Below are 72,089 nucleotides of genomic sequence, written 5' to 3' on the forward strand. Positions count from 1 at the left end.
ATCCAACTTAACTTCTATATGGGCTTGAGGGCAATAAAGCCCAAAAACCTTTTTTCCTTCCAAATTCTCGGCCCAAGGCCCAAATCCAAGAAGAAAAGGGGGGGGGGGGGGTTGACTTCTTCATGCCACCTCACTTTTGTATGGGGGATATCCAAGCCTTTACACCCCAAACATCCATGCAAGTCTCATTTCTCCATGCAAACCACCCCCTTCTTCTCTCCCTCTCTCACTCTCGGTCGATTACACACACACACACAATCCTCTCACAACTTTCTCTCAAGAAAACTCCCTCCATTCTTCATCAAGATCTCGAAAATTAGAAGGTTTTCAAGGGGATATTTCCACAAACTCTTCATCTAAGGTAAGGTTATGCTGGGATCTATGATCTAGATTCTTTTTTTTTTATCAAAAATCTCTTCCTAATCCATGCAAAAATCATGATCTTGCATCCTAGAATCACCTCAAGGCCGAGATCTTCATCATAGTGTGCTAGAGCCGAAAAATCACCTCAAACTTCTTCTAATCCTCTCCAAAACCGAAACCACACCCAAGGTGAGATTCATACTCCCTATTTTTCTGTTTTATAAGTTTTGTGTGTGTGGGGGGGGGGGGGGGAATACAAGTGAATGTGTAGATCTATGTGTATTTGTATGCCTTGTATGATTTCTATGCTTATAGTTGTGTTTTTATGTGATTATGATGTTGGATCTAGTCAAAAACCCTTAAAACTCGAGATATACTTTATGTTAAATGATACTAGCATAAATTATATTACTACATACAAATTATTACAATAAAAACAATCAAGTTGCTTAGTAACATCTTCCTTGGGCTAAAAACTCATTTTTTGGACTCAAAATGTTAAAAATATAAAGTTAAAGAGCCCAAAATGACAAAACACGAATTCTGATGGGTGTAATGATTCAAAATAGATTTGATAATGTATTTTCCATAAACATACCAATTTGGGGGATTAAAAACCAAAATTTGAAGCATAATGGGCCAAAAATGACATTTTCGGCCCAATAGGGCCCAATATGCGAGATTTTCAAAATTGAGGGGCTGAAACTGTGCTTTTCTGTAAAACAGGGAACTATTAGTGTTCCAAGTCCATTTCAAGGGTTAAAAATGCTTTTCATAATTAAAAAGGACCAAAGATGCAACAAAAATTCTAATTTGGGCCAAAAGTGTAAAAGTTGCGGAAAAATGAGGTTACATCCGTGAACATTATATTTTTAGGGACTAAAACTGTTTTCAAATGAAAATGTGATGAAAAATATCATTTCCAACAAGTTTTGATATTAAAATGCCAAGAAAAATGGTTTAAGGACTAAATCGGAAATTATTTTATTCAAATGGTTAAAAATGTAAATTTACAAAAAGAAAAGGGGCTGTAAACAGAAAAACTTCAATGTTTTAAATCAATAAATCCGATTGCACTAAAACACTGACACCGCGACTACCGGCGAATCACAATACACATTCAACACCAAAAATCGTTATCAAACGAATTGATTCGGTCTCGAATCACTAACGAACCTGAAACTACTAACACGACGACAACTCGATACATACACGGAAAATTCGGGAATTCAATACACACGTGGGAATGCACAGACGTCGATACACCATCTTTGGGCCCAAAAGTGTCAAATCTTGCTTATTGGGCCTAGTTAGCCCAATGACCTGATCTTTAGGCCCGAAGACAACATCCTTACGAGTTGTTGGGGGTCTTACATGACCCCAACACAGCGTAAAAGGACTTTCAATGGCTTTTATACTATTGGGCCCCAAGGGTCCTTTGGTACTGCTAGTAAAGTCGAGAATTCACCAAATGCGAGTCGGGCCAAGGGCTCTTCGCACTCACTATATCCCCGACCGACTAATGGGATTATTGAGGTCTTCGTGCCCTCTTTTCTCCTCGGATGTGGGACTACAAGAAGTCAGGGTTGTTGGATTACGTGAATAGTACGGGCGACGCCTAAGGGATCGTTAGTATAGTTGTAAACTGGTCGTTTATGTAACGCGTGTTTATAACAATCCACCATGCGCAATAATCCAATGTCGCCTGGAATCAATGACTTCACATACTGCGATGGTACAACAACTATACGGGATTCAAAGTGTTAGGAAAACATCGGGTTTTTCCTAGGATTATTCAATACATACAGTTACGAGATGTACACCAAGTTTAATAAACTCTTTTTACAATTATAGAAACAAACAAGCATACTTATGGATCTTCACAAACTTTTTCATAAACTCTTTTCAGAAAATATCGGATTTTCTGGTAGTTTTCAAAACAATACAAAACATTGCTTTTCAAACACCGCTTATGAACTCACCAGCATTTCATATGTTGACGTTTTTCAAAATATGTGTATTCTTAGGTAACAGGTAAACCAAGGGGAAAAATGTACTCAGTGATGGCTTGCAGTTTGTTTATCTATTATCGAACAATTTATTTTTTTGGGAATGTAATGTTAAAACAATGTACTAAGTGTAAACTCGACCAGTTGTACTATCTCAATGCATGGTGATGTATGATGTTATGTTTCATATATATTCAATGTTGTGGTATTCAATTGAGTCACGATAGCCCTCGGACGTTTCCGTCGTCTGGTTCGGGGGTGTTACAGGTTGGTATCAGAGCTTTGTTTATAGTGAACTAGCATATCTAGCCACACATTGATATGCAACTATAAACCAAAAAAAGGGACTAACATAACTCTGAACAAAACAAGTAAATAAAACACCCTTGCTTGCATTAGGAATAAGAACGTAACGCCGAACCAAACATGATAATGCTAGTATCTCGGTTAATTCAAGGACTGTTCTTAGTAGTATCAAGGGGTGGATGTAGCCTAATCAACTACATTCCCTCAAAGGTATAACTAATGCATGTCCCGATGAAATCGTGATATCTAGGGAACCAAAAACTATACCCTTATATCACCAAAAAGAGAACGCCTGCTTGGTCTATGTAATAGTTGTAGCATCCTAGGAATAACGTTAGCGTAATTACACACTCTCGCAGACAGCATGGCTGGTTTTCATCACCCCGGAGATCCTGACTTCCCTAACCAGGGAAACAACGGATGGCTAGAGGAGGAGCCCGAGGAAGAACCTGAGGAAGAGCCTGAGGAAGACCCCAAAGAGGAATCTGACGGGGAACCGGAGGCAGGAGTCGAGGGCGAGCCTGCCGAATTAGAGGAAGATGAAGGAAGCTTCAAGGAGGAACCTGATGACAGTGAAGGGGGTGATTCGGACGCGGAGTCCGAAGTCATCAACCCCCCTTACCCGATCAGGGTGCCTGCTTACCGGGTGGGCCCCACTGGCCCTACACCTCCCTGGGGTATTGATATTTGGAGATGGAGCAGACAGCAGGGACAGCGACCCCCGTAAGGCATGTCACGCGAGTTCTTTGACCTGAGGGACGGAGGACCGTCTGATCGAGCCCTTCCAGTCATGGTGAAACGGTTACGGAACACGGGCGACCTTGCCCAGGACACTGCTGATCAGGTACGCCAGTTGTGGACTAGGGTCGAGCGTGCGGAACAGGAGACACATGACGTCCTTCGGGAGTTTCACATGAGGCAGGTAAGGTGGGAGTCTCGACTTCAGGACGCAGAACGATTGGTGGCTCGTCTTCAGGGAGCATCCACATCCTCGGCACCACCTCCGGACGCAGATCGTCGCAGTTAGGGATGAACTTATCCTAGTAGGTCGTTAGGAACTATGCTATGTACCCCGACTCTATGTTTAAGTGACTACACTACTCATAGAGCTGTTATGCTGTCGAACTGGTGTCACTCATGTATGCTCTTACGAGAAAAATTTTCTTGTATCAAATGCGGATAATATTAGTAAACTCTTACATGCTTTGTTATGATATTACAAATTGCTATGTGTTGAGAATCTATGATTGTATGTTAAATGGTAGGAGTGCTTAAGTTCGTACCACGCACTTAGTCAGTAGGGTCACAACCTCACGGAAACCACGTACACTCAACATCTTTCCGTTTCATGACAGAAAGATGCCTCTCCGACCTACTCGCGGAAACCCAGGACCAACCCCACCCGAAGTTGACTCAGCCGCGTTCCAGGCAGCTGTATCTGCTGCGGTCACTGCGGCAATGGCGCAAATTCACCAAGGGAACAATGGAGGAGTCAATGGGCAAGGGGCCGGAAGTTCGAACAACGGAATGAATCAAGGACCCACCAAAACATGTACCTACAAGGACTTCACAAACGCCAAACCACGAACTTTTAACGACACTGGAGGAGTGATCACTCTGAAGCGATGGATCGAGAAGGTGGAATCGGTATTCGAGATATGCGATTGTCCTGAGGAGATGAAAGTGAAGTTCGCAACTTGCACTCTGGTCGACCAAGCGCTCACTTGGTGGAACGGACACGTGGAAGCCATGACACTCCCTGTAGCCAATTCCATGCCGTGGTCGGAAATGAAGGAAATGTTGATGGCTGAATACTGTCCACGCGGTGAGATTCAGAAAATGGAGCAGGAGATGTGGAACCTCACTGTGCAGAATGCGAATATCGATGCCTACATATCGAGATTTAGTGAACTATCTCTGTTGTGCCCGGGTATGATCACCTCGGAAGGAAAGAAGATTGAGCGATTCATTTGGGGACTAACATCACCAATCCAGGGAAACGTGATAGCTACAAATCCTGAAACATTTGATAGTGCAAAAAGATTGGCGAAGAAGTTGTATGACCATAACAACAAAAAGGGTTAGAAGTCAGTGGAGATTGAGGGCAAGAAGGAAGGTGATGGAAAGAAAGGGAAGAACAACAAGAGGAAGGGGCGTCAGGGCCCCGAGACCTCTAAGAAGCAGCAGACAGTGGCAGTTAATGCTGCCACCGCACCAGTCCCAGCCACACCACATGCTCCAGCCTCAGCTGCATCAAATGCTCCTAGACCTTATTCCGGTAATCTTCCCAAGTGCAATAAGTGCGGTTTCCATCACAATGGAGAATACAAGGAGTTTCAGTGCACCAGTTGCAATCGAAGGGGACACCCTGCAAGGTACTGCATGACTTACCCTCCCCAAAACCAACAACAGGGAAACAACAACAACAACATCATCACCGGCGGCAGCAATGCAGGACCTAGCCACACCTGCTATGGGTGTGGAAGGACTGGGCATTTCCGCCGAGACTACCCTAACAACAACAATTCAGGAAACGGAAGAACAGGAAGGATGCTGACCATGGGTCAGGGAGAGGCGATTCAGGACCCCGCTGTTGTTACTGGTACGTTTCCCCTAAACCACACTTATGCATGCATCTTATTTGACACCGGAGCGGAGCGAAGTTTCGTAAGCAATAAGTTTAAACATTTATTAAAACAACAGCCCCAGAAGCTAAATGAAACCTTTACGGTGGAAATGGCCAATGGGAAAACCGAATCCACCGGGGAAATCTACATCGGATGTACCCTAACTCTTAATCAACACGTCTTTCGAATAGACCTAATGTCGGTATCAATTAGGATTTTCGATGTGATCATCGGCATGGACTGGTTAAGCCCCCACCATGCTGAAATTATGTGTCACGAGAAGGCCGTTCGCCTTCGCCTCCCAAATCACGAAACCCTAGTAATTTACGGAGACAAACCTAGCATGAACCTTCGCCTCATCTCGTGCATCAAGGCACAAAAGCACCTACGAAAGAAGGATCTGGCATTTCTGGCTCACATAGTGGATAAAACCAAGGAAGAGACTAACATTCAATATATTCCGGTAGCGTGTGAATTTCCAGACGTATTTCCTGAAGATCTTCCGGGAGTACCCCCAGAGAAACAAGTTGAGTTTCGAATCGACCTCGTTCCAGGAGCAACTCCTATCGCTAAATCACCCTATCGGCTGGCTCCTGCTGAAATGTAGGAATTGTTCGGCCAACTCAGTGAACTCTTGGACAAGGGATTCATCCTCCCTAGTTACTCGCCATGGGGAGCTCCAGTTCTCTTTGTCAAGAAGAAGGACAGATCCTTTAGAATGTGCATCGATTACAGAGAGTTAAATAAACTCACTGTTAAAAATCGCTACCCACTCCCACGAATCGATGATCTATTTGACCAGCTCCAAGGAGCTAGTTATTTTTCTAAAATAGATCTACGGTCCGGATATCACCAACTCAAAGTCCGGGAAGAGGATATTCCAAAAACCGCTTTCCGAACCCGCTACGGACATTATGAATTTGTCGTAATTCCCTTCGGTCTGACAAATGCCCCTGTTGCATTTATGGATCTGATGAACCGAGTCTGTCGACCATTCCTAGACAACTTTGTCATTGTCTTCATTGATGAAATTCTCGTTTATTCTCGAAGTGAAGAAGAGCATGGCCAACATCTCCGACAAATCCTAGAAACTCTGCGATCGGAGAAGCTATACACAAAACTCTCCAAGTGTGAGTTCTGGCTCCGGAGTGTGAACTTTCTAGGTTACGTAGTTAGCCAAGATGGAATTCATGTGGATCCCTCTAAGGTCAAAGTTGTGGAAGGATGGGCAATCCCGACAACGCCCACAGAAATTCATCAATTCTTGGGTCTAGCAGGCTACTATAGGAAATTCATTCAAAACTTCTCTAAGATCGCCAAGCCACTTACCTTACACAAAAGGGCGTGCCATTTAGATGGATGGAAGAACAAGAGGTCGCATTCCGAACCCTGAAACAAGCTCTCTGTAGTGCCCCAGTACTATTGCTACCGAAGGGAATGGAAGATTTCGTGGTCTACTGTGACGCGTCAAATCAGGGCCTAGGTTGCATTCTCATGCAGCGTGGAAGGGTGATAGCTTACGCATCTCGCCAACTAAAGACGCACGAAGTAAATTATACGACTCATGACCTGGAATTGGGAGCCATGGTCTTCGCCCTAAAAATTTGGAGGCACTACCTGTATGGTACGAAGTGCACCATCTTCACGGACCACAAGAGTCTCCAACACATCTTGAACCATAAAGATTTGAACATGAGACAACGAAGATGGGTTGAATTGTTAAACGATTACGAGTGTGAAATCAAGTACCACCCGGGCAAGGCCAATGTGGTAGCTGACGCATTGAGCCGGAAGGAGTACTCTAATCGTCGTACAAAAAGTCTCTCAATAACCATTCAATCTCACCTAGCCACTCAAATTGCCGTAGTCCAGTCAGAGGCCATGAAGACGGAAAATAGAGCAAGCGAAGCATTGCGCGGAATGGAGAAGAACCTAGAGGCAAAGGAGAATGGAGTATACTATTTCATGAACCGTATTTGGGTCCCTAAATTCGGAGGATTTAGAGAGGTTGTTATGAAGGAAGCCCACAAGACACGATACTCCATTCATCCCGGTTCAGACAAGATGTATTTGGATATTAAACAACACTATTGGTGGCCTAATATGAAGGCGGAAATTGCGACCTATGTTAGTAAGTACCTTACGTGTGCCAAGGTAAAGGTGGAGTACCAGAAACCCTCAGGATTATTACAGCAACCGGTAATCCCTGGGTGGAAATAGGAGGGGATTTCTATGGATTTCGTAACCAAGCTACCCAAGACGTCGGATGGACTGGACACCATATGGGTAATAGTCGATCGACTGACGAAATCTGCCCATTTCCTGCCAATAAAAGAATCCTACAAGATGGAGAGATTGACACGTTTATACATTCGAGAAATCGTAAGACTCCACGGAGTACCAGCGTCAATTATCTCGGATAGGGACAGTAGATTCACTTCGCGTTTTTGGCAATCTCTTCAGAAGGCACTAGGAACTCATCTCGACATGAGCACCGCTTATCATCCACAAACGGACGGTCAAAGTGAACGAACCATTCAAACGCTTGAAGACATGCTTCGCGCATGTGTAATAGACTTCGGGAAGTCATGGGATACCCATTTACCTTTAGTCGAATTCTCGTATAACAACAGTTATCATTCAAACATCAAGGCCACTCCTTTTGAAGCATTGTACGGGTGTAAGTGTAGATCACCGTTATGTTGGGCTGAGGTGGGTGATACCCAACTAGCAAAAACACATACGTCAGACAAAGCACTAACGGGACCGGAGATCATTCGCGAAACCACGGAAAAGATCGTCCAAATCAGGGCCCGATTACAAGCATCGCGTGACCGATAAAAGAGCTACGCCGATAAACGGAGAAAGCCCTTAGAAATTCAAGTCGGAGATCGAGTACTGTTAAAAGTCTCGCCCTGTAAAGGAGTTATTCGTTTTGGGAAGCGGGGAAAACTGAACCCACGATACATTGGACCTTTCGAAATCGTCGCTCGAATAGGTTCGGTAGCATACAGACTGCAACTACCCGCAGAGCTAAACAGTGTACACCCCGTGTTCCATGTCTCTAACCTAAAGAAGTGCCTATCAGATGAAACACTCGTCATTCCCCTTGACGAGATCGAAATCAACGAGAATCTCCTGTTCGTTGAAGAACCGGTAGAAATCATGGACAGGGAGGTGAAGCGTACTAAGCAAAGTCGCATCCCGATCGTGAAAGTACGGTGGAACGCAAAGCGTGGACCAGAATTCACGTGGGAACGCAAAGACCAGATGAAGCAAAAGTACCCTCACCTATTCTAGTATTCTCAAGTCTAGCTTTCAAACAGAATTTCGGGACGAAATTCCCTCTAACGGGGGGATGATGTCACAACCAGGAATTTTGTGTCTTGTAATCATTACACTCAAGTAAAATGTTGAATCAAAACTTAAGAGCATGTATGATGCTTACTATATGACATCAAAATTTTCAATCAAATACACCATATAAGTAATTCAAATAGTCAACAAGCAATTGGAAACCCTAGAAGTTCTTGTTTGGGTCCATTTTGGGACTAGGACTTCCTTATTGGACTCATTGGGCCAATAAGCCTCCAATTTGGCTATCATGGGATTAGAACCTTCAAATGGGCTCTAATTGGACCCACATCCATTTATTTCAACATTTTGGGCCATATTGGGCCTAGAATGAAATAAAAAAAAATTGAACCATGATTAACCTAAATTAGCCCAACAAAGTGTAAAAATCATATTATATTTTTTTTGGGTAAAAAAAATCATCCAACATAACTTCTATATGGGCTTGAGGGCAATAAAGCCCAAAAACCTTTTTTCCTTCCAAATTCTCGGTCCAAGGCCCAAATCCAAGAAGAAAAGGGGGGGGGGGGTTGACTTCTTCATGCCACCTCACTTTTGTATGGGGGATATCCAAGCCTTTACACCCCAAACATCCATGCAAGTCTCATTTCTCCATGCAAACCACCCTCTTCTTCTCTCCCTCTCTCACTCTCGATCGATTACACACACACACACACAATCCTCTCACAACTCTCTCTCAAGAAAACTCCCTCCATTCTTCATCAAGATCTCGAAAATTAGGAGGTTTTCAAGGGGATATTTCCACAAACTCTTCATCTAAGGTAAGGTTATGCTTGGATCTATGATCTAGATGCTTTTTTTTTTATCAAAAATCTTTTCCTAATCCATGCAAAAATCATGATCTTGCATCCTAGAATCACCTCAAGGCCAAGATCTTCATCATAGTGTGCTAGAGCCGAAAAATCACCTCAAACTTCTTCTAATCCTCTCCAAAACCGAAACCACACCCAAGGTGAGATTTATACTCCCTATTTTTCTGTTTTATAAGTTTTGTGGGGGGGGGGGGGGGGGAATACAAGTGAATGTGTAGATCTATGTGTATTTGTATGCCTTGTATGATTTCTATGCTTATAGTTGTGTTTTTGTGTGATTATGATGTTAGATCTAGTCAAAAACCCTTAAAACTCGAGATATACTTTATGTTAAATGATACTACCATAAATTATATTACTACATACAAATTATTACAATAAAAACAATCAAGTTGCTTAGTAACATCTTCCTTGGGCTAAAAACTCATTTTTTGGACTCAAAATGTTAAAAATATAAAGTTAAAGGGCCCAAAATGACAAAACACGAATTCTGATGGGTGTAATGAGTCAAAACATATTTGATAATGTATTTGTGACATCCCCAAAATCACGGCCAGAAAAGACCGATTTTGTTTATGCTTTATAAAAATCAGAGTACTTCATTTTATAAAAAGGTTGCGGAATTTGTTCCCAGAAAAACATGGTAAATACGTTATTAAAACATTTTTGAAGAAACGTATTTATTTCATTTTAAAATGTTTGGGATGTCATCGTTAATACCGAAACATAAGCATAAACAGAACTTACAATGATTTACACTAGTGATCTACATCTCTTTTAAATCTCTTAGTGTAATGTCACTTCACTTCGTCACCTGTGATATACATAAACTGAGTGGGTCAGGTTGGGAAACCTGGTGAGTACATAGGGTTTTCAACCCACAATAATATAATTACTATGTTCAATCAAACAATCAACCCAATTACCCATCCCCATTATCTTCTTTACTCTTTAAGGATTTAACCTAAGAGTCATCTATCCTGCATTCGTTTATTCCGAAGTCCCTTACCTCCAGGGTTATAGGACTGACACTAAATCCATAGCTGCCAATGTTCGTTCATAAAGCACTAATTCCATAGCTGCTATGGTCTATTCATCAGGTACTAAATCCATAGCTACCAGTCTTTATCTAATAGGTACTAAGTCCATAGCTACCAATGTTCAACAGGTACTAAGTCCATAGCTACCAATTCCCAACAGGTACTAAATCCATAGCTACCAACGTTTAACAGGTACTAAGTCCATAGCTACCGGTGTTTGTCCCATAGACACTAAGTCTATAACTGCCAATGTATCATCTTCTATCTCTCATCATTCATCTACCCATCTCATACCCAACATATTCGTATGTATAAAATACGTATACAGCTTAAATTCTTTAAAACATGTATAAAACGTTCATCCAGCATAGACAACAAGTATTCAGATAATATGCACACATAGCACGTAGTTTATATAAAATACTTCATATCTATGTGTAAGATGAAAGGGACTATGCACTCACCTGAGAAGGTGGTGACTCGGTACTCGGACAGCGATTCGTTTACTTTAAAATAATTTCCTTTGACGAAACCTAATATTATCACCACTAGATTTTAGTCTAATATTACCGTCACTAATTATTAGTCTTATTATTATTATTATATAAGCGTTTAAACAATACTTTCCAACTACTATGTACAGACAGGGGCCAGACATAAAACACCGGAGGGCAGGACCATTTGGCGTATAGCACTTCTGAAATCCAACAACCCTATGCGGCCCTTTAAACCAGATTCCCCGTACCGCGAGTAGTTAAAAGATATTATAACGACACTTATATAAGTCATAATAATAGCTCAAATATTTATTATAAATTTATAATAACAATACTAATTTTAAATATAAACTATATTTAAAATAGGGTAAGCATAACTTACTTTCAAGGGGATTTTAGCTAGGAGTCGGGCTCTGCAGGGGCAGAACTTCGTCGCTGAATCTTTCTAAGAAAGATTCGTGCAGCGCTTCAGCGCTCACCTTACTATACTAAAACTACAGAAAGAGAAGTCGAATCACGAGGGACCGAGATGCTCGGGGGATAAGGAGAGAAAGACTCTTGAATCAAGAGAATGGTGCAAGAAATATGAGAGCCCAAGGCTCTTATTTATACTAATTGAATTTTCAAAAACTACCCTCCATAATTACTTAATGACCTTTTAGTTATATAAACAACTAAACACCCCTCTATAATACTATTTTAAATGGATTTAATGATATTTGTACTAAACTAATGTCGAAAGAACTCAACATTAGTCTTATAATGACCGCATCGTCGATACCTTTCTAATGATATATACATATGTATATATATGTGTACGTATACATGATTTATACTTTATTTTAATACGTAAATATGCTATTATAATTTGTAACTCGTTCATACGAACTCCGTTTTTGACGTTCTTTATATCCACGCGTAGGTGGAGACGTACTCTACAACTTTCGTTTAGACTCCGTCGGCTAATTTTGACTTTATTTTTAAAGTTATATTTTTAACAGGCCGGGACATGATTGGTCCGTTAAAATCTCATAACTTCTTTATCCGATGTCCATTTTCGTCTGTCTTTTTATCGTTACGCTACTAATAACGAGATATTCGATTCTTGTTTAGGTTGTTTCGGCTAAAAATCAATCGATCTAAAATTCGAATTTCGGGCTGTACACCGCTAATCCGAAACTTCGAAAAATCATAACTTCTGCATACGAAGTCAGATTTGGGCGTTCTTTTTATCGATGTTCTTAGTTTAACATATTCTACGACTTTTGTTTAGAGCGCTAAGGCTAAATCTCTCTCTATCATAAATTTACTATTTACGCTTCCCGACGCCGTGCTGGTTCCGACGCGAAACTTCGACGGGTCATAACTTCTTCGTTATAACTCGGATTTCGGCGTTCTTTATATGTACGGAAACCTTGTGACATATTTTACAACTTGGTTAAGATTATTTATTCTAAATAATCTTTTTGTCGAAAAGTCGTTTTTGACCCCTATTGCCTTTAAATTGACTAGCCCGGATCTGCGGGCGTTACAGTATTTTCCGGAAACATACCAATTTAGGGGATTAAAAAGCAAAATTTGAAGCATAATGGGCCAAAAATGACATTTTCGGCCCAATAGGGCCCAATATGCGAGATTTTCAAAATTGAGGGGCTGAAACTGTACTTTTCTATAAAACAGGGAACTATTAGTGTTCCAAGTCGATTTCAAGGGTTAAAAATGCTTTTCATAATTAAAAAGGACCAAAGATGCAAAAAAAATTCTAATTTGGGCCAAAAGTGTAAAAGTTGCGGAAAAATGAGGTTACATCCGTGAAAATTATATTTTTAGGGACTAAAACTGTTTTCCAATGAAAATGTGATGAAAAATATAATTTCCAACAAGTTTTGATATTAAAATGTCAAGAAAAATGGTTTAAGGACTAAATCGGAAATTATTTTATTCAAAGGGTTAAAAATGTAAATTTACAAAAAGAAAAGGGGCTGTAAACAGAAAAACTTCAATGTTTTAAATCAATAAACCCGATTGCGCTAAAACACTGACACCGCGACTACCGGCGAATCACAATACACATTCAACACCAAAAATCGTTATCAAACGAATTGATTCGGTCTCGAATCAATAACGAACCTGAAACTACTAACACGATGACAACTCGATACATACACGGAAAATTCGGGAATTCAATAAACACATGGGAATGCACAGACGTCGATACACCATCTTTGGGCCCAAAAGTGTCAAATCTTGCTTGTTGGGCCTAGCTAGCCCAATGACCTGATCTTTAGGCCCGAAGACAACATCCTTACGAGTTGTTGGGGGTCTTACATGACCCCAAAACAGTGTAAAAGGACTTTCAATGGCTTTTATACTACTGGGCCCCAAGGGTCCTTTGGTACTGCTAGTAAAGTCGAGAATTCACCAAATGCGAGTCGGGCCAAGTGCTCTTCGCACTCACTATATCCCCGACCGACTAATGGGATTATTGAGGTCTTTGCGCCCTCTTTTCTCCTCGGATGTGGGACTACAAGAAGTCAGGGCTGTTGGATTACGTGAATAGTACGGGCAACGCCTAAGGGATCGTTAGTATAGTTGTAAACTGGTCGTTTGTGTAACGCGTGTTTATAACAATCCACCATGCGCAATAATCCAATGTCGCCTGGAATCAATGACTTCACATACCGCGATGGTACAACAACTATACGGGATTCAAAGTGTTAGGAAACATCGGGTTTTTCCTAGGATTATTCAATACATACAGTTACGAGATGTACAACAAGTTTAATAAACTCTTTTTACAATTATAGAAACAAACAAGCATACTTATGGATCTTCACAAACTTTTTCATAAACTCTTTTCAGAAAATATCGGATTTTCTGGTAGTTTTCAAAACAATACAAAACATTGCTTTTCAAACACCGCTTATGAACTCACCAACATTTCATATGTTGACGTTTTTCAAAATACTTGTATTCTCAGGTAACAGGTAAACCAAGGGGGAAAATGTACTCAGTGATGGCTTGCAGTTTGTATATCTATTATCGAAAAATTTATTTTTTTGGGAATGTAATGTTAAAACAATGTACTAAGTGTAAACTCGACCAGTTGTACTATCTCAATGCATGGTGATGTATGATGTTATGTTTCATATATATTCAATGTTGTGGTATTCAATTGAGTCACGATAGCCCTCGGACGTTCCCGCCGTCTGGTTTGGGGGTGTGACAGAAAATTCTGGATCTAAAGACTTTCCACCGAGCTAGACACCTTCACATCAAGGCTCCTGTAAAAGAGTACCAAAAATCAACACTCAAATCTCTCCACAAGCTCACACACTCAACTATGGAAGATGATACTCGAAATTAGGGTTTCTAGAAATAAGAGGTTGGTAAGGAGGCCAGCCAAGGTACTTAAGGCCTTTAAATGTGGTACAACACCTTAAAAATTAGGGTTTCTTTCCCAGCTGTCAACTCGCCGAGTTGAGGCTCCCCAACTCGTTGAGTTACTTTATTAAATCTTGCGGCCAAAACATTCATCAACACCCTGAGTTGAGGCTACCTAACTCGCCAAGTTCGACCAGAAAAATCATACAAAAGATAACTCTTATACCTGGAAGTCAGGATATTACGTGTTGAATCAGAAAGAGAGAACAAAAGACACAAGATAGAGATAAAAATAGAAAGTAAGAGAGGTATGCATGTGTGTTCTTTGGTTTATCAGAGTGTGTGTGTAGTCAACAACGTGGTTAGAATTTGTTCAATTGATTACTAACCCCCCCCCCCCCCCCCTTTTATTGTGATCCTCATATTGAAGTAAAAAAGCTGAAGAATACCATTCAATTTCAAACCTAAACTCACTTATATGTATATATGTGTGTTTATCAAATTACATGCGAGTGATTGAAGAAGCAGATAGATTGCAAGCATGTTTACCTTAGTGGTGGACCTATTTCTTTTTTAAATAACTAAAACAATAACCGAAATTTTTTTTAAAAATTTAAGGGCAAAAAGGTAATTTCACATAGGTATAACTATAAAATTTTAATAGAGTTAATCAAAAAGACTGATGACACAAATTTAAAGCTAAAAAGACACTCGTATGCAAGGTTTACTTTAAAGAAACCACTCATTCTCGCAAAAAAATCATAAGGATTACTTTAGGAAAAAAAACATTTAGCCTATTTGTGAAATTTTGTTATTTTAAGATGGTAAATTACACGAATGGTCCCTATGGTTTTGGGTAGTCTGTTTAGCTGGTCCTATAAAATTTTTATACTAGATTATCCCTAATGTTTGTAGGGGTGTTCACGGTCTGATTTTTTCGGCTTTTTGGTCAAACCGAAGCCAAACCACTAGTTACGATTTTTGTCAAGCGAAAATCGAAACCGAACCATTCAAAAATTAAAATTGAACAAAACCAAACCGTTCCTAACGGTTTGGGTCTGATTTGTTTTCACAGTTTGGGCTTTTTAGGCCCATTTTAGTCGAGTCTATTAGATTGTTAAAAAAACTGCAATATTGTTAAAACAACAAAAATTCTGCTAAATATTGTTAAAAAAACTGCAATATTAAATATGTTAAAACAACCAAAAACTGCCAAAACAGTAAATAACAAGCAACAAGTATTGTTCCATTACATCAAACATTAGACTAACAAATACAAAACAATAAAACAAGTTAGTATTAATACTTCCAAAATATCATCCAATTCATAAGCCTTTGCTGTCCAAAAAGTTAATATTAATAAATCACACCAAAAATTAACTATAAAACCATAAGAAGAAAAGTACACTTCAATCGATATTGTTGGTGGAAGCGTGTCACACCCCAAAATCGGAACGACGGAAACGTTCAGGGGTGGAGGACGTCATGTTTAGTATCACGAGATATGTATATGGTAAGCAAGTAAAGAACAACCATTTCATTTAGAAAGAAAGTGTTTACAATGTGTGTGTTCACAAAACATAGAATTCATACACAAATAATAAAACAAGACTTGAAGCTATAATGCTCCATCTTCTGAATCCCCAGCACGAGCACATGTCTAATAGTCTCCTGAGAATACAAGTTATTTGAAAGAGTTGATCATCAATTAAGCTGGTGAGTTCATAAGATTTTAGGGATGTGATTAAGCTGTAAAGCGTTGTGGAAAATGTGTATGTAAAAGTGATGTAAGTTGTAAGTTATGTTTTGAAAGGTTCGCCTGTTCTTCTAGAAAATCATATATTTCCTACTTGAATGAAAGTTAAGTAAAATGACACTACAAGCCTTTCTATGGGTACTAAGTGGGTACAAGTTATATATACTCAGAGTAAACAAACAATCGATTGTGCGCATCTGCCCCAAGCTCACAACCCAACGGGGAACAAAAAGTAAGGCGGATAGCATACATTCCATTGGTTGTTAGATCGTTGTCATATATAACCCTTGTGTATTCACTTGTTACTCATGAAGTTATTTGTAATGGTTCCTTTATATCTAATGAAAAGTTCTTTAAGAAAACCTATATTTCTTATAGTAAAATAATAACTACGGTGACTACTTTTATAATAGCTTTGTTTATACTGCTATATATAATCTGATACCGGGTAGAAAGTTAATTGAGTGAATCTGCCCTACGCCCACAATCCAACGGGAACAGGAAGTAAGGCGGAAAACACACCTTTAACTATCTATTAGGTATTAGTTTTATATATAAACATGGTGTATAAACTAAGGTGTTATAGAGTTACTCACCTAAAGTCTCTAAAACTGTACTGACTTAATAAAATGGATTAGACCCTTATATGGGAAATCTCTAGTTTTGTATACCAAAAGTACTGACTTTGAAAAGTAAGTTTTGTACTAGAAAAGTTGTGTGTTGACTCTGTGTCCTATAACCTGATCCATACCTGGTACCCTTATGATGACTTAATGGGTACTAAGCATAAATATATATAGATTCGGGTAGATAATAGATTGAGTGACCTCATTCCAAGCCCATATCCAACGGGAACAGGAAATGAAGTGAAGAGCACACATCCTATTAGCTATCGGAATCTATTACTATATATGTATCCTATAGTGTATACATTAAGGAATCATAAAGCTAGCATTATGATCCTAACCTTTAATCGTAGCCTTCTACCAAGGCATCGTCTGATCTGTGTTAAACCCAAATGCTCCTTTGTCAAATGTAAAAGTATATTCTCCCTAGTTTATAACTATCTTGACTAGAAAATAGATCAACTTTCAAGTGGTACTGACACTTTATGAAAGTAATGGGAAAAGTAAGTACATAGATGTCGTTTATAATGACATGCGGATGTACTAATAACCTAAAAACATATTTGTTTTATTACGGTCATAATGTGAAAGCTAGAAACCCTACTAAACGCTCTCAATGTAAAGAGATTTAGGGAACCAAACGCAACCCCAACAATTTCTTGCAAGCCGTGTAATTCACATTTAAAGTTATATGATCATGTATACCCAATATAACTATCACTAATGCGTTAGTGATTCATTGATATAATTAGATCCTGTTTGTGTGTTCTCATGCTATAGCAACTTAACCTGTTTGTTATGTTCTTTTATGGTATTGTTTGATTCTCTTCACTGTTTGTTCTGTTATGGTATTGTTTGATTCTCTTCACTGTTTGTTCTGTTATGGTATTGATTCTTTGTGTGCTTCATTGTACTAGAAGTAATGAATAACATTCTCCTAAACTATACCTATAATAGTTTACTAATGTTCTACCTGGACTGTTACTGGAAAGACTCATTTATCTACTAAGTTATGCTTGTACTTTAAAAACAGAGGTTTGTATAACTATAAAGTAACATAACTTTTAAAAGAGTTTTGAAATGTTTTGACAACTTATAAATAACATAAGTAACATTTTGAAAGATGTTTAACAACAAACATTTACACAATTATCATTGTGTTCAACCTGTATTCCCCCCTTAAAACAGTTAAAATAGTTAAAAGATTCATTACGGGGTATGAACTCACCTGATGTGGGTGATTCAAACGGGTATGCGCGTATGGATGAGAATTTCCAAAAATGAAGTCCCGAGACACAATAAGTCCTAAATGATATATAAGGACACATATTGACATGAATATAGTGTTTATAAACAACTATATGAAAGGAAACAGCTTCTAGGACTAGGAAAGACCTTGACCAAGTGTTGGAATCACATGTGATTCAACAAAGGAAGGTAGAATGGCACTCACATGAGTTTACTACCATGGGTTTACGGCCCAAGGGAGTTTACGGCCGTAAACTCATGATTACTCATGTGTAAGTGCAAGTTTGAAGGCTATGGGATGATTTAGGGACCTTAGCTCTACCCTAAGATGAGGAAGACCACTTTCTTTGGAGTTTTTGAGGTGTTCACGGCCCTAATGAGTTTAAAACCGTAAACTCATGGCCATTTATGTTTATGAGGGTTGTTTAGGGTCCTAAAGGTCATAATGAAGCATCCTAAATTCAAGTCTAAGCCTTAGGAAGTGTTTGTGGCATCAAAACACCCCTAACTTTAGTTTTCGGCCCTTGGACCATTTTGGCATGTGTGTGCGGCCGTAATCACCTATGGGTGATGGTATTTTGATTGTTTTGGGTCCTAAACACATCAAGGTAAAGTGCTAGGCTAGTCTCTTGGCTCAGCGAAGGAACTTGGGGCATTTTGGCACCATAAAAGGGAGTTCATGGCCCAAGAACATCCTTGGCCGTGAACTCTCTTCTAACCCTTGTTTCTTAATGATTTTAAGGTTTATACATATCAAGGGTAGTTATATGTTTGGTTCCAAGGTCTATAGGGACATAGGGCACACTTTTGGCCTCAAATTTAGTGTTCACGGTCCAAGAGGATCTTGGGCCGTGAACACCTTTTCCTTGGGATTTATGGATGATTTCCATGTTTTCTAGTCATGTAGTACCCTTTAATACACTCTAGGGTTGAAGTACTTACAATTGGGGGTGAGCGGATGAAGATCCTTGGGAGAAAAATCAGGTTTTCTCTAGTTGGAAATGAAAGAAATGAACCAAAATGGCTAAGTCTTACTTATATATTCTTTAGGGTTTTCGGTCCTAATAACATTTTTGGACCGTAAATTCCAAACTCTTGAAGTTTTGGGCACTTATTGATACATAATAAACCCTAGGGTATCCTCTCTCTTGATATCTTCTGAAGCATTAACTTTAAAACACTCAAACTTATCCCCAAAGCTTGAAAGTTAGCAGAAATAGATTTGACTTCAATTGCTGTGGATGGTTTTACAGAATGGAAATTTTTGGGTTGTCACAAAGCGGACATGTAGTCCGAAGCTTAGAAGACATGGTACGAAGTATTAAAAAATTTTAAAATAAGCATCCTATATTTATATATAAATGACATACCATACAAAAAAATTTAGTTAAATGATGAACTGTACATATAACAAAATGAAAAGCCGGACTAATGTTAAATTCATGACATGAATTGTAAACATAAAAACTTTCATAATTAAAGATGAGTTTACAATGTAAATTTTCACTCCATTTCAATAAATATTAAATGGAATGAACATTCACTTGTTCAATTTCAAAACAATAACAATCCAAGTGTAAGAGCTTCAATCACTCCTACATTCCAACCCTTACACTTTTAGTATGCACAATTCATAAGCCAAACTCTACTTTAGTTACCATTTCATAAACCAACTTTACTTTAGTTACCATGACATTTTCTAATTCAAACACCAAATCCCACATATATCTTTGTTGTCATTTCATAAACCAAAACAACTTTCTTAAATCTAGAAATGAAAAGGGAATGGCAAAAGATATGAAATCATACCTTTTAAGCAATCTAACTTTGGCTATCGTTGGATGCTTGAAAGTGCATATTTGAAATTATCAAGTGTCATGAAACCAGATTTCGAATCCATCAAACTTACAACTGAAAACCTAAATTAAAAAAAAAAAAAAAAAAAACTAGAGAAACGGACTTGCAAGCGGATTTTACTCTTTTTTTGATCTTTGAGCAAGTTTCCTCTGCAGAAAATGCTCCTCATTAGCATGATTATCGAGTAAGTGTCTAAAATTAACAACAAAATTAATCCAAATTGTATAGCTAAAAGTACCTTGATCTTGAGCCTGAGAGGCTGCCCAAAGCGGAATACACATAAACAGATTGAAGTTTCGGTTAGTAAATCAGATCCGAGTATGTAATCAAATCTCATAAGTAAATCAAAACAATTACACCCCTAGATGTTTGTGTTTGTCGTGATTGCAATTCGTGACCAACATAAAAAGGCAAATATACCATTATGAAGAATTTATATTATTATTATTATTACACTCTCCCTACCCTCCAAGCCAATACATCTTTTCCAACTTACTTTCTTCTTCCGATCTTTCTCTTTTGGTGAAGCACCATCACCATTGGCTGATTTGAAGAAAAATTGGTACCACTAGGCAGTTTTCCAGTGGCTTCAGGACACCTTCCCGTATCCTTTGCTTAACCTTCGACTGGGTGTTTTTTTTCCTCGGATCGGAACACTAGAGAAAAAGCGGTAGGAAAAAGGAAAATAATTGAAATAAAGCATCGATTCTTTCTTCTGAGATCTCTTATAACCAAGTAATCTCCGATTTTGAATGAAACAGTCTTTAATCTAGTGAAGAATTTCAACTCCAGGCGACTGATGAGATGGTAACTAAAATGGGTTGTGATATTGATTTGAAGAAGATATCATATGATATGACAACTGAAGCAACACCGTCTCCTATTGAAGTTGAAGTTGTCGTCATGAAGATTTTTAGCAGATGAACTTGTTGATTTCAATAAAGTCTTATACGATGGTAGGTGGTTGTGTAGTCGTTGGCCTGAGTTTGGCTGGTGAGACCGATAGTGAGTTTCCAAAATGTTTTGTGTATAAGAATTAGATTTCCTTCACCTCATTTGGAACTGAAAATAGGAATGCATTGGGGCAATAGAGCCTAAAATTTAGTTTTATTTAAGAACCTTGTGTTGTGTATGTGATCATCAAAAACACAATAGGGCATAGATGTACAACATAATGGGAAGGGAGAGAAGTTGGCCGGAGAAAAAAGAGTGTTAATGATGGAGTTCCCGAAGACAATGAAGAAGGAAGAAAAAGAACGAGTGAGGCCTATACTCATAAAAAATCTTATAAAAATATATTGATCTTTTTATATTGGTTAGTAGGGGTGAGCATCGGAACAGGGTACCCGCTTTCGGAACCAAAACTGCCTTGGAATTGCTGGTTTCGGAATCGAAACCGCCTTAAGCGGTTCTGGTTTTGGATCCTAAATTCTTGGAACCGCTTAAGCGGTTCCAGTTCTCATTTTTTTGGAACCGCTACCCGCCGGGTACCCGTTTGAACCGATTTTTTTTGTACATATATATATATATATATATATATATATATATATATATATATATATATAATGTCGTGTCTTTGATTGTGTTAAAGAATGTTGTGAACTATATAAACTTTGTTCCTAATATAGCGTCATTTTTGTGACGTGTGACAATAACTTCAACAAAGAACAACTCATTTTATCAATGTTAAACACTCAAGCACTAACATATTTTGAAAACTTTAAACAACATGATATTAATATTGCCAAGTTATTTTATCAGCATAAACACAAAAAGGTTGAGGCTTTGCAACTTCGTTATTAAACAGTTAAAACTACCATGTATGAATATCATAAAACTTTTTGTGATTCAATAGATTTTAGCAAAATTATTAGCCTTATTTTTATGATAAAATTCATAAAACAAGACAATGTATCATCATGAGGAAGCGAATTATTAGACATGATAAAATTGTTTATATATTAACAATCATAGATCTTTTATTACTTAATTGTGACAATTATATGCAATTAAATTTTTCTAATTTTTTTTAAAGTGGTTACTCGGAACCAGAACTGGAACCACCAGTTTCAGTTCCGGTTCCAAAATATTAAGAACCGATATCATCGGTTCCGGTTTTGATTCCAACATCTTAGGAACCTCCGGTTTTGATTCCGGTTCCGATTCCAGTTTCGTCAAATTTAACCGGGTACCCACCTATACTCATCCTAATGGTTAGGGACCAAAATCATATATTTTAAGAAACCAACTTGCATTCCATCCAAAACCATAGTACCATGGTGTTAGTTGATCATTTTTTTTTAAATGAAGCCAATATTACAGCTCATCAGACTAGGCCCTAGCTCAGCCTGAAAACAGCAAACGACTGGAGAGTGACACTTGGCGATGACATTCTCTTTCTTATGAGTTTCGACTTACGATCGCTTCCATGTTCCGGAGGCTTCTTTACAATGGCACGATGAAATGCACCTCCTCCAAATAATTCTCACGAACCCTACCTCCCTGAAAATCCTCAAAACTCTTTCACTCTTCGATCAATCAAAATCGGCGTGTTCAAATTTATAGTTAGCGGCAAGAACGAAACAATCGATGTCTCACTTTGGCCGATCAGGACCGCCGGATATTTCCGACACCTACTCTCTCCTCATTCTTAACATTAGTTTCCGTAAGTCTTCTGATATTCATGCTACTTGTGCTATCATCGTCTTAAATTTCTTCGGTGTTCATTTGGTGATGTTATTGATTTATTTTTCAAGAGAAAAGAATCGTTCGTGTTTGGATTGATTGTATGCGTGTATATACAGGGACGACGGCTGACGATCTGTTCCCGCTTTTTGATAAGTACGGAAAGGTTGTTGATATTTTCATCCCCAAAGATCGAAGGTATGTTGTATAATGTATATCTCCGTCTTCTGTTTGTTATATCGTTTAAATCGTAAGGTCTCTTATTCATGGAAAAGTTGATGGAAGGATAAAACGAAGATTAAAATTATCATCTTCCCAATCCCAGCCCTAAAACTATAGCAACTATTTACTACTTACTATCATCTTTTTGGATTAGGACTGGTGATTCTCGTGGCTTTGCGTTCGTTCGTTACAAGTATGCAGATGAAGCAGAGAAGGCAGTAGATAGGCTGGACGGTAATTAATAATCATTTCCTCTATTTGGTCTTTAACATGCGTAGAAGGCAATGTTTTTATCATCAGGAGAAAATACATTCTGGAATCTCCTTGTAATCGGCTGTTTCTGTCTCCTTTTATGCTGTTATCAGGAAGAGAAGTTGATGGCCGAGAAATCACAGTTCAGTTTGCAAAATATGGACCCAATGCAGAAAGGATGTAAGTTTATAGGTCTCATATTATTCTGGTGTTATCTTATCGTGCTACACTATCAAAATGGCAAAACTTTGGCATGAAATTGATGAAGATCCTCACTTGTTTTTGTTGCCTAGTTTTTGCTATACCTCCAATTAAGTACACGTATTCTATAAAGTGGCAAAAAGGGGAATACTACAAAGTAGAAAGGAACCTTTGGTACAAGATAGTTCATTTTGATGTTATTTTTTTACAAGATAGTTCTGTTTGATTTGATTCTGAAAGTGAGTTTGTAGCATTTTATTTTCCTTGCAGTCTAGTCTAGAATCCTTTTACTTTATTTTGAGTTAGGAATGTTTGGTTGTTTGTGTTGATTATATTTGCAGTCATAGAGGAAGGGTGATTGATAAGTCTCCCAGGGCAAGAGGCAGGTCCAGAAGTCGTAGTCCTAGACAAAGGTTCTTTCTTTCTTTCTTTCATGATTCATCCATCTTTTATATTAAGATCACCATGTAAGATGTTGATGATGGAAGTTTGTTTTGTGATGCAGATACCATGATAATTATTATAGGGACAGGGACAGGGAATACAGGAGAAAAAGGCGCAGCAGGAGTTGGGATAGGTATGATGATATTGATGATAGTAGGGAAAGGGGTTACAGATATCAATATTGATTTTGTTTTATTGATCTACTGAGTCAGTAGTATTAAAAGAGCAAATTGAGTAGTGGTAGTGGTGTTTCGTTATTCTTATTTGATTTTATGCAGGAGTGAGTGACAGGTGATAAAAGGTGTCCTCTTTTGAAGGCATGCATGTTGGTAGGAAGGATGGGATCCCTCCATGATTATAGTGATTTGTAGGAGGAGGTATTTTCATCAGTATTATGATATAAGAATGATTTGTGTTTGTGGAGTGTAGTGTAGTGTTTGGTATTACTTATTGCTGAAACCAGTAGTACCTTATTACCATTACCTCTATGCCATGGTTGTTTAATATTTAGTTAGTTTTTGTCTGGATGTTGCGATTTGGTACTTACCTGACTTGACATGACACTGGATTTTTATAGTTATGATCGGGAAAAGAATAAAGAAAGATAGATTGGGGTTGATGGCTATGATGATGAAAAATGTTACCTGTTGTTCCTTCTGGGGTATAATCTCTAAATTGGTGGCTTTTATGAAGGTTTTTTTTTTTTTTTTTTTTTTTTTTTATGTTGAACATACTAGAAGTTATGGTAAGTTTCTCGTGGGCATACCATGCCTGCTCTTCTTTTTTGTTTTGGGGAAATACAGAAAAACATTTGTAATAATAATAATAATTTATAGTAGTGACTTTGTTTTTTTTCATGTTCATAGCAATACAACTTTGTTTTTACTTGCATAACATAAAACATAAGGATCTCACTATCAGTATAGTATCTTTGGAACAAACAAGTAATCAATACTTGAGCTACCTACGTACACACTTATGACTTAACAACACTCTACGTTTAATCAATAAAAGTAGGCGCGTGAAATCCAATGGTAACTTGGCGTCTCCCACCCTTATCTTTCAATCATTTTCAACCCAGCACTATTTTTTGTACCACTTTTAATTTTTGGTAGCATAGAATCAATTTGTTTTGTTATACTATTCACGATTTTGGTCTTTTAAATTGTAGTTTTGTGAGTTAATTTAATCTATTAGTAAATGTAAACTCTAATCTTTATGTTTCTGATAGGAAACTGAATCAGAGAAGATCCATTGGAAGCATATAGCCGAATACAATCAGTACAATTCCAAAAGATTACGCAAAGGACATGCACTTATGAAATATATAGAGAATCATTCCCTCTAACAGAAAATCATAGCTATTCCATTTGTCAATCTCCACGTGGTTTAGGCCTCCTCTTGTAAACTTTCAACTCACATGGTCCATTGGGCTGATCCAAATCATTGGGCTCAAAAGCACTTTCCTTATCCGTTTCAACTTTATTTAAATTTTTGAATACAGTAACATGCCAGAAATATATTTTTTTAGCGCAAAAAGTTAAAACAATGTTGCACACTCGAATATATCTGTTATGGGTTCAAGACAATCTAATAATATATCATGTCTTAGTAAAAATGATAATATACCATCTGAAATTGCTTAAATTGTATTTGTACCAATGGTTTGATCATCATTGTCTCTACCAATGGATGCTCAAAAATACAGACGCAAAAGAGAAACAAAGCACGGGCCTTTTAAGGTCGATGATAAATATGACAATATCTATCCATTCATGATTTTCATGCACATGTTAATGCATACTGGACGTATATTTTAGTAAATACATAACAATAACATAGATATCCCGTGGATTCTTCTGTCCAGGAAATTATATTACCACTGTCAAAAAAATAAATCTATTAATCAAAACTAATAAAAAAAAAGTTAAAACAATGTTTCAGGTTGACACATCAAAAACCATAACACATATAACTCAACTACCCTTTTTGTCACATCACATTTTTCTCTTCACATCCATAAATCATATAGTCATGAGTTAGATTGTGTCTAAAGATTTAAATTACCAAAACTAGAGACACTTCAAGTACAACAAAAGAAGCCTAGGAATGTGCGAATGTTACATATATAATATATATCCTCTTCACTTTGTACAAGAAAAGGAGAAATCAATAAAAAAAAAAAAAAACAGTGATTCCAATTCCATTCCACTATGTTGCAATTCCATTTCCATTGCCTTCCCCTGATGGCAACTCCTCATAGGCACCAGTTTCTTGGTTATACGAACACCTGGAAAATACAAAACACAAGCACATTACTTTATATATAACCACATTTTATCTCCAAATCAAATCAGTATAATTCAAATAATACTAAATCAGGTTGAAAATAGTGACCACATTATATAATATATTACCACTGTCCAGATGCTGCACTGCAATACAGTCCTGAAGATGGATCATAATAATATCCTAAACTGCTGCTGTAGTAGTAACTGCAAAAAAAAAAATTAAAAAATAAAAATACAGAAACAGTAAGATGCTGTTTCTTTTTGACTAAAATATAAATCTGAATGGAAAACAAAAAGAGATGCATACCCTGAAGACTCATCAAATACATAATCGTTTTCTGTAGATCCAATGCCTGCAAGTGAAAACAGAACTGAGGGGCAATAACGTAATAAACCATCCAAATGAAAAAACAAAAAAATTACATGTCTTCTTACCAGCAGATGGATCAACAGTAGATTTGTCATCATCTTCAGCAAACATGTCAAAAGAATCATCCTCATTGTTTGCAGTATTATCAGCAGAAGGTATTCCATTGAGACCGGAATCACTCATTCCAGAGGAATTAGGTTGCATGTTTCCTGAACTAGAAGAGGTGCCTTCCCCTCTAGCACGTGCTAGCTTCTCAAATCCCTCTGAAATTATAAAAAATGAAATCAGAGTTTCACTAATAACATTCCCAATAATTAAGAATACAAGAAATACTGTATTATTGATATTCAAATCATTATTAAACTTAATTACCTGCTTCCCTCTGAAAGACCTCCTGCTTTTCATCATACACATCTGGAGAAATATTTATGACATAAATCAGAATGTTGACAAATTTATAATAAGAACAAAGAAAAATGTTGAAAGAAGATTATCTTAACTGTAGTCACCATCCTCCATCAGTTTCATGGCATCTTCAGTTAGTTGATCAAACACAACTTTTGTTTCAGCTGACATCTTTTCCTTTCTATTGGAACTTCCTTTCAGCCTTCTTAAAGCTTGCAACACCTGAAAAGAATATTATACTTATTATTTTCATCAATCAGTTTGAAAAATAATAAAACAGAATTGAACAATTTGACATAACAAGAAACTTACTGTCTCCCCAGGTTGAAGCACATCAGCAATTCGTCTCTTGATATTTCCAATATCTTGACTTGACAGGTCAGCAGCTTCTACCACATCATCTGTATCCATAGAGTGTATTTTTGCAAGATTTGGTTCAGCATCAATGCTATCAAGCCAAGCATCCTACAAAGATACTTCAATTAAAATGAGGGTAATAAGGGAAATGTTGAAATTAAAAGCAACCAAGAATTCACATGTAATACTGTACCTTGATGTCATTAGTAACATACTCAACATAATTTCCTGTTTTATCGAAAAAGCCTTCTTTCCTTTCTTGTTCAAGATTGAAAGGTTCAAGCTGAACTCCATCATCTTCCAGTGTCTCGTTATCCTGCCAAACGAAATTAAAATTAAACATAAACATGAACATAATATAACAAGAATCAGCATACAGAAAAATGGAGATTAAAATACCTTATAATGCATTTCAGCCGCTGCTACAACATCAAGAAGATCTCCAGTTTCATCATTATTGAGTCCAATTTTATCCTGATTCCGTCTCTTGGATCTTGCTTTGGCAACTAGCTGGGTATCTTTCAGCTCAGTAGGTTCATCTTCAGCAACTTGAGGAACATGTACAGCTGCCACCACTTCATCTCCAGGCTTCACCTTCTTTCCCTTTGGAAATCTCACCTTCTTTTGCCTGCAAATACATAAAATAAATATAACCCCAACGAAAATAGATGCAAATTCTAAATAAAGTACCTAGTTAAATTACTCCTAGAAACAAGCATTTGAAGTCCCAAATTGTTAAGAATCTCCCTCTGCTATCACTAAGTTAGGGAGCAATAGGTCAATACAAGAACCAATCAATTTTCTAATAATCTCAAATCAAACATGCTTTTCCTTTGCAACTCACAGAGCAAGAGCTCAAGGGAATTTGCGCTGCAAAACTTACGAACATAATTTTATGTAAACAACTCAATGTAGCTAGGATTGCAGAGTTTTCCTTCAAAAAACGACGAAAACCACAACTTCATTCATTCTATCGATTTGTGAGCAAATAAATTGAAAAACTAAGGAAGCTTGAACAACTGGATTAACTCAAACCGAAGATCAAATTCAGTCGAACGCAAGCCCTAACAATAATAAATCTATATCTAAGAAGCAGATAAGAGAAAGGTGAAAGTGGCTTACGGAGGTTTTCGGTTGACTTCATCAGCATCTCCACCGTCGTCGTTGTCTGAGAGCGGTCGCTTACGAGAGGGTTGCGCCTCCATGTGCGTGGTGTGGGATCGTTGTTCAAAACACAGCACTCCTCGTTTCGTTATTTTTCATATCGCAAGGAAGGCGGTGTGGTAAATTACAGATTTGGTCCATGTGGTTATCACTTTTTCACAGTTTTAGCCCAAGTTTTGGAAATTTATAACAGTTTTGGTCCTTATAGTTGGCAGTCGGCACTCAGCAAATGAGCAAACACCGGGCAAGACCTCGGCTTCTGAGCTTAAACCTAAAATCGACATTTTCTTACAATGTTTTCTCTATTCTTTTCAAACTGTTTTTCTCTTTCTTATTTACCAATATTACCGTTTTTTTACATTCAATATTTAAAAATATACCAACATTTTCTCCATAATATATACCAACAACTTATACCAAATTTTATCATTCTTAAACTTCAAAATTATATTATTTCTTTCTACTCTATTGGGTACTTGAATATGTCTTCATGTACTCTCCAAAATAACAAAAAAAAAATCAATAAGAAAAACCCAATTCTTCATCTTTTTATTAACCTCAAAGAGATTGTCCAATCTATATCTCCACTTATGTTCCGTTATCCCAGTATGGGTGTGTACCATATTATGTATCCAAACCAATTCCATCTCCAATCTCAATTCCAATCCTAATCTCAACTAGAATTCGTCTATTTTGAAAATGTTCCTTAAACACAATTCTAACCGTTGCCTGATCCTAATGTTCAAGAATTTCAAGTGAAGCCTAAAAGAAAAGGGAACGTCCCAAATATAAATAGGACCCAGAGGAAGAGAGGGTGTTAGCGTATTGGAAGACCCGAAAGTAAGCAACGACAAAGACAATAAAACATTTAGAAAAAAATTAATAAATGTTTTCTTATTCGAAGACAGTACCAAACAAAGATTCAAATCTACAATAAATGAATACAGACAAATGGTTATAGAATTTAAAGGTTTCCTCAACATCCTGAAATGTAATGAAATAAATGGTGAGAAAATCGCAACTTTATAAAATTAGTCTTTTTTTAAATCCTCCTAAATTGCTTGTATTAAAGGGGTATTTTATCATGTTTAAAACCCCTTAAATTGCTTGTATTAAAGTGGTATTTTATAATGTTTAAGTCCCCTAATTGCTTGTATAAGAATTTAAAGGGGCATTTATCATGTTTAAATCCCCTAAATTGCTTGTATTAAATGGGTAAATCACAAAATTAAAAAAGAAAAGGGTGCGAGAAGAAATCGGCATATGTGTACAAAAAAGAGGAAGAGCGTCAAACAAACCGGAGGGACGTATTAATGGAGGAGAGAGGAAACGAGAGATGGAGCGCTGCGATCGCCAATCTATCCGAGATATCTAACAATCTTGATTCCCTCGAGAATTTACTCATCAAGAAAGCTGTCTACGTCGATGAAGATACTTTCAACAAAGCCTCCTTAACCTCCGATCAAGCCCGTACTATCAAGGTTTTTTTTTGTATTCTTGCATAATTCGTTGCCAAATCACAATAACTTCCTGAATAACTTGCTTGTCAAATTTGAATTAAACTGCATATATGGTCTGCCGATGCATCGAATCATCTGATTTTTATGCTTTTGATAAAATTCAGCCGAATTCCGTCGATTAAACCGCATATGTGATTGTCGTTGCGCTGTTTGAAGTTTGCTTTTGATGTGGTGATACGTTTCACTGAATTTAATTCGTTCAATCAATTTAAATCCCATGGTATGCTCTTGTATACAAGTCTAATTGACCTAATTTGGTGGGCAATGTATGATTGGCTTGAATTGGGGCTCTGCTACTGTAGTGACATCGTCTCTCTTTATTCTTTGCAATTGAATGATATCGTCTTCTAAAGTCGGATAATTAGAGTCCTTATCAGTTACTCCCGTTGTCCGATAATTAGAGTCCTTATCTGAGTATTATTGTGCAGGTTCTTGAACAAAGGGTAGAGACTTTAGAAAGAGAACTGGATGCTGCCATTTCAGCTGCAGCTCGTGCTCGTACAGAAAAACGACATGCTGAAGCAGGTCAAAAGGCTGCTGAGTTAAGAGCACAAGAAATCACCAAGGAGCTTGAGAATACCACAAGTAAATTATTTTAGATGATCCTAAATAAATATGATTAATTTCTTTGGGTTTTGATAGTTCTTTTCATTTTGCCATTCTTTAAATTCTGTGATTGACATTTCCATTATCTTTCTGGTAAGCAGAAGTGTTTGAATTGCACATGGAAGAGTTAAGAGCAAAACAAGATGAGATTTTGAAACGGGATAATGAGATTAAACTTCTAGAAGCTATAATTCAGACACTTGGAGGAAAAGACTCATCTTAACTCTCTAGCAGGTAAGAAATAATAATAATAATAATAATTTCTTTTTTCTGTTTGTAACACCAACACTCTGATCTTTGTTAAATTGACATCCCAGTATATATAAAGATAGTATTGTTATCTTAATAAAGAAAATCAAACAGGACTTAATAATTTCTTTTAAAACATAATGATTATACTGTTATAGAACTAGTAACATTTATCACCTTAGCAAAACTATGCTATAATCTGCAGATAGTAATGTGATGACAAGATTGCCCCTCATTACGTGGACATGTTTGGTTTGTAGAATGTTTCTTGAATGAATATTGAATAAAATATGTCCTTTAAACAACTCTCCACCCTCATTAGGAATTAGGAATTATGAAATCTATCGAACATGGAATTTAAAAGATTCCCACAGAATTGAATTCCAAATACCTCCTATCCTGGAATGGAATTTTGAATTCCGACTCCGTCCAAATCAGTAAAGTCAGTAATGCCTGATTACAACTTCACATTTGGTAAGTTGATATTTCAGGTTAGCTTTGAATTTGATTGATAATTGCATATATATATTTAAATTCCCCTTTTAGTAGTCTCTTAAAGTCGAAAGTCAATTATACATAAGAGGATGGAAATGCACTTTTCTTTAAATGATAATTTTAAAACTAATTTTTGGTAAAAAAAATTCAATTATATATATATTTGAAAAATAAAAAAGGTATTTTTGAGTATTGTATAACAAGAAGGAAATGTTTGTAATGGAAAACTAGAACTAAATCCCAATATTTGTTAAAAACATGTGAAATCCGGCAAACCAAATTCTTCCTAAATACGTATAAAATTAAAAGAAAAAAAATATAATGTTGAGATGCACAAAAGCTGTTCATTTTGATAAGATATGTAACCACATGTCGTATCCATTTTGCTATAGTTTTACCAAAACTTTTTACAATTTAAAAACTTTAGATAGCCTTTTATCAATTTTTTTTTATTTGTATTGTACAACTACAACCGCTACACTGAAACCTGAAATACTCACCGGTTTTGTTTCTTTTTAAATAAAACTTGATCGAAATCAAATCGTATAAAAAAAATGAAACCCAAATTAAGCCCTAACTTGAAACTTGAAACCTTCAATTAAGACCTTATTTGAACTGAATTAAAACATGAGGTGGTGGGTGGCAGCTATTAAACTTTTTGTATCTTTACATGTTATCCCAGGTTAAATAGGCATCTTTCTAATTTTACATTTTTGGCTAAAGTTTAAATTTTTTTTACGAATTTGGTTCGAACATTTTACGAATTCATCCTAAATTTACTCTAATTTACAAATTTATTTAAAAAAAAAATCAAAACTTTTTAATGATATTTTACAACCTTTTTTAATATTTTTTTTATAGTTTTTTTAAAACTCTTGTATAAAATGTTGTAAACTGTTTTTACAACTTTGAATTTTACTTTTACATATCATATAATTTTTTTTTATAACTTCCATACAATTATTTGTAAATGTTTTTTTATAATATTTTTAAAACGTTTCATAGATTTATTTAACTTTTGGAACTTTTTAATAACATTTAAAAATTACTTTCGTCAAAGATAAGTCGTATGAAAGTGTGAATAAGTTTAAAACGTTGTATTAAAACTTTTTTTACAACGTTTCATACGACTTATGTTCATACAACGATTCATAGCAAACAGTCAATACAACGTTTTAAACTTGCTTATATATTTTTCTTAAACTTTATTTACAACTTTTCTTTAACGAAATTATTTTTAAACGTTATAAAAAATCTATGAAACAATTTTAAAATATTATAAATTTTGTTTAAAAAGAGTTGTATGCAGATTATAATTTTTTTATATGAAAATGTGAAAAAAAATAGTAAAAACAGTTTAAAACATGTTGTAAAAGAATTTTAAAAAAAACTATAAAAAGTAAGAAAAAGAAATCTAAAAAAAGTTGTAAAAATTTATAAAAAAAAAGTCTTAAATTTTTTTTAAAGAAACATATTTGTATATTAAACTAAATTTGTGAAAATGTTTAGATAAAATCCATAAAAAAAATTAAAATTTGGGCCAAAATGTAAAGTTAGAAAGAATATGACCTACTCAACATGCGATAACAATAACAGGTAAAGATATAGAAAACATAAGTTAGTTACCATTTTAAAACATCAAATACGTTTGTTGCCAACTTAAAACACAATAGTTTCTTTCCAAATATACGATCTCAACTCTTTAATTAATTCACTCATTTTGTGAAATTTTGATGGAATTCGAATTTAAATATAATGAAAACCCATGTTTGGTCAGAAGAAAAGAAAGAACTAAATTCCCCTCTAAAATATCATGAAAAAAAAAGAATTATCTTTAGAATAAATTAAATCCCCTGAAAAATCATGAAAAATGTCATTCCGAGAAAAAATACCTATACCAAAATGAATTAAATTCCCAAACATCATGGTGTAGTAAGATGGTTATTTTAACTATGTTCCTTTTTAATATGCTTTTTGTTTATCTCACCAACAAAGTCGCCTCCTACCATATCATAACATAATGTTATTCCTCTCCTTTTGTATTGTTACTATTTCATATTCATCATCATTAATGATCGATCAACAAAGTATATGTCGCTTATCAATAAACAAATGTTTTTCCCCCGATGAACTGCATGTTGTTGCTTTGTGGCCTTTCTCCTACAAGGTGGATATCGAATTCCTAATTTCCTCCTAACGAGTAGTCCATAAGGTACGATGCATAAATGAGCAACGACTAGGTTAGAAAGTCATATCGAGGGTTGGACTTTGGTATTGCTCACCGACTGGGCCGGTCCATTGGTTTTTAATACCCGATGAGAGATAAAATTAGTGTGCCCTTACATATGTACCATACAATAGACAAAGCATATATATAAAACATTTATAAAATAGAAAATACAATAAATTTAATAATAAAAATGATAATACAAACAAAATCTATAAAAATAACCTAAAACGATGTCTTTGTGTATTTTCTAAAGCAAAAATATCACTTATTTTACAATAATCAATATTTTGTAAAAAGTAACTATTGATACTTCAAAGTTCAAATTGCTAATCCATTCAATCTTTCTGGAATTATTATACTGCGGAGATACAATTTTGAGCATGGAAACATGATTAACTCAACAAATCTGTAATTAAAGAAAGATACACCATCTATAAAGTTTATGTTCTTGTCTCCACTTTCAAGATGTCAATTGTCAAGTGATCTGGAAAATACATTATAAAATTAGAAAATAAGAATTCATTTTTCAAAACTACTATCTAATAGCAAGAATCAGGTAAATATATAGCTTCTCCTTTCTGTTATCAGGTGATCTGCAAAATGCATCAGACAATCATAAATAAGAATTTACTTTTTAAAGCTACTATCTAATAACAAGAATGAAATAAATATATACCTTCTGCTTTTTGCTGCCTCCAAATATTAAAAATAATCAAGAAACTGACATAACACATAATTTAAGAAAGGAACCACAAAAAATCAGATTTCGAACAAGAATCAAAGCTAAATAAACAAAATCAAACCTAAATAAGCAGATTTTCTAACAAAAAATGTTTTGCTACGCCAACAAGAAATGCTCCAATTTCTGAAACAATAACAAAAACACTTTCAGATAACATAATTCAGGAATTACACTGCACAGTAACCATAAATCAGAAATTAGAACGTAAACAAAGAAAGGAAATCAAAATAAGAGAAATTAAACTCTCTTAAATCAGAATCATTGTGTGAACTGTATATATCTGAACCTAAAAGGCCCGAACCACGACTTTAGATCTTTAACCATCTGACCATAATAGAAAATGGCAAATGTTATATTAGCCCATCAAACTTTTTGTGTTTATTTTAAAAGGTCACACAACTTTTTTTTTTTTTGGTACATTAAGGGCATAAACTATCGTTTGACCTATTAAAAAGGTCACTTGACCCATTATAACAGGTTTTAATTTCATTGTGGCATGATCTCCTCCAACCTCCTCCAATTATAACAGGTTTCCCCTCTCCAAAAGAGCTAGTTTGTGAAAAGCCTAAAAGAAATAGTGCATCCCAAATATAATATCGCAAACCATTTGATGAAATGGGTCCAGTTTCTATTCTTGTTTTTGTTTGGAATTGAATGTATCAGAGAGCGAACACAAAAAAGAGATCAACGACTGTAGGTCAATGCTCCCAGAGATGACTTGTTTTTTTGTTTGGTTCTTTGTTGGAGCTCACTGCCTGTAGCAGTGTATCGGAGCGGAGACAAGAGGTGAATATCGAAGGCATCGATCTGGTGGGTTGTTGCTTGAAGGAAGATGATGGGTGTCGGCATTGACAAGTGTCCGGTTCTAATGATGGTGGTCGGATGGCAATGAAGATCGGAGCAGTGAGAGAGACTGGTAGTAAAACATGGTTGAGTTGTAGGTTGTTCCCATGGAAAAGAAAACAAAGGTCGAGAACGAATTTGATGAAAACCCGATTTTGTAAGATTATGTACAAATTTCTATCCTCGAGGGCTTGAAATCAAATGAAAACTCAATTTTATCAAGATTTTGTTCAATGCTCAACTTATATAATGTATTCAGTTGAATAGGCTGTCAAGAACATAATTAGTTTTCCCTTTAATCATTATGCTTTTCTCCTATTGTTCATACATAATTATTGCTAAAATTAAGCTGTTCTTGTTAATAGGTTTGCGGTAAAGGCTTAACAGAAAATGGGAAAATAAGAAATGCATAAAGGTGTTAGAAAAAAAAAAAAAAGAGATAAGAATTGCATAGAAGGTGTTCGAAAAAATGCTTGAAAGAATAATTTGGCCTACATCAAACCTTTTAAGTGTTAAGCCTATTTATCAACCATACATCACCACATTTTACCTGGATACCCGGTATCAGGTCAAATAATAACATTTTAAAACGGTAAATTCGGACTTCATTCCCTTAATGTACAAAAAATAAATAATTAAGTGACCTTTTAAAACAAACACAATAAGTTTGATGGGCTAATATGACATTTGCCCGAATAGAAAAATCACAAATCATAACATGAAAAATACAGGAATTTGAGGATTTAGAAACCAGAAATTATAGATACGAGGAGGAAGTAATGTAGTTGACTGACCTGATATCTTTAGAACTTAAAATTGGTTATGGATTACTTTTTATTTAGTGTATAGTTAGAGCAACAGGTTTCCAATCGATAGCATCACAACATCGTCTTTCTCGGCGTCGTTTTGTTTTTCTATGCGCACCATCAATAGTTGTTTGGCGCCTAATGAATGCCCTTTCTGGCTTCCTCACATCCGAAGCAAATGTAGTAAACTGACAGGCTAATTATTTTGGACCAACTATTAAATATATACTACAGACTGCTAGAATATTTGTCGCCCTTAAAATTTTGTTGCCCTTGGCTTATGCCCAATTTGCCCATGTATTGGGTTGGCCATGCTCACCGATGCCTAAGTTAGATGTTGTGTGGGGTCTATCATAATCGCTAAGAGTTTTCAAGTGTCTTGAATACTCACCTTCTCCTTCGATATGGAAGGGTTTTTATAGGCTCCCCCTTATCCTCGGGCACAAGGTTATACATGGTCGTTTGGTAATATATGGGTAAAGACAACTTACAGTTGTACGACTTGTTATTTTATTACCTAGTGGATCGGCATCAGTGCTTTCGACCCATGAGTACAATGAGGAAAAACTCACCTCGATGACATAAAGATAGCAGAACTGAATGCTGCTCCAACTACTGGCTGTACGGGTGACCTGTATAATACCCATGGACCAAGCCTCAATCTACTACTCAAAATATCCTAAATGGCCTAAAGTCACACTTGGTTAAAGTCAACGTTCAACATCAAAGTCAACTCCATTTGGTCGCCACGCCACGCCGTCGCTGCCAAACGACAAAACAGACGGGATGCAACCTGGTCGTCATGTCATGGGGACTGGTTTGGGCAGCTTAATCCATTAAGTCATTTTCCCATGACTTCAGGAGCTCCAAAGCTCAGATCTGGTCCTTTCCATGATTTGGATGGATAAAAACTTTATCCATCAAAACATCCTAATAAGACAAGAATTCAAACCCTAGATACTTAAGGATGGCTAAAAGCATCAAGACACCCATTAAGCATCTTATCCTTAGAGCCGCTCCCCCAAACTTTCTGAAGAGTTTCTTACTCCCAAAAAGCCTTAAAATCCCAACTTTATGGATATACATGCCCAATGCATGTCCCTTCGATTTTAGGTCAAAATCATGGAAATAAAGGCTTAAACTTGAGCATGGGACCAAAAACTACCTAGATCTTCAGATCGGGAACATATGCCATAGGAACATTGGCGGAGCTTATATAGGGTCAGGGGGACCCCCCCCCCCCCCCAATTAAAACTTCAAGTTCCACCACTGCATAGGAATGATCCCATGAATCCATAAAGTTGTAAACTTTATGAGATCCAACCTTCAAGTTTCTCTCATCGTAAAGATATGGGGACAAAATAGCTAGATCTAGACATAAAAAACATAAAGGTTCGATTTTGAGGACTTACAAGAGTCCAATAATATGCTCAAGATTGAAAAGGAGAGTTGTTTGCTGGAACTTAGCTCACTTCTTCTTCTTTCTTCCTTCAATGGATTTAAAGAGCACCAAAACAAAGCTTAAACAAAAGGAGGAGGGGATTAGGATTTTCTCAGGTATCAAAGAGGCAGGTTAAGGTTGAGGGTGAGTAAACCCTAGCCTCATCATTCCTTCAAATATGGAGCAAAACTTGGAAATAGGGTTTTGTCATTTGCTAGATGCCACGTCATGGTGGCTTACAAATGACCCGCGATGCTTCTCGATGTTCCTATCGTGGTGCCTCCCCCCACGTCGTTGCAAACCTTATGATGCCAGATATTGAAATTTTGAATTACCTTGGGATTCGGGTGTTACATACATGATGGAGACCGAATTCCTCATTTCCTCCTAACGACTAGTCCAGAAGGTACGCTGCATAGATGAGCAACAACTAGGTTAGAAAGCCATACCAAGGGTTGGACCCCGATATTGCTCTCCAATGCCTAAGTTAGATGTTGTGTGTGGTTTATCATAATTGTTAAGTGTTTTCAAGTGTTTTGAATACTTAGCTCCTCATTTGATATGGAAGGGTTTTTATAGGCTCTCCCTTATCCTTAAGTACGAAGATATACCTGGTCGATATGGTCCTTTCTCCTTGGTGGGCCTCTTATTATGGTTCTCGTTACTACCCGATCTATCCATGTTAGGCCGATATCCCTTCTTTACTTAATAACCGACATGGGTACACCATTACATGTCACTTTCCACTTTTTGCCTAAAGTTTGGTATGATTTTTTCATCATTTCTTTAATCACAACTACATATAAATACAAGGAAATCCCGATAAATGGGTATGATATAAATCATTATATATATATATATATATATATATATATATATATATATATATATATATATATATATGTAACACCGTAAATTTCAAAACAAAATTTTCAATTTTCTTATAAAACATAATTCGATTAATATTCATCAAACAACCATATTAATTATCCAATATAGGTCAATACAAAATCCCAAGATCACAATGTAAAAACTCTGAGTGTGTGTGTACGGATCAAGCCGGCGCCTTCCCGCGGTCGTCACTAGTACCTGAAACAATAACATCAAACACTGTAAGCACAAAGCTTAGTGAGTTCCCCAAAATACCACATATAACACATATTAGTCACTCGAGGCTATAACTCTGTGGGTCCGTGCACCCAAACTCTGTGAACCCTCAGGTTCTAGCTCTGATAAACATGCACCACATAAATCACATAGAAATAATGTAGTACAACACATAACATACATAGCATACAAATACTCTATCACATAACTCTGGTTACCTACTCAAGGTAATAGTATAGTGAGAAGACTCACCTCGCGTATCTCGGTATCTCACGAATCCTGGAAATCCCTCGTGCTCGATCCTCCGAGCTCTAATCCTCCTATAACATTATATGTCTCTAATTAACACTTTATATCTCTAAGGTTGACTATCCCTAAGAGGTCAACACAGGTCAACTCTGGTCAACAGTCAACGGTCAACTTTGACCGGACTCGGCGAGTCTAGACGTTTTCACCAACCCTCTGAAATCCCCTTACTACACGTCGAGTATCCCCCCTTACTCGACGAGTTTCACCTGAAAGAATCGCGGGGCCACCCCGACTCAACTCGCCGAGTCTCAAGAACAACTCGGCGAGTCCCAGTTTGACTCAGTCCACTCGTCATCCCTCTCCAACTCACCCTGACTCACTGAGTCTACCATGACTTGATTGGACCACTCACTGAGCAATCCCAAGGCAATCTTCAAACTTCTCGCCGAGTCTGATGAACAGACTCGGCGAGTCCATGCCATGCAACCACTCCAACTTGCTTCTAAGGTCAGATCTGCTTCCACAAACTATAGATCTGGCCTCCCTAGACTGATTCATCACGTAAAGCTCTTATCTTGGTGCCCATAACACACCCCATGGCTCATAAATGGAGTTTTGACCTAAGGCATGAGGATTCCAATCCAAAGCCTCCATTGATTCCCAAAAAGCTTGGGTAAAGGGACACTCTGGACCTCTAAGGGTCCAGATCTATGGTTCAAACCTCATAAGGGACCAAGAGGACACTAGATCTTGCCATAAAAGGGTTCAACAAACCCTAAATCTAGATAAACAACAACAAGGAAGAAGATAACTCGAATTTATTACCACAATAGTGATGCTCTGGACTCCAAACCCACAGAAGTGGCTCCTCTTGCTTTCCCTTGGCTAGCTCTTCTCCTTCCTTGCAACAATGACACCTCCAAGATCAATAATGGCCTCCTACTTAGCTCCAAATGCTCACACTCGATTAGGGTTTCACTCAAGGGACTGGTGAGCACAAATGACGGCCATTAGGCCCTTTAAATAGGTCTCAAACCCGAGAAATTAGGGTTTCATTACACAGTGCTGACTCGCCGAGTCCATATCCTGGACTCGGCGAGTCCAGGTGCGATCCCGCGTCCAGATCCGCGTCCCTACTCGGCGAGTCTGAGCTCCAACTCGCCGAGTCCCCTCTCAAATCACCAAAAATACAAATATACAAGATACCTGAAAAATCCGGCTGTTACAACTCTCCCCCACTAGGACTACACTTCGCCCTCGAAGTCTCGCTCTAAAAACAGCTCCGGATGCTGCTCCTGCATCATACGCTTTGGCTCCCAGGTCATCTCTGATCCCCTCCGGTGTTGCCACTAAACCAACACCAGAGGTACCTCCTTATTTCTCAGAACCTTGATCTTCCGATCCCGGATGGCTACTGGTCTCTCGGCATAATTCAGGCTTGCATCCACCTGAATATCCTCTAACGGAACCATTGCCGATTCATCGGCTATACACTTCCTCAGCTGTGACACATGAAAAGTGTCGTGAATCTGTCCCAACTCTGCTGGCAACTCCAACTGATAGGCTACCCGGCCTATCCTCGCAATCACACGAAATGGACCTATAAATCGGGCCCCCAACTTGCCCCTCTTCCTGAACCGAATCACTCCTTTCCAAGGAGAAACATTCAGGAGAACGAAGTCGCCGACCTGAAATTCAAGCTCGGACCGGCGCCTGTCCGCATAACTCTTTTGTCGGCTCTGGGCGGTCAATAACCTCTGTCTAACCCGTTGTATCTGCTCGGTCGTCTGAATCACGATCTCTGTACTGCCCATCACTCTCTGCCCAACCTCACCCCAACAAATGGGAGTCCGACACCTCCTACCATACAACAGCTTAAAGGGCGGCATACCGATGCTCGAATGATGGCTGTTATTGTAGGAAAACTATGCCAAGGGTAAATACGTATCCCAGCTACCCCCAAAATCCAATACACATGCTCGAAGCATGTCCTCAAGCGTCTGAATCGTCCGCTCACACTGGCCGTCTGTCTGGGGATGATATGCGGTACTAAAATGCAGTTTAGTACCCAACTCCTCATGAAATTTCTTCTAGAATCGGGAAGTGAAGCGCACATCACGGTCCGAAACAATCGAGATCGGCACCCCATGCTGAGATACCACTTCTCTCACATAAACCTCCGCCAACTTCTCCGCCGAAGAACTCTCACTGATGGCAAGAAAGTGAGCGCTCTTCGTCAACCTATCCACAATCACCCAAATTGCATCAACTCCTCTGGCAGTCCTCAGCAATTTGGTGATGAAATCCATAGTGATCTGTTCCCACTTCCACTCGGGAACCTCCAATGGCTGTAACTTGCCATGCGGTCTCTGGTGCTCGACCTTAACCCTTCGACAGGTCAAACACCTCTCGACAAACCATGCGACGTCCCTCTTCATACAAGGCCACCAATACTCTTTCCTCAAATCCAAATACATTTTCGTAGCCCCGGGATGGATCGAAAATTTCGATCTATGAGCTTCCTCCATCAATGTAGTACGCGTACCGCCCACAAACGGTACCCAAATCCGGCCCTGAAAAGTCATAAGCCCTCGACTATCCGAAACAAACTCTGAAACCAAACCAACGACCCGTTCTCTCTTCTGCATCTCCGGATGCATAGCCTCGGCCCGTGCCCCACGAATGGCGTCCAGAACTGGAGCTATCACGGTCAATCTCAAACGAATGGCTTCAACTGCCTCGATGCATATGCTATCACATGTCCCTTTTGCATCAGCACCGCTCCCAGCCCTAAAATCGATGCATCACAAAATACCACAAAATCTTCCATCCCTTCCGGAAGAGCTAATACCGGAGCTTCGCACAACCTTTGGTGAAGCGTCTCAAAGGAGGTCTGCTGCTCAGGACCCCATAAAAATGTAACACCCTTCCGGGTCAATCTGGTGAGTGGCACTGCGATCTTGGAGAAATCCTTGATAAACCTCCGATAGTACCTTGCCAACCCAAGGAAGCTCCTGATCTCAGAGGGTGACTTTGGCACCTCCCAACTCATCACCGCATCAACCTTGGCCGGATCGACCAATATCCCTTTCTGATTAACGAGGTGCCCCAGAAACTGGACCTCCCGCAACCAGAAATCGCACTTGGAAAACTTTGCATAAAGTTTCTCCGATCTCAAAACCCCAAGAACTTCCCTCAAATGCTCCTCATGCTGCTCTCTAGATCTCGAATATACCAGAATATCATCGATGAATACAATCACCAACCGATCCAACATCGGCCTGCATACCCTGTTCATGAGGTCCATGAACACAGCCGGGGCATTGGTGAGCCCAAAAGGCATCACCACAAACTCATAATGCCCATAACGCGTCCTGAATGCTGTCTTCTGGACATCCTCGTCCCGCACTCTCACCTGATGATAGCCCGACCTCAAATCGATCTTGGAGAACCAAGATGCTCCCTGTAACTGATCGAATAAATCGTCGATCCTCGGCAACGGGTAACGGTTCTTGACCGTCAGCTTATTCAATTCTCGATAATCAATACACATTCGATGCGAGCCGTCCTTCTTCTTCACGAACAGAATGGGTGCTCCCCACGGCGAGCTACTCGGCCGAATAACCCCTTCCCCAGCAGCTCCTGAAGCTGCGAGGATAACTCTTGCATCTCTGGAGGTGCAAGACGATAAGGCACCTTAGCGATAGGCGCGGCTCCCGGAACCAAATCAATACTGAACTCCACTTGCCTCACGGGAGGCACACCCGGTAATTCTTCGGGAAAAACATCTGGAAACTCACGCACCACCGGAACTTCATCCACTGAACTCGGTCTCTGGGAGATCACTCGTGTATCCATCACATACGCCACAAAACCCTTACAGCCCTGTTGTAAACACTGCCTCGCCCTAGCGGCCGAACAAAAGGCTGATCCAGAACGTGTACCCTCGCCGTATACCGAAAGAACTCCCCCACTAGGATCTCGTATGGTCACCAGCTGACGCTCGCAGTCGATAACCGCGCCGAATCGACTCAACCAGTCCATCCCCACTATGACACAGACATCACCCATCGCAATAGGAACCAGATCGATCGGAAACTCAACCCCCAAAATCTCTAACACACATCCCCGGAGGACCTCCGTGGCACAAATCAGTCTGTCGGCAGCTATGGAAACCCGCAGAGGCCGACTCAATGCTTCACGACTAACACTGATATGCTGACTAAAGGCCAAAGATACAAAAGACTGACTCGCACCCGAGTCAAATAACACTATAGCAGGCACAGAGTTCACAAGGAAGGTACCTATGCATAACATAATATAAGCATAATATGTCGACACCAAAATAAATATATAGAAGGAAACGTACCAGCCACAACGTCGGGTGCAGCGCAGACCTCTTCCGCAGTCAGCTGAAAGGCTCTCCCTCGAGCTCTCGGTGCCTCGGCCTTCACGGGCCGACTCTCTGTAGCTCTGATGGCGGCAGGAGCAGATCCCTGAGATGCTCCGCGCAGCAGCGGACACTTCGCATTCCGGTGTCCGGTCTGGTTGCAGTGAAAACACACTGCAAACCCCGTAGGGCAGTCCTTGGCCATATGCCCCTCCTTGCCACATTTGTAGCAAGATCCTGCTCGACAGACTCCATCGTGACCCTTGCCGCACTTCCCGCAAGTGCGGCCCTTCTGGCTCCCGGGTTTGGGATCAACGGGCTTGGCCCGCTTGGCTGCCGCCTGGGACTGTGCCGGCTGCCGATCCCTCCCTAGAGACTCCGCCTCCTCCCTGGCCTGTGTCTCAAGCTCAATCTCCCTCTTTCGGGCATTTGCCTGAAGCTCAGCAAATGTCCGATACGAGGAGTTCGCGGCGAACTCCCGAATATCCCATCTCAAAATGCTCAGGTAGCGGCTCATACGTGCCTGCTCAGTGGACACGTGCTCAGGGCAGAACATCGCCCTCTCATGGAACATCCTCGTGATCGCTGTAACTAACTCAATACCCTGCTTGAGGGTCAGAAACTCCTGTGCCAAACGCTCCCTCTCCACCTGGGGAACGTACTCATCCCGGAACATGGTAGTGAACCTCTCCCAGGTCACTGCCGAAAGCTCAGCAGGCGTAAAATGCGCCGTCACAAACTTCCACCAGTCCTTCGCTCCCAAGCGAAGCTGGTTCAACGCGAACCGAACCTTCAGATGCTCAGGAGATGAGCAAGTGAAGAAGCACCCCTCCATATCAGATATCCACCTCATAGCTGCCACCGGATCCTGTGTACCATCAAACTCTGGTGGTTTGGTGTTGCTGAACTCCCGAAACAGTGACGCATCACCTCCCTGGGGTCTCGCCGCAGCGATCGCTGCGGTAGCCGCTGCAACAGCAGCCTCAGAAAGAGCGGCGTAACGCTCGTCAAATGTCTCAACCAGTGTGGTCTTAATAGACCCGAACATCTCTGGTATCTCAGCCCTGATGACCGCAGCCACCTCCTCATGAATGATCTGTCGAATCTCCTCATCACTAGCTCCGGCACCCTCCGGCATATGACGTGTCCTCACCATGATCAACCTCTGAAATACAACATGCGATAAATTAGAATTCACTCGAGAATTCACACACTCGACAATCCACCCCTCCTTGATTCTTGGTATCCAAAAATTCTTATTTGGACTGTGCACTGCCCCGGTGCTTTCAGTAGTACGGGCCCAATACTACTGTCCACACCGTCTCAGTACACACCCCAAATATTCCTCTTTGGATCCCAATTCCCAAGTACTCTATCATGCGTAGACCACTCTCTAATAGATCTCTCATAAGCCCCTCGCTGCTACCTACTCACTCTCAGCATCTCATAGCAGCTCACCCCTCCCTAGGCTAAGGCATCACAAATCAGGCCACTCTAGTCCTATTAGCAATACCTAGCCTATACATCATATCAATATCAATATCACATAATATAAAGGTATTTTGGGAATTCACCGTTCGGGCGCTGACTGATCGTACACACGTTTCTTCCTGGAATTTGTTTCTTTTTCAAAAAAATCTTTTACTCTTAGAAAAGTTAGGTTTTCTTTTGAAAATATCTTTCCAATTCCTCAGTTTGAGTTCAAATACTCCCGAAGGTGTACCCGAATCCCTCAAACCAAGGCTCTGATACCAAATTGTAACACCATAAATTTCAAAACAAAATTTTCAATTTTCTTATAAAACATAATTCGATTAATATTCATCAAACAACCATATTAAGTATCCAATATAGGTCAATACAAAATCCCAAGATCACAATGTAAAAACTCCGAGTGTGTGTGTACGGATCAAGCCGACGCCTTCCCGCGGTCGTCACTAGTACCTGAAACAATAACATCAAACACTGTAAGCACAAAACTTAGTGAGTTCCCCAAAATACCACATATAACACATATTAGCTACTCGAGGCTATAACTCTATGGGTCCGTGCACCCAAACTCTGTGAACCCTCAGGTTCTAGCTCTGATAAACATGCACCACATAAATCACATAGAAATAATGTAGTACAACACATAACATACATAGCATACAAATACTCTATCACATAACTCTGGTTACCTACTCAAGGTAATAGTATAGTGAGAAGACTCACCTCGCGTATCTCGGTATCTCACGAATCCTGGAAATCCCTCGTGCTCGATCCTCCGAGCTCTAATCCTCCTATAACATTATATGTCTCTAATTAACACTTTATATCTCTCAGGTTGACTATCCCTAAGAAGTCAACACAGGTCAACTCTGGTCAACGGTCAACGGTCAACTTTGACCGGACTCGGCGAGTGCTACGGCAACTCGGCGAGTCTAGACGTTTTCACCAACCCTCTAAAATCCCCTTACTACACGTCGAGTATCCCCCCTTACTCGACGAGTTTCACCTGAAAGAATCGCGGGGCCACCCCGACTCAACTCGCCGAGTCTCAAGAACAACTCGGCGAGTCCCAGTTTGACTCAGTCCACTCGTCATCCCTCTCCAACTCACCCTGACTCACTGAGTCTACCATGACTTGATTGGACCACTCACTGAGCAATCCCAAGGCAATCTTCAAACTTCTCGCCGAGTTTGATGAACAGACTCGGCGAGTCCATGCCATGCAACCACTCCAACTTGCTTCTAAGGTCAGATCTGCTTCCACAAACTATAGATCTGGCCTCCCTAGACTGATTCATCACGTAAAGCTCTTATCTTGGTGCCCATAACACACCCCATGGCTCATAAATGGAGTTTTGACCTAAGGCATGAGGATTCCAATCCAAAGCCTCCATTGATTCCCAAAAAGCTTGGGTAAAGGGACACTCTGGACCTCTAAGGGTCCAGATCTATGGTTCAAACCTCATAAGGGACCAAGAGGACACTAGATCTTGCCATAAAAGGGTTCAACAAACCCTAAATCTAGATAAACAACAACAAGGAAGAAGATAACTCGAATTTATTACCACAATAGTGATGCTCTGGACTCCAAACCCACAGAAGTGGCTCCTCTTGCTTTCCCTTGGCTAGCTCTTCTCCTTCCTTGCAACAATGACACCTCCAAGATCAATAATGGCCTCCTACTTAGCTCCAAATGCTCACACTCGATTAGGGTTTCACTCAAGGGACTGGTGAGCACAAATGACGGCCATTAGGCCCTTTAAATAGGTCTCAAACCCGAGAAATTAGGGTTTCATTACACAGCGCTGACTCGCCGAGTCCATATCCTGGACTCGGCGAGTCCAGGCGCGATCCCGCGTCCAGATCCGCGTCCCTACTCGGCGAGTCTGAGCTCCAACTCGCCGAGTCCCCTCTCAAATCACCAAAAATACAAATATACAAGATACCTGAAAAATCCGGCTGTTACAATATATATATATATATATATATATATATATATATATATATATATATATATATATATATATATATATAGAGAGAGAGAGAGAGAGGGGAGAGAGAGAGAGTGTGTGTGTGTGTGTGTGAGAGAGAGAGAGAGAGTGAGAGAATAAATACAGATTATATTGTATTAATACGACCAACCAATGAACTAAAAGTAAAACATATGATTTATATAGGTTTTTGGGAGGAACCATACCTCTAGTGTGTGTGTGTGTGAGAATGAGAGAGAGAGATTTTGTAAATTTTTTTACCTTGAAGAGATCAAGAAATGTAATTAAGGTGATCTCTATGATCCGCATTATTCTATTGACTTTAATTTTCGTAAGAAACAAATGTTTTATATTACAAATACTAAATGTTGTATAGGCTTCATTTGCTTATAACTTAAGTGAAATAGTCTTTTTAGTTATACTACTTAATATCAAATTTTACTAGACTAATTAATTATCATAAGTTAAGTAGCCTCTTCATTTGTAGTAATTTGATAATATAAGTTTAAAGTTCTGGTTATTTCAAATAAGTATGGTTTAAGATAAATGAGTTATTTTGAATCATATTTATTTGGATGACTTCTACTATAAAAGTTATAAAAATAAATATACTTATGTCTGAATAAAAAGGAAATAATCTAAACAGAAAATTCGTTAAGTCAAATTCATATGACATGCTAATCTTCAAGCCTTTATTTTCTGTGATATTTACCGGACATTTAGAAAGACATTCTGAAAAAAACAAATTTTGATTAATGAAAAAAAAATTCAATTCTAAACAGGACTACGCGGAATTCATGATGAGAATAAATAAATTATTAATGATTGTTCTTAACAATCAAATTTTAAGTAATGGTTATATTTCCTTGTTTAAGCTTAAGGTGCTTTTCATCATAAAGTATATTATGTTAGAAAATATTTTATCTCATGTAGTTTTTGTATTTTCAACACCACTAACAATGTTGTTATTTCAAAATTATTTATTGCATTTCCGAACACCAATCAAACATAATACTATTAGTGCGAATATATACTGAGTTATTCGAAAGTATTCATTATTTTTTCGAACTATTTTACAGATAAAGTAGTTTGAAAGTTTCAAACCTTTAAAAAACACAGGTCAAATATTAATATCTTTTTAAATGTTGATTACCATGTGAGATACAATTATTTGGGGCCAATTATTTTGGTTGGTCAACAAAAAAACATACTTTCGTAAAATAAACCTTAAAGGAACATGAGATTTTCTAATATTTATCCTAATGACATATATAAGAAACATTAATTGAAGTATTAATTATAAATAATATTATCATAAATAAATATGATAAATATGAATGATGCATAATATTTTTTTTATAATTAATATATTTTATATTTAATTATGGTAATACTCTACATAATTAATATTTATCACATTTAATTATGGTAATGTATTTTATAATTAATAATTCAATTAATGTTTTTTATATGTGTCCTTAAGACACATATTAAAAAATAATATCCAATAGAATTTTTTTTTCTATAGCTAATTACTAATAACTTTTTTTATTTGCCACTAAATATCGAGAGAGTATATTGTTTTCTTTTAGACAAAATTGCAAAAATGGTCCCTGTGATTGGCAAAATTATGTGATTTTGGTCCAAAAAAGTTTGGTGATACACCGGTGGTCCAATTTCGGATACCTTGTGTGGTTTTGGTCCATATGGTTGGCATTTTTGTGTGCTTTTGGTCACACCCTATCTAAAATGACGATTACGCCCTTCATTACTTATTTTTTAATTTTTTAAATTATTTTCTTACTCTTTTAATTAAAAGAAAAACAATATATATATATATATATATATATATATATATATATATATATATATATATATATATATATATATCACACCCACCCCACTCCACCCTACTTCCTACTAACCCACCTATACTCTTTCTCTCTTCCCCATCTCCGATCAACATCTTTCTCTCTCTCTCTCTCTCTCTCTCTTCATTGTTGTCGGAGACCACTACTTTCTCGGCCACCGACGCCTGCTGAACACCACCACCTACCGGACTACCGCCGTTAGAGGATCACCACCACCACCACCTGTCGGATCTACCATGGAAGCCTCAAAAAATCCCACCCTCTTTCTCTCTGCTTTATCTTCGATCACCATCTATGAGATGGGAGAAAGTGGTGGCTCAACACCTAGAGAACCGATCTACGAGACCACTGCAACCGATCTAATTGTTGCCATCGTGTTAATTTCTATGACCTCCACTTTTAAAGGATCTGAGATAGAAATGACAGTGAGAGGATGATGATGATCAATTGTACAATCGAAGATATGAACAACTATTTTTTAGAAGTCCACACCTTCAACATCGTGGGTAAGGGTGAGGTTGTGAGCTATTCAGGTTCAGTAGCATCCATGGATTTGCTTTAGAACTGATTTAACCCAAAACAATTAGTCGGGTATGTGATCTTCAACCCAATGTAATTTGACCCAGCGATACCCGATCGACTCCCTTGTAGCTCGAATTGTTAAAGTAGAGAACGATGAAGTTATAATATTGCACAATTAAAGCTCATAAAACCCAAAATTTATTACAAACAAAATTGATTACAAGATCACCAGGGCTCAATCCACATCCATTTCCTCTAACAAATCCTTGATGAGGTTGATTCTTCAGCTCTCCCGATCTGACCCTAAGAGACCCAAAGGAGATGAAGGTGAAGAGCACGCAGCTGGTCAATGAAATCACCGATACCAAAACTTGCCTTTAGAACTGAACCGGACACCCACAATCCATCGTCTTCAGCAGGAAATCACCGAAGGTCAACGACATGTACTAACAAACATCGCTCCGATATCTGGTGATTTCCAGCTGTGAGCACTCTTACGAAGTTGAATATGAAGGGTTATTAATCGGATCTGTTCTTTGGTAGTGATAATGCAACAAAAATGAGTATAACAAAAACCGGGAGATCGTCGGCTGTGGAAGGCTTCTACAGACGACGCCGATGATGTTCAAGGGTCTTTTGTATGAAGGCTGTAGGCGGAGGAAGGGAAAAGGAATATGGTGGGTGGGCCTTTTCTCATTTTTAAGTAATTAAAAATATTTGATGAAATATAAAAATAAAAAAATAAATATAAGGGTATGACAGTCTTTTCAAGCTGATAAGGACCAAAAACACTAAAAGTATCTAAAATTGGACCATTGTTACACCACCAAAAGTTTTTGGACCAAAAACACATATTTTTGACAAACACAGTGACCATTTTTGCAATTTTGTCTTTCTTTTATTCTTTTTAGTGATCTATTTAATATACTTTCATGTTTTTTTACATTTAATCTCTCTTCCTTTAGTCATAGATTATTTATTCATTTAATTATATTTTAGTTTAACATATTTATTTCTTTACTAATTAATTAATATTTATGATATATTTAATGACATTTCATCTAGAAAATATAATATTTTTAATATATATTTTTTTTGTTTTTATATCTGGCATAATAATTTTCTTTTCATATTTTATATATAAAATATAAAAAGCACAACATAATTATATTCGTAATTCCATTTGTTCGTGACATTTTAGCTATAATGTATGTACAAAAAAATTTACAGAAAATTTTAAATAGAAATAGATAACTTAATTAAATTTAAAAAGACTATTAAAAAGTATGAACACTAAAAATATTATTTATTTTGAAGTTAAAATTAATAGGAGGGCAAAACTTATTACTGGTTTACCCGCTACGTTTATGTAAATATTTCTTGACAAATAAATAGTAATAAGAGGGCAAAATATCAATAATTTTAAATATTATATCATAAATCAACTTTGAAAATTATGTACATGCCAAAAAATTGTTACAACTCTCATACTTATTAAAGATTAATCGCCAACATATAAACCACGATCATTCCACCTCAAATAAGTTGAACGAAGTTTAATAAAATAATTGAAAAGATATAAGATTACTATATTTGGATTTGGATTGGATAAACCCGAAAAAACGTTAATACTAGAAGTAGACGGACCGTCAAAGTATAGGGGTATGTGACATTGTGGCCAAATATTTACCATCTTGTTGCTATGAGTTCCATTAAAAGGTGTCTTCCACCATGTGACCATTTTGCTCTCGGATACATTTTTCTTCAATAATTGGCAAAATATAATTCCAACTTTGGAGAGTTCTATTCAATAATTGGAGTCAAGATTTATCTTATATGGTAGACTTAGTTGAGATGTATGGTCCATCATCCATTAATTCAGGCTTAGCTATACATTATATAAGAGAAAATGACAAATATAACTAATTTTCTCAAGTGTTTTACAAGAAATAACAAAAAAGTAATAAAATTCTACAATAATTACTCGTCTTGTGTTGGGGTCCTTATAGAACTAGGATTTTCACTTGAACGATATCGTTTTTGCGATTTTACAATCGTAGTAGGCCTCTTGTAAAATGGTCAATACGATGAAAACATTTTTGTAAAAGACATACATCGAAACCTTCTTCGGACAAAATGGGTCCTATTATGTGACATGCAAAATGGACTCACTATGAAATGACATAAAGTTTCGTTGTTAGGGTTTAGTTTTCAGTTGATAGCCAAGGGATTTCGAATAATTTTTTCTCACCCAAAAACAAGTTCATAGAACTTTTTTTTTTCTTTTGTAGTTTCCTGTGTTAGATAATGTCTGATTTATTTATTTATTTTTGTAGTTTCTTGTACTTCATCTAACAATTTTTTAGTTCATTGAAGGATTTAAATGTGATTCAACGAGGTAAAATGTGTTGTAAAACTTGGAAATCTCGTGGGAAAACAACATGGTCAAAATTGACGTTTTTATGGAATCTCAAGATGACCATATGATGTAAAGAATGATGATCTTTCTGTGAATAATTCAAGGAATTAGATAGTGGGATGCGACTTCTTTAATTCTTTAATTGCATACCAAGTTTGAAGTAACATAAGATGAGCCATATGTGTATTCATCAAGAGGCGCACTTAAAGAACAAAGTATATTGCCTTAAGTGGAACCACGATTAAGACAAAACCTTATGGGAATGTTTTTATATGAGTAAAACTTTCAAAGTGCAGGGAAAAAATATTCTTAATGAATTAAGAGAGTTTCCAAGCCATTTAGAAGTTTTTATATTGTGTTCACCGTAGTGGCAGAATGTACTATCATAGCCCTATAGTGGAAAGGTCAAGCATTACGATGGGGTCACGTTTGGACTTTTAAAAGGCTAAAATTCTCCTTTTGGCAATTTATGCACCAAATTCACTTCTTTCTCTTCTAAATATTTTGAAGGCTTTGGAAGGATTTTTCTCAAATGGAATTCACTCTTGACTTTCTTTTGAATAGAAAATTGATGTGTATTTTCAATGCATTAGTTCTAAATTTATAGTTCCTAGTCTGTCGCATCTAAACCACAACTTACATGTAGTGAACCTGATCGAGTATAGTATAATTTTGATAAGCACGGGTGTCGAACTCAAAGAAAGTTGTAGTGAATTAACATTATAATATTTGATTATAGGTTATAATAATAAAAGAAAACAGTAAAAAAAAAGGGGGGGGGGGGGGGGGGAGGGGAGGGGAGGGTATTATTAAATCTCAAGTAATCAATAACTAAACTGAATGGAAACGAATCACTTCATGTACTTTGGTTTAAATTAGATTACATCTCAAAATCATGGATAATCTCGGGCCCCTCGATAATTTGGTATTGACTTATGTGTCGGGCCCGGTTAGGACCGAATTTATGTACTCAATTAAGTTCTTTGTCATTACAAATCAGAAAACAAACTGTTGGATAATGAGAATGATTTTCGTCCATGTCATTTGTTCACATGATATCTTGCAGAACGGAGGATTGTATTATCACTTATCTTAGGACATATTATTGACAAGGTCAGAGTTCGACAACGGCTTTGAGAGCTACAATTTGCTAGTCAATTTTTGAAGTCATACTTGCAACTATAATTATTAGACTTATACAAGTGGGATACCGTTGGATTAGGTGTCTAAGCTCATAACTATAATTGGTAGAACTTGAATTGATAGTAGCATAGTCCTTTTGGGTTGCCTTCACACTAGCAACTAGACAAGATGATTAATTGAGGAAAAGGTTGAATTTATTATTTGGAATAATAAATTCATATATAAAATGATTTATTAATATGTTATGAAAATAATATATTAATTAGAAATCATGTTGTTTAATTAATATTTAATCAGAAATTAATTTGGAATTAATTTTAGGATTAAAGGAATTAATTAAAAGTTCAGGGTCTGTTTTGCAATTAATTAATAGTTGTGGTTTGGGCTCTTGGATCACCCTAAGGAGGATACGGGATTCGGGACCTACTCGATGAGTCGGAAGGCCTCGACTCGACGAGTAGGAGCTGTAAAGAGAAACCCTAATTTTTAGGGTTTGCACCCTATTTAAAGAATATAATCCGCCTCTTGTGGCCTCCCTTACCACCCTATAAGCAAGAGAAAACCCTAGTTCGTCCTTGCACCTCCTTGAGTGAGAGAAAGATCTTTTGTGAGCAATTTTGGGGTCTTTGTGAAGGATTTTAGATCTTGGAGAAGAAGGAGCAAGAGAGGAGCTAAAGAATCGTCATTTACTCTGTGTGGGCCATCATCTTGAGGTATAAAGTCATCACCTTGATCTCTAGTTGATTAGATCCCTTTGCTTGGAAGTAAATGGCCATTTATGGTGCAAAATGGAGTCAAACTTCGATATGGACTTATTACAAGGATATGGTTCCAGATCTGGACCCCTTTAGGTCCCCCTATGACATAGAGTTGCTCACTTTATGTAATTTAGCCCCTTTCCATGCATAAAAACCTTGTGAGAAGTCTAGTTTCAATGTTATGGCCTTGAAGGGCCTTGCATGCACGTAAATTTTGCAACTTTACGTGGTATCAACACTAGGGGAGGTTAGATCTGAAGTTTGGGGCCTTCGATCCCACTGGAAAGGGTTGAACATGAAAGGGACTGAAGGAACTCGTCGAGTCCCTTGGTTGACTCGACGAGTCGGAATGGGGTTTGCCCGTTTTTATGTTTCTGATTAAGTGCAATGAAGGAGTAGGGTTTGGTCTGAATGGACTTTTGACTTTCTGGACATTTGATGAACTCGACGAGTCATAAAGGTGTCTCAGCGAGTTAGATCAGGATTCAGTGGAATAAACTCGGGAGGGACTTGACGAGTTGTTGGACGCACTCGATGAGTTGAGGTCAACATAGACTGTTGACCTTGACTTTGACCAGGGGTGACTTTAAGGGTATTTATGGAATTGTGACAAGTTAATCACATGATGACTACAGGCAGTTGACGAGGAGCAATGTGTGGGATATATATGATCTCAACTTATCAATTCAGCATTCGAGAGGCGAGTCTTCTCACCATACCAATGGGTCTAAGGCATCAAGGTCGGCCCATTTTATGATATGTGCTACATTAGCTGAAGTTATATTCGAGGCATGATAGTTGGTTATGTGTTATGAAGTATGCTAGTTATATATGTGTTATGCTTGTATGGAAGACCATGAGAGATCCCATGACACCTAGATGTAAGATCATGTGGAGAGCCCATGGCTTTCCTATTAAAAACCATGGGAGAACCCATGGAAACCAGATGTAAGACCATGTGGAGAGCCCATGGCTTTCCTATTAAAGACCATGGGAGAGCCCATGACACTTAGGTGTAAGAGCATGTGGGAAGCCGATGTCATCCTAGAGTAAGACCCTGGGGACGAGCCCACGACATCCCTATATGTTGTATGCATGACTTATGTGGTATATGTATCTTTTATAGCTGATATGATATGTGTTTATGTGGATTATATGTGTGGTATGCTTTGGGGAACTCACTAAGCATTAGCTTACAATTTGTGGATTTGTTTCAGGTACATCTGAGCCCAAGGGCAAGGGCAAGGATTGATGGCATGGCATGCACTCCCTCAGGCGTTTTCTTATGGGACACTCTGATAATTTGAAATAAAATTGTACTTAATATGAATTTTGAAAACAATTGTATTTGGGATTTCATGGTTTGTAGACAGTATTTTGGTTAATCAAAAATGAAAAAAAAATCTTTTGAAAATTTGGGTCATCACATGAGCCAGTAGAAGTGTTACATTTGTGGCAGTTGTTCTAAAATTCAATATCTTCAAAGGATTCTATTGTTATTACTACATAATAATAGAGGTATGTATCTAAACCCTAGTTTTATGTTAATTTCGAAAATTGTACATGCTTATAAGGGTTTCAAGTTTTTGTGTTCAATACTTGTATGTCTAATAGAGAAAACATCGATCCAACAATTATAGTTACATGCACATATATGATTGTTTTCTATGTATAAAACCCATCAATAGTATCAGAGTTATTGGTTTTTGTTTTCAATTAGATTTGATGTAATTGATTTAATATGACAAAATTAAAGTTTATGACAATTAAACCCTAGGCCTTGAATTTTTGAAATTAGGGTTTCATAACCCTATTTTTCGATAATTGCAAAGGGTTTTAAACCCTTTTCCTTTGGCTGCCACATTTTCGAGATCTAGAGTTTCATAACCCTAGGGTTTTCGAAAATTAGACAAGGTTGAAAGCCTTGCCTTCCACCCCAAGTCATGGATTTCGAAATCTAGGGGGCAAGAGATTAGGTTAAACTAATTTATTTAATTTAATGGATAATCCTTATTTGATTTAATAAATTAATTAAAGGTTTAACTAATAGATAATTATTAAATCAAATTTTTTAATTTTTAAAATTTGAATTAAAATTGGTTTTTATTTTTGAAATTTTAATAGATTTAAAAACCCTAGTATTTTGAAATGTTCAAAATACACCCTTATACTATATGTAATATTAAAGGTTTAAATATTTACTATACGTATAATACAAGTCAGTCGAACTGCTAGTACGCCTCATTCACGAAGCCGATCTATAAGGGGGTATAAGGAAACTACCTATAAAATGACGGTTGAATGGGTGTCCACTCTTACACACCGCTTCCTTGATTGGTGGAGGGTCGTTAGCCAAACGGTTTTGATAGGACACTTAATTCTCATTAATAAGTATAATGGAATAAATAAATTAACTAAATGTTTTTCAAATTCTCAATCTTAGTTACTTTAGGAAAATGTGAATTTGATGCTAATCCATGAAATTACACATTGCATTTATAAAAGTCGTTAGTGGAGCGTGTGTGTTTAACCGGCACTCTAATATGGACTAAGAAAGGGTGGCAATGGGTGTCTCGTAAATTATCATTGATTAATAGAGCGTGTGTGGTTATCCAACACATTAATTAGGTGATAAATGACATTGAGAGTACCAAGCTAATTTGCATGGTTATTCACACCTTGTTTGTGATTCTCGGTATCCCAGTCACAAATGGAAAAGGCATACTTCAGATTAAACATGCCGTTAAATAGCTCGATGAATCTCAAAAGATCTAGGAATTTCATTTAAAACATAATTCATTTAAATTTCGTTTTTCATGGTGGAATTGGTAAATCGTCATTTACCTACCTTTAAATAATTTGCAATTGGATTACGACATCCCTCTTCTGAATTGTGAATTATTTAGTTGGTCCTAGAATTAATATTTCATTTGGATGTTATTTTGAGGATTTTCTTATCTAACCAAAACTTGTCCTTTTTTCTTTTTCAGATGTCAACTTCCAACAACGCTTCTGGTTCCTCCAATAAAACATCCAACACTTCTCGCTCTTGAGCATATGCTCAAAGGTCACTTTTGATGGATCCAATTTTAATGATTGGATCTGTAATATCCGAATGAATTTGCGCTTCAAGGACAAGGAATATGTTCTCGAAAAGGAGCTGAACGAGATTGATGAAACAAAATCTACTCCTAAAGAAATAGTTGAGTATAGGTGACATTGTAATGATGCTACCAAAGTGGCATGCATCATGGTGGCTACTATGACTGTTGAGCTGCAAAGATTCTATGAGGACTATTGGCCTTATGAGGTGTGCAAGGAGTTTATAGAGAAGCACCATCAACGAGCCAATCAAGAAAGGTATGATATAGTGAAGTCACTCATAACCAACAAGATGAAGGATGGAGAGTCTGTCACGGACCACTTGCAACGTTATATGGATCGTTTTTTGAAGCTCAATGTGAACTTCGATGAGGAATTGGCTATTAACATAGTCTTGCACTTATTACCTAGCTATTATGATCAGTTTGTTATGACCTATCATCTGAACAAGGAGGAAACCACATTGAGTTAACTCCAAATCTTGTTGAGAACCGCCGAAAGTGGAATTAAGGGAAAGAGTATTGCCCTCCACTCTTGCTGATGCCGTTCCCGTCTTGGCCATTGGGCAAGGGAAGGGGAAGAAGAGGAAAGCTCCTTCAAAGCCGAATTGGAAGGGAAAGTCTCAAGTTGGGTTGTCAAGTAATGGCCCTAAAGGCAAATCTAGTTCTGAAGCTCCCCTGCCTATGATCCTAAGGAGGCTACTTGCTTTTACTGCCATGACAAGGGGAATTAGAAGAGAAGTTGGCCCAAGTACTTGCAATACATAAAGGATGGCAAGATAAATCCAACCACAGCAGGTATTTACACTATCCTATCTAGAAACTCATCGCATTCTAATTCTTGGGTCCTTGATACAGGATATTATTTTCACATTTGATCTGATTTGCAGGGACTAAAAAATGTGAGGATGTAGAGCATGGGAAGACGAACCTAACTATGGGTAATAGGAGATCGTCTCCTGTTACCAAGATTGGTGTTTATTCTTTAGTGCTTAGTAGTGGTTTGGTTTTAGATTTGAACAATTGTTACTATTCATCAGAAACGATGCGTAATATTATTTCTTTTCATGGTTTATATAGACAAGGTTTTAGATATTCTTTTAATAAGGATAATGGTTCTATTTATGCTTATTATAATGGTGTATTTTATTTTGAAGCATTACATTGTGATGGCGTGTATAAAACTGTGATGGTTGTATACAATTTAGGAAATAGTGTGTTGCAAATTGATTTGTCAAATCATTTAGAAAAGGCATGCTTGTGGCATTGTCTTCTTGGACATGTCAATAAGAAACACATTGCCCAACTCCAAAAGGATGGAGTGTTGGAATCATTTGACTTAAGGTCGGATGATACATGTGAATCTTGTTTGCTTGGAAATATGACTAAATCACCTTTCACTGGTTCTTATAAAAGAGGTGGAGGATTGTTGGATCTCATACACATGGATGTGTGTGGGCCCTTCAGATCCACCACAGGGGATGCAAATTGATTTTATGCGACTTTTACCAATGATTATAACAGATATGGATATATCTACTTAATCAAGCATAAGTCAAAAACCTTTGAAAAGTTCAAAGAGTTCAAACATGAAGTCGAGAATCAATTGGGCAGGAAGATCAAGATGCTCAGATCTGATAGAGGTGGTGAATATCTTAGTATCGAGTTCCACGATACCTCAAGGAATGTGGAATTGTTTCACAACTGACACCTCTTAGGACACCACAACTTAATGGTGTGGCTGAGAGGCATAATAAAACCTTGTTGGACATGGTTCGTTCCATGATAAGTCGAGCTTCACTTTCAATCTCATTATAGGGGTATGCCTTAGAGGCTGTCGCCCATATTCTTAACCTAGTCCCAACAAAGAACATTGCCAAAACACCTTACGATATGTGGATAGGGAAGGTTCCCTCGTTGGCACATATCAACTTTTAGGGTTGTAAAGCTTTCGTTATACGAGTGGCTCACGACAAGCTTGAACCATGAAGTGAGAGGTGTATTTTCATTGGCTACCCACATAATTCCTTCGGATACTTGTTCTATAGACCTAGTGAAAACGTGGTCTTTGTAGCATGAAGGGGAGCACACGAGAGAGAGAGAGAGAGAGAGAGAGAAGAGAGAGAGAGAGAGAGAGAGAGAGAGAGAGAGAGACAGAGAGACAGAGAGCTCATATGCAAATAGGAAAGTGGGAGTACCATTGATTTTGAATAGATTCAAGAGTCAAGCGATGAAGGAACCTCGAACACTAGTGCTCAACCTGAGGAAGAAATTCTTATTGAACCAATTGACGAGTGATTACCTCTAGGACTTTCCAACAAAGTTAGAATGACACCAGAGTTTTATGGTTTCCATATTACTACAGATGGTGATATGTTTATCAGTGATAGTACACTGGTAAATTTGGATGAGCCTTCTAATTACAAGGAAGCCATGGCAAGCCCTAAGTCTTCCAAGTGGAAAGAGGCAATGGACAGCGAGATCAAGTCCATGTATGACAACCAAGTTTGGAATTATGTTGATAATGTACCAGTTTGTAAGACAGTTGAGTGCAAATGGATCTTTAAGAATAAGATCGACATGGATGGAAAGGTACGCACTTTCAAGGCCCGACTGGTTGCGAAGGCCTTTACTCAAACCCCAGGGGTTGACTATGATGAGACTTTCTCACTAGTGGATAAGATTGAATATATTAGGGTTATGTTAGCCATAACTGAATTTCATGATTATGAAATTTGGCAGATGGATGTTAAAACTGCTTTCCTTAATGGAAAGTTGGCTGAAGATGTTTACATGAGTCAGCCAAAGGGTTTTGTGGATGCTAAATAACCTAATAGAGTGTGTATGATTTAGAAATCAGTCTATGGATTGAAACAAGCTTCTCGTAGATGGAATCTTTACTTTGATACGAAAGTCAAAGAGTTTGGTTTCTTTAGAAGTCAAGATGAATCTTGTGTATTTTTCAAAGCTAGTGGGAGTGTAGTAACATTCCTAGTATTTTATGTTGATGACATACTACTTATAGGAAACGACATTCCAACCTTGTAGGAAGTTAAGTCCTGGCTTGGAAAGTGTTTCGCTATGAAGGATTTGAGAGAGGCTGCTTATATTCTGGGAATATAGATTTTGAGAAATAGGAGTAGAAGACTAATTGGACTTAGTCAAAGCATATATTTGGATAAAGTGCTAAATCATTTTAGCATGGAGAATTCCAAGAAAGGAGAGTTGCCTATCCATAGCAATACCAGGCTGAGTAAAACTCAATGTTCGAGTACCGATGCGGAGATAGGGGAAATGCGTCGAGTTCCATATGCTTCCGCCGTTGGATCGACCATGTATGCTAAGATATGTACTCGCCCTGGCATAGCTTTTGCTTTGAGCATGGTTAGTCGATATCACGGAAATCCGGGTAAAGCTCATTGAATAGTGGTTAAGAGCATTCTTAAGTATCTACGAAGGACTAAGGACTGAGTCCTTGTGCTTGGTAACAGTGATGACTTAAGAGTTACTGGTATAGTGACGCCAGCTTTTAGACTGATAGAGACAACTTCTGTTCTCAGTCAGGCTGGTGTTTACCCTTAATGGATTAGCAGTGACTTAGGAAAGTTCCAAGCAAGAGACCGTGGCTGATTCTACATGTGAATCAGAATATACAGTTGCGAGCGAAGAGTCCAAGGAATCTATATGGTTGAAGAACTTCATAGGAGATCTTGGAGTTGTGCCAACCATTAAGGAGTCGATGGATATTTTCTGCGATAATGAAGGAGCAATTGCCTTGACCAAGGAACCAAGAGATCATGGAATATCTAGGCATATCGACAAAAAATATCATTTTATCAGACATCGAGTTGAAGAAGGACACTTCGTTGTAAAGAGGGTATCATCTGAAGAGAATTCAACGGATCCTCTCACAAAGGGTCCTAATAAGGTTAAGCATATTCAGCAAGTGAGGATCATAGGTCTGAAGGATGATATTAGTTTTAATGATTAGATAGATATTTAGGAACTTGTAACAAGTAAATGTAATTAACATTTGATGATTAAATGAATGGAGATTTGTTTATAAGTATTGTTTAATATCTTTTGTCAATTGTTTATCATTGTGTTTCACTTTTGCATGTTTTACTTCCCGAATAATTAGATTATTCAAATATCCATAGTCAATCATACTTTGGAAGTAAGTATTTAATTAAGGCTGTCATGAATTGGGTTGTAGATTATCTAAGTGTTTAGACATAGAAATGGTTTGCTGCAACATTCATGAGTACTTTTGAAATGGGGATTTAAGTATTGGATTAAACCCATGCTCAACGAATTACTTCATGAAAATTATCACGGGGAATTTTGAGACGATAATATTGTATAATCTTTAAACCATGATATATGAGTTGTTGTTCACGATTTGGTTGTGTATTGATAGTGCGTAAACACATCAGTAACTTGATATTATAAAATGTATTGTTGTGCATGATTTGATGAGTAATAGTGCAAACATATAAGTCGAAGTTTATTTATTCCTTTTTCCCTAACCGAAAAAGCGATATCTTAGGCCCCTCGATGATTTGGTATTGACTTATGTGTCGGGCCCGACCAGGACTGAGTTTATCTGTTCAATTAAGTTCTTTGTCATTACATATCAGAAATCAGGAAACAAACTATTGGACAACGGGAATAATTATGTTCCATGTCATTTGTCCACATGATATATTACAGAATAGATAATTATATGATCAATTATCTTAGGACACATTACTGACTAGGTCAGAGTTCGACAGTGGCTTTAAGAGCTACAATTTGCTAGTCAATTTTTGAAGTCATACTTGCAACTATAATTATTAGACTTATCCAAGTGGGAAACTATTAGATTAGGTGTCTAAGCCAATAACTATAATTGATATGAACTTGAATTGATAGTAGCATATTCCTTTTGGGTTGTCTTCACACTAGCAACTAGACAGGATGATTAATTGAGGAAGAGGTTAAATTTATTATTTGGAATAATAAATCATATATAAAATGATTTATTAATATGTTATGAAAATAATATATTAATTAGAAATCATGTTGTTTAACTAATATTTAATAAGAAATTAATTTGGAATTAACTTTGGGATTAAAGAGATTAATTAAAAGTTAGGGGCTATTTTGCAATTAATTAATAGTTGTGGTTTGGGTTCTTGGATCACCCTAAGGAGGGTTGGCCGAAAATATTAGGGAGACCCTTAGGATTTTCTTCCATGGCCTTTGGAAGGGAGATACATGGGCTGCTTAGGCCTAGGCTGAAAATTAGGGTTTCCGGCTTTGGGACTAAGCAACCTTGACTATAAAAGGAACATCACCCCTTTAGATTTCGGCCATCCTGAGAAACCATAGAAGAGCGGAAATTTTAGCAACTCCCTCCTCTCTCCTCTCTCTCTCATAATCATCCTCTTGCTTTGGTATGTTTGTGAGCCATTAGAGGTGTTACATTTGTAGCACGTGTTCTTAAAGTCAAGATCTTCAAAGGATTCTATTGTTATTACTACATAACAATAATGGTATGTATATAAACCCTAGTTTTATGTTAATTTAGAAAATTATACATGCCTCTTAGGGTTTCTAGTTTTTGTGTTCAATGCTTGTATGCTTAATAGATAAAACATAGATCCAACAATAAGGGTTGCATGCACACATAAGATTGTTTGTTATGTATAAAACTCATTAGAAGGAGCATGAGTCTTTGATGAAGATTGAATATTGAATGAAGAGCAAGTGCAGATGGAGCACTAACAACAATTGAGAAGTCCAAAGAGTTAGAAACTCATTTGAAAAGACAAGAGTTACGATGATTAACTAGGATGGAAAGATAATATGCAGAGCTATATAACTAATCATCATGATGATAAATACATGTTTTTATTATAAGATTAATTAAGATAAATAATCTAAACGAAAGTCATATTAATCGTTAAGCCGAGAGCGTGCATATAAAGAACGCCTAAATCTGACTTCACATGAGGAAGTTATGAATTTTCGAAGTTTCAGCGTAGCAGTATACGACTTAGAAACCGAAATTGAAATTGGTCTATTGTTGGTAAAAAAATATGAATGAGAATTGAAGATCTCATCAATACCTATCCGTCGATATAAAGACAGTCGAGAACGGATGTTGTATGAAAAAGTTATTATTTTTATACAAACTTTAATAGTCTAAGTTTGTTAAAAATCAAGCTTTAAAAATAAAGTGAGAATTATCAGATGGAGTCTAAACAAAAGTTGTATATCTCGTCGATAGATACGTGTGGATATAAAGAACATCGAAAATGAAGCTCGTATGAAGAAGCTATGAATTTTTGAAGAAACTAAAAATCCGTGTGTGCGTCCGCACGATGTGTACTGACACTCAACCAAATTTCCACCACATGTCACGCTTTGCATGGAACCATGTCACCCAACTGAAAAAGTTTGTGGCATGCACAGAAAAGGTGCGCAATGTGTACATGCTTTCCAACCCTATATAAACCCTCGAAAATGCAGCTCATTCCCACCTCCTTTCATCCGGATTCTCTCTATAATTCTCTCGTATCTCTAGCCATTCACTCACTAGTTCCCAACTGCTTTGTTGAAGCCCTTGATGGGTTTTGGTCATAAGACATCCTATGTGCTCATACAAACCCTAAAGCTTGGATCTAGGTTTCCATTTGACAACTCATTCTTAATAGAATCTTATCTATTCATAATAATGTCAATATGGTCAATACCATGCTTCCAACTACTCACAAGCAACCAATCCTCGTCGAACTTTGGATTGTCCTTTGATAGATGTTTAATTATTTTGGTCAAAACCAATTCTAGTCCCTTTTCCCTCTAAATGCGCTAGACATTTGGAAAATTTTTAGAATGGTCAAACATTAAAGCATTTGCAATCGATCCTATACCCGAAGCGTATGGGACACGATGCACAATGTTTTATTTGCTATGTTCTCAAATTTTGAATTGTGAAAAGGAATTCCGTAATCATAATCGAAATTTTAAGAACACACTATGTACCTTTGACTAAATTTATCAACATTTCTCAACCTAATCCTTTAGATTTGAAATGAAGCATAATATTGTCTCCCTTAATTATAGCAAAACAACTATTCCATCCTTACAACTTTGCAAAGAATGACTCTTGTTTTCTATAATTAATATCGCCAACTTGCAATACTTTCCTTAATAATCATACAATCATAACTTTTATGCTCCCACTGTCATGATGATTACTATAAAACATAACACTTATGCTCCCACTAGCTTCGACATGTATTCATAAACATCTTAACTTTCAGAAAAACAATATCTATTGAATTTCTTAAGTCCATGTTTCTAATACTTAATGCTTTGATAATCTTTTATCAAGGCTTCTTGAACTTGTACACCTTTGCCTTCGATTGTTCATATGTGTGTCTAAACAATTAAGACTAATTGCCAAACTTCACAATTCAAATTATGGAAAGGGATACCGTAACCATGATCGAATTCGAGAATGCAATTTTACAATCACTATCTTCTTAAAATCTTTCTTAGTGAAAGCATTTCCTCACAATCATTTTCATGAAGAAGGAAATCTTATGACACTTAGATTTAAACGGTGTATGTGTTTCTATCCATGTGAATTTGTTAAAACCAAAGTTTACTACAAATTCAAACTCATATGGACCGAACTTTCTTAATCTTGATTTCTTGCCTTATGGTAGCAAAGCTGCCCACCACGTCTTCCAAGTAGTTAAGCTTCTCACCTTTTTCCTATCAATGTACCTTTCATTGATCAAGGTGCCTTGCCTTTTATGCGTTCAAAATGAGAACTCATAGAACTCACATGCATAATTAACTCAGTTGGAAACAACACAGAAACAAAATAATGTCAACATGATAGGTTGTAAACCTCAACTCGTGTGCTAGTGATGATCGATAAGGTTTATTAGACTTGTTCTTGAAACCTTTCAAGACCATTAAGGCTCCCACTGACTCCTTGACATATGAGATTCTTTTGTCAATAACCATTTCTTGACAAAAAAAATATTCAAGAGTTAGTGTAGTTTTTATCAAAACACTTCATAAATTGGTCCTAGTTGGCCTTTGTCTTATCCAAGACATCACAACTTTCCACATTTGATGAATGTTATAAACCTTTAATACTTTTCACTCATTGTCACAATCTTAAATTTAAGACTTGTTATTGGAACGAATTATGATTGACTTTTGATTTAACCATTTCTTCAATTCTTGACTCCTCTTCTTAAACATACAATTGTACTAAGACTTACTTAGAGGATCAATTGAGATATGGTTCTTAATCATAAAGACCTATCATAAACCATAAAAGGTACTCTCCCTTCTTCTTAGAATGGAGAAACTTTTATCTTTCTTCCTACTTGATTCTTATTCGTTTTGCTATTGATTTAAACCGTTTTAATCAATTCCGAATTATACTTAATCTTGTAAGTGTAATCATATTTACTAAGCCTTTAGTAAATCATGACGGATATCTTTGTTACTCTTATGGTGAACTTGATCAACACAGAACTTTGTGTACACGATCTCCTAGTCCTTCACTTGATACTTTGTCAACGAATTTGTCTAATTTCCAAATATGAAATTTCTCATTCATCATGCAACCAAGTTGCGTGATTCCAAATTTCAGTCCAATTGAAACTTTGGGCGATGAGAAACTCTCCCTATTTGGTAAATTCTCGACATTTCCATAAATAACATAACTAAGAATCATATCCATTCGTTATAGAAATATGCAAACATCAATTTTCATAACGATTTCATTGTAAGGAAGTAAACAAATAAATAAGTCAAAATTTATTTTATTTATAAAAGCAGCGGAAAAACATTTGTCCTTACAATGCAAAATCTATTGAAAACTATGTAAAAGGAAAATTTCTATCATAACTATCTAAGCTCAAAATCCAATCTTCAAGTCCATGCGATCGAGATCTATCTCTTGTGATTAGATTCATCTTGCTCTCTTATCAAGTTTCCTTTCTTTTCACCGATCCTGCAAAACATTCAAATGCAATCTTATCACATCATGTATTAAGAATCAATGAATAGGAACTTAAAGGAGTTAGATAGTGGATTTTACCTAAAGCGTAGTCATACTTTTGACTCTCCCATCTCTTAGATATCTTAGGTAAATAGGGCAACTTCGTCTCCAATGCCCCTTCTCTTGGCAATAAAAGCAAATTGACTCTTTAGGAACAACACATGGAACTACTTCAAACATCGCCTTTCTCTTATGATCAAACTTTTCGATCATTGCATGTCTTTCATTGCCATTGTCTATATGCATAGAGGTCTTGAAAGCAGATTCACCAATCAACTTTGCTTTTCTATTGCGCCAAACCATTGTTGATTCAGCAGCAATAAGCATATAGGTGAGATCAATAAGGGTCACGTCGTGGTTCATCATATAGTACTCTCTTACGAACTCTTTATACGAGTTAGGAAGTGACTGAAGAACCCAATCAACAACCATCTCTTCACCGACAACGGATCCCATCATTCTTAACTTATCAATGTGTGACTTCATCCCTAAGACGTGTGCACACACCGACTTTCCTTCTTTATGTTTACTTGCCAAAAGGGCTTGAGTGATATTGAACCTTTCAATTTTACAATATTGTGGGTTAGGGAGAATAATTGGAGGAGGAGGAGGAAGAAGTGAAGCATGATTTCTTGTTCCTCGATCGAATCGTGGAATATCATCTTCATGTGGAATGCTTGTTCCACGAGATTTGGGAAGACCATAGTTGTCGAACTTTGACATCTACAAAACAGGAGAAAACAAATTCAAGTTAGTTGATCGATTGAGTCCTTAGTAAATCACCCAAATGAGATACCAAGGCTAGGACCCAACACAATACGCTACAACCTAGAAAAGGGATGCCGTAATCTAGTTGGAGAATATTTGAAGGTAAGTGAATGACGATTCACTAATTTCCACCATGAAAAACGAAAAAGAAATTTAAGTTTTAAATCTATCAAAACTCCTAGATCCTTTGAGATTCATTGAACATTTCAATGGCATGTTCAAATCTCGATATGCCCCTCTTGTTTGTGACTGGGATACCGAGGATCACAAAGCGGGTGTGAATAACCATGCAAAGTTACATGGTGCCCTCACATGTTACAGTCACCTATTCGATGTGCCGGTAAACCACACGCGCTCCACCGAACTATGACAAACATTGAGTCACCCTTTGCTACCTTTGCTTAGAACCATTTAGTGTACCGGTAAACCACACACGCTCCATTAACGTCTTCGCAAGGACACAAAGTGTAATTTCATGGAATTGCATCAATTCACTTTTCCTAAGTAACTAAGATTGGGAATTTGTAAAAACATTTAGTTACTTTTGTATTTCATTATACTTATAATGGAAGGTTTCGTCCTATCCTACCCGTTCGGCTAACGACCCTCCACTAGTTAAGAGTGCGGTGGGTAAGAGTGGATACCCATTCAGTCGCCATATTATAGGCAATTTCCTTAAACACCCCTTATAGACCAACTTCATGAATGAGGCCTACTAACGGTAAGACTGACTTTTACTCATATATATATATATATATATATATATATATATATATATATATATATATATATATATATATATATATATATATAATGTTAGACTTTTAATGTTATATATAGTATAGGGTGCATTTTACACTTTTTAAAACATTAGGTGATCAAAATTAACAATTATACTTTTAATTCAATTAAATTGTAAACCTAAACTTTTATGGATTTATTAAACCTCTTTTAATTATACACCTTAATTAATTAATAAAACCATAAGGGTGTGAATTGAACGTTTCAAAACATTACTAGAGTTTTAGAATTTAACATTCCTAATTAAACTTTTAATCAACTTTTAAATTCCAAAACTTGAAGGCAAGTTTTGAAACCTTTTTTCAAAACATTAGGGTTTTAACTATTTAAATTTCAAAACTTCAAAACTTTTGGGTTCAAATTTAAACTATAAAACCTAAAGGGTAAATATGAAACTTTTCATAGCAATAAGGATCAAATAACAAATAATTTTAAAGTAACATTTAATCACATAATTATCCATATTTGATTTATTTAATGATTTCTTTCAAAACAATTTATCAATTTACTCAAAATAATTAATTAATTATCTTATAAGGAAACAATTATCTTATTAATTGATAAATATCTTCATTTAGATCAAAAATATAGTCAAATATATCATATAATCAGATTAATATTGATCTAACATGATAAGGTAACTATCTATATGCAAAAACAGCAAGAAATCCCGAGATAAGCACTATCTGACGAGTTGACTCGTCGAGTCAAGCCTGGACTCGTCGAGTCACCCTGGACTCGGCGAGTTCAGCTATGGACTCGGCGAGTCCAGCCTCTAGAACACCAAAAAATCGAATTTTTTAGATATACAATCCATCAATACAATTGAAACCATCCTAGGCTCTGATACCACTAATGGTTTTGGTCATAAGACATCCTATGTGCTCATACAAACCCTAAAGCTTGGATCTAGGTTTCTCTATTGTACATGCTTTGAATCCAAGACTATAAACCCTAATTCTAGCATATGGAAATCGATATTAACATATAATTAGGTTTAAGATATTACCTTGATTGTTATGTAGCAACAACAAGCCTAATTCCTCCTTGAATTGACTTTGGAAGGCTTAAAGTCACAAGTGTCACTCCTCTAATGGCTTACAAACACCAAGAGCAAATGGAGAAGGTATAAAGAGAGAGGAGAGAGGTAGGAATTCATCCTTAGGACTTCTTGGGAAGGCTTAGACGAATTCATGAGCCTTAGGGGGTTTATATAGTTGTAAAGATTAAGGTTTTAGTCCTTATCCTTATCTAGTTGCTTGCCCACCAAGTAACCATAAGATAAGTCTTAGAAACCCTTATCCTAGTCGAATTCTAAGGCATTATCTCCTTAAATTCGTTCACCCTATATTTAAGATAATCCTTACCTTATTTTGTAACTATCACATAATTCCAAAACAGACCCTCTAGTTTAATTAATTACACTTGATCACAAAATTAATTCCTTATTAATTATTGACCAATATTAATTAAACAAATATGATTTCTCCTTTAATATATTATTCTTATAACATATTAATAAATCATAATAACCTCTCTCTCTTTATTTATTTCTCCAATCAAGTTGTTTTGGTGAAGGCAACCCAATATGACCATGCACCATCGGGTCAAGTACATACCAAAATAGTTATGGACTTAGACACTAATCCAACATCCCTATGGTGTCAAATAGCTAGTGAATAGAAGCTCCTGGATCAGAGTTCTGCCCCTATAATTTCTGGTTTTCGCTAAAAACTCTATAAGTTAGCTATAGTTATTTTATTTAGGTGCAACTTTTAATTATAGTCATAGTCATTATTATTATGAACCTATAATTAAGATTTATTAGTGATTTCAAGTCATTATACTGATTGATCTACTTACGGGGATGATGTCGAGGCTGGATTTAGTGAGGTGTTTAAAGTGGGATTTCCAAACAGTATACTCTCTATACAAAATAGATTTTACCTCTGATATCATCCTACCTGGTTGCTCCTTACTTGATAGATCTTAATGTATACATTGAGATTAGTGAGGAATCTAGACTATCCTTAGTCGCCAGGAATATAAGAATAAGACTTAGTAATGTGAACATAGGTCACGACAGAAGAAAAAAGTTAAAGTACCACGGCGAAGTACTGCCCAAATTCTGAAGCATCCACTTTTATCAAGTGAGTGCATAATTACTTTCATTGTACACATAGATATGAATTATTTAGATAACTAAATGCTCTAGATGCCAACTATCTGCAATATGTGTTCGATGAACCTATATGATATGATTTTACTCGATTTAATTATATAAGTATTTTCGTATATATATATATATATATATATATATATATATATATATATATATATATATATATATATATATATATATATATCAGGTAGCGATGGGTGATGAGAGATGAGAAATAAAAAATGATTAGGAGAGGTCCTTAATATAAAAATATAGGAGATTTCATGAATTTTATTTGTGATAATTGCGATGTTTGCGATATAGTCATCTAATAGAGTATAGATGACGATCATAGACTAATCTAGACAGTCCAGTGGAACACCGACATGATTACAATATGTAGGTGATGAATTACGAGTTTAGGCAATATACGAACCATGTATTCATGCAATGTACTCTGCCGACATGTATTGCGGAGGAATCCTAGAAGTAGTATTGTCAATGCAATGATAGGCGATGAACATTAGGAGAAGTAACGATGAAAATATAAAATGTGATGATTAGGCTATGAATATTAGGAGAAGTCCTTAGCGACGAATTCCAATGTAGGCAATGATCCTTAGGAAGTGTTCTTAGAAATAAATATAAGAGAAAATGGGGATGGGTAATTGGATTAAATGTTTGATAATTAAACATATTAATTATATTATTATGGGTTGAAAACTCTACGTACTCACCAGGTTTGTTAACCTGGCCCACTCAACTTCTTTGTATCACAGGTAGCAGTACAAAGATACAGGAATGATGAGAGATTCAAGAAGATATGGATTGCTAGTCTAAGATAGTGTAAGGTCTGTTTATGGTTATGTTTTATATCAGTTATGACATCCCAAGCTTTTGTAAATCAATGAAAAACATTTCTTTAGGAATACTTTTACAGGACCAAATTCTGCATTTATAAATCATCTATGTTTTAAATAAGCACAAATAAAAAGTTTTAAAATGACCCTAAAAATGGGGATGTCACACGGTCGACTTAAGGGAAGGAAGAAAAGAAGAAGTGGCGACAACCTCTTCAATGGTCGAAGAATCACCAGTCTCCAGTGGAGGCCTCCCCCAGCGGTAATACAGAGAGAGAGAGAGAGAGAGAGAGAGAGAGAGAGAGAACGAAAGGTTATAGAAAGTGAAGGAGGGAAGGGGAGGGGGAGAGAGAATAAGTAGCTTCTCTTTTACGCTAGGTTGCTAAAGTAAAAGTTTTCCCTTTACCTTTTAGACATTTTTGAGCAATTAAACAAATGCAATGTATCTTTTTGTGATGGCATGATTATTGTCCCGGTCGTGGTGATTCTAGAAAAACAGACGAATTCAATTCTGATATATGGAACTCCTAGAATTGGCATTTAAAGTTTCACGATTAATTATTTCTGATTCGACAGATTTTACGAATCTGATTTTGCTCGAAGTTAAAATTTTTTATAAAAATGAAAGTAAATAATAGACCGTAGTTTGAGTTCAAAAACATGCTCAAAAACAATTTACGAGGTTCGTAGATATTTCAAACGGAATAATGCAGAATTCGTTTCAGGAAAATCAGATAAATATTAACTTTTTAACTTAAAAGATATGTAACTTCCTCAAACGATCTCTGTTTTGGACGTTCTTTATATCGGTGGAATCAGGAGAACATAATCTTTTCAAATTGATCATAAATTAGTCATAGGGATACTTGATGCAAAATTTTATTTTTAACGTCAAAAATAGAATTAATTTTTGGTGTTTTTCATTTCGATCATCAACGATAGACGGATAGTTTAGCAATTTGAGACGTTCAAAAAGTAATTATGAACATCATATCTTTAATATACTTTATATATAATTGATCTTGAATACATAGCGGTTTGCGGTGTTTTGACCGCCAAACTCTTACCAATTTTTACTCATTGTTACAGTCCCTAGCCTTAGGAACAGATTACCATCGTTATGTCTGGTTGAGCCATCAGGGTGATGACTCCCTAGCCTAAGTATGAATTATCATCGTAGTATTCGTTAGCCATCAGTAAGATTAACTTTTGATATTGACATAGGTCTGAGCTAGCTGCATGCATTGCATCTTATTATATAACATAGCCTTGATTTACCCTTTGTTGGAAATTGTGAGACTATAAGTATTTTGGAGATATATATTGCATTTGATCTTTTGGGCATATAAGACCCTTAATTTGATTTGGATTATTGAACACTGAGTTATATGTGTTCAAAATTATTTATGTGTTTGTTTTGAGGGGTTTGAATCGAGTATGATGGATCACCATCCTCTACTCCAAATGAATCAACATCACGTAACTCACTAGGAAAATTTATTACCAAGCTTATTTTGATGTATGCTCAGATTGAAGACCCTAACTTGAGTTAGAGATTAGCTTGGACAATAAGAAGGCCATGTTTTGTGTGGTGAAATTAAATTTTGTTTTGATATGTTTATTGTTAATAACCTTGTTAGTTTTCAAACATGATTAGATTTGCTATTTTGTGACCATTTTTTTTTTTACAAACATAAATTCTGAACTTTTTTTTGGGAATTTTCCACAAGCGTAGTTTTTTTTTTTTTAATTATGATTTCAATGAGACCCTAGCAAGAAGTGTTACATTGACATTTCGAAAGTAAAAAACAAATTAAATCAAACTGAACAAACCGATAATCGATTAAAATCACCAAATAACATCTTGAATTATACAATTTTGATCATTCCTTACCGCAAAGATGATAATATTACCTAGCCTACATAACTTTCATAAGTTAAAAGATTGATTAATTAATTAACTAACAACGTCCAATAAAGGCTTCATCATACCTTCTGCATATATTGTAATTTTAACATCTTCAAAGTTCAAATTCTTAATTTACACTACACACCTAAAGTACCTCATTTATATCAACTCCAAGTAATAGTTATGTTTAAAATGAATAACAATTCAATAAGGCTTAAACATCTAATCTCAAAGTTGTGGGGTACTATA

General features: G+C 37.0%; 3 protein-coding genes across 10 annotated transcripts; 2 read left to right on the plus strand and 1 right to left on the minus strand.

The window, feature by feature from the left end:
- Positions 1-22,234: 22,234 nt before the first annotated feature.
- Positions 22,235-25,213, plus strand: LOC144997535 (serine/arginine-rich splicing factor SC35-like). Of its 5 annotated transcripts, none has more exons than XR_013659844.1 (8): positions 22,235-22,565; positions 22,705-22,783; positions 22,962-23,041; positions 23,173-23,239; positions 23,602-23,673; positions 23,766-24,081; positions 24,282-24,365; positions 24,936-25,213. XR_013659844.1 is itself a non-coding variant. In XM_078957433.1 (7 exons), exons 1-7 carry the CDS (start codon positions 22,490-22,492, stop codon positions 23,990-23,992), a joined length of 456 nt encoding a protein of 151 aa, XP_078813559.1. In that variant the 5' UTR covers positions 22,235-22,489; the 3' UTR covers positions 23,993-24,561. The 5 variants fall into 5 exon arrangements, 2 of the variants coding, with proteins under 2 accessions (XP_078813559.1, XP_078813557.1); XR_013659845.1 differs by lacking the exon at positions 24,936-25,213 and having other exon boundaries at positions 23,766-23,837; positions 23,983-24,081; positions 24,282-24,561; XR_013659843.1 differs by lacking the exon at positions 24,936-25,213 and having other exon boundaries at positions 24,282-24,561.
- Positions 25,214-25,676: 463 nt separating this feature from the next.
- On the minus strand, positions 25,677-28,383 carry LOC145047500 (uncharacterized). Its single transcript, XM_078995777.1, has 10 exons — positions 28,250-28,383; positions 27,527-27,755; positions 27,321-27,443; positions 27,083-27,235; positions 26,866-26,992; positions 26,738-26,779; positions 26,431-26,628; positions 26,303-26,348; positions 26,122-26,199; positions 25,677-25,994 (listed from the first exon to the last, which is right to left on the minus strand). The coding sequence occupies exons 1-10, from the start codon at positions 28,330-28,332 to the stop codon at positions 25,916-25,918; spliced, it is 1,158 nt and encodes a 385-aa protein (XP_078851903.1). The 5' UTR covers positions 28,333-28,383; the 3' UTR covers positions 25,677-25,915.
- A 1,153-nt stretch (positions 28,384-29,536) lies between these two features.
- LOC145047502 (tropomyosin) lies at positions 29,537-54,400 on the plus strand. Of its 4 annotated transcripts, none has more exons than XM_078995781.1 (4): positions 29,537-29,772; positions 30,240-30,396; positions 30,519-30,651; positions 54,382-54,400. In XM_078995781.1, the coding sequence occupies exons 1-3, from the start codon at positions 29,605-29,607 to the stop codon at positions 30,638-30,640; spliced, it is 447 nt and encodes a 148-aa protein (XP_078851907.1). In that variant the 5' UTR covers positions 29,537-29,604; the 3' UTR covers positions 30,641-30,651; positions 54,382-54,400. The 4 variants fall into 4 exon arrangements, with proteins under 4 accessions (XP_078851907.1, XP_078851908.1, XP_078851906.1 ...); XM_078995782.1 differs by lacking the exon at positions 54,382-54,400 and adding an exon at positions 34,611-35,278; XM_078995780.1 differs by lacking the exon at positions 54,382-54,400 and adding an exon at positions 34,663-35,278.
- Positions 54,401-72,089: the final 17,689 nt, after the last annotated feature.

The sequence above is a fragment of the Lactuca saligna genome, chromosome 5 (genome assembly GCF_052625555.1).
Source record: "Lactuca saligna cultivar CGN05327 chromosome 5, ASM5262555v1, whole genome shotgun sequence".
In the NCBI taxonomy this organism is placed as follows: Eukaryota; Viridiplantae; Streptophyta; class Magnoliopsida; order Asterales; family Asteraceae; genus Lactuca; species Lactuca saligna.

Excerpts from the sequence above, each read along its gene's own strand:
- LOC145047502 (XM_078995781.1), top strand. The coding sequence starts at position 29,605 with ATGGAGGAGAGAGGAAACGAGAGATGGAGCGCTGCGATCGCCAATCTA. Across the intron at positions 29,773-30,239 it reads ATCAAGCCCGTACTATCAAG|GTTCTTGAACAAAGGGTAGA; the intron begins GTTTTTTTTTGT and ends ATTATTGTGCAG. Across the intron at positions 30,397-30,518 it reads GGAGCTTGAGAATACCACAA|AAGTGTTTGAATTGCACATG; the intron begins GTAAATTATTTT and ends TCTGGTAAGCAG.
- LOC144997535 (XM_078957431.1), top strand. The coding sequence starts at position 22,490 with ATGTCTCACTTTGGCCGATCAGGACCGCCGGATATTTCCGACACCTAC. Across the intron at positions 22,566-22,704 it reads CATTCTTAACATTAGTTTCC|GGACGACGGCTGACGATCTG; the intron begins GTAAGTCTTCTG and ends GTGTATATACAG. Across the intron at positions 23,042-23,172 it reads GGCAGTAGATAGGCTGGACG|GAAGAGAAGTTGATGGCCGA; the intron begins GTAATTAATAAT and ends TGCTGTTATCAG.
- LOC145047500 (XM_078995777.1), bottom strand. The coding sequence starts at position 28,332 with ATGGAGGCGCAACCCTCTCGTAAGCGACCGCTCTCAGACAACGACGAC. Across the intron at positions 27,444-27,526 it reads CGGCTGAAATGCATTATAAG|GATAACGAGACACTGGAAGA; the intron begins GTATTTTAATCT and ends TTCGTTTGGCAG. Across the intron at positions 26,629-26,737 it reads GGTCTTTCAGAGGGAAGCAG|AGGGATTTGAGAAGCTAGCA; the intron begins GTAATTAAGTTT and ends TTATAATTTCAG.